The 60,948-nt window shown below is 41.3% G+C and overlaps 2 protein-coding genes and 1 non-coding gene across 4 annotated transcripts in view; 1 reads left to right on the top strand and 2 right to left on the bottom strand.

Moving 5' to 3' along the window:
• Positions 1 to 1,086: 1,086 nt before the first annotated feature.
• On the top strand, positions 1,087 to 34,687 carry TRMT2B (tRNA methyltransferase 2 homolog B). Of its 2 annotated transcripts, none has more exons than XR_004318020.1 (13): positions 1,087 to 1,363; positions 5,926 to 6,195; positions 6,872 to 6,926; positions 8,252 to 8,386; positions 9,161 to 9,260; positions 10,324 to 10,394; positions 22,014 to 22,160; positions 23,297 to 23,391; positions 23,660 to 23,874; positions 24,051 to 24,152; positions 25,098 to 25,250; positions 25,459 to 25,558; positions 32,128 to 32,167. XR_004318020.1 is itself a non-coding variant. In XM_032475250.1 (13 exons), the coding sequence occupies exons 2-13, from the start codon at positions 5,930 to 5,932 to the stop codon at positions 32,252 to 32,254; spliced, it is 1,533 nt and encodes a 510-aa protein (XP_032331141.1). In that variant the 5' UTR covers positions 1,087 to 1,363; positions 5,926 to 5,929; the 3' UTR covers positions 32,255 to 34,687. The 2 variants fall into 2 exon arrangements, 1 of the variants encoding a protein (XP_032331141.1); XM_032475250.1 differs by having other exon boundaries at positions 25,098 to 25,217; positions 32,128 to 34,687.
• On the bottom strand, positions 14,653 to 14,725 carry TRNAG-ACC. The gene has a single exon. It is a non-coding gene; the product is annotated as a tRNA-Gly (tRNA).
• Positions 34,688 to 42,374: 7,687 nt separating the features above from the next.
• Positions 42,375 to 60,948, bottom strand: part of ARL13A (ADP ribosylation factor like GTPase 13A) — a 19,185-nt gene continuing 611 nt past the window's right edge. The window contains exons 1-10 of the mRNA XM_032475253.1: positions 60,709 to 60,948; positions 51,940 to 52,012; positions 51,514 to 51,584; positions 47,171 to 47,420; positions 46,189 to 46,294; positions 45,313 to 45,491; positions 44,624 to 44,714; positions 44,347 to 44,527; positions 43,057 to 43,143; positions 42,375 to 42,844 (exon numbers count right to left, since the gene is read on the bottom strand). The exon at positions 60,709 to 60,948 is cut by the window's right edge and continues 611 nt beyond it. Coding sequence (XP_032331144.1) covers positions 42,837 to 42,844; positions 43,057 to 43,143; positions 44,347 to 44,527; positions 44,624 to 44,714; positions 45,313 to 45,491; positions 46,189 to 46,294; positions 47,171 to 47,420; positions 51,514 to 51,584; positions 51,940 to 51,998 — 1,032 coding nt within the window. The 5' untranslated portion in view covers positions 51,999 to 52,012; positions 60,709 to 60,948 and the 3' untranslated portion in view covers positions 42,375 to 42,836. The remainder of the gene's footprint in view (positions 42,845 to 43,056; positions 43,144 to 44,346; positions 44,528 to 44,623; positions 44,715 to 45,312; positions 45,492 to 46,188; positions 46,295 to 47,170; positions 47,421 to 51,513; positions 51,585 to 51,939; positions 52,013 to 60,708) is intronic.

Raw genomic sequence — 60,948 nt, 5'->3', positions numbered from 1 at the left:
AAGATGTCTTTTTTAAAAGACATATATGCATGTGTGTGCATGTGTATGTGTACACACAGTATATAAAATTATTTTTGAATGATAATAGCTAACATTTATTGAGTGTGTGCTTACTCTGTTCTAAGCACTTTGCATGTATTAACTTATTTAATCTTTATCACAACCCAGGGAAGTAGGTGCAATTATGGACATTTTTTTCATATGAGAAAACTGAGGCACTGAGCAATTAAGTAACTGGCCCAAATTCACACAGCTTTTAAGAGTGTGCTTTGAACCTTGGTCTGGCTGACAGCGTTTGCTGCTATTTGAGTTACTGGGCCATGTTTAATTTACTGCTGTACTCACTAGGGCTAATGCATTGCCTTGCACATAATAGGCATCGTATGCTTTGAATAAATAAAGAACTGAAATGTTGACTATAAGGTGCTTTCCATTTAAGTCTAATTACTATTAAGCATACAAATCAAGTGTCAAAAATGTAAATTCACTTCGCTGTGAATTTTATTCTGTTAAAGTAACAGCCTTTTACAGCACACACATGTGTGCATTCTTCAGCGTTCTCTTACTCATTTAAATCATTGAATGTAGTCCAGGAGCTGGTAAATGAACTAGTAGTATCTAGCCTTCTGAGTTTTGCAGCTGAAGAAAAACAATTCTTTCCTTGAGGTTTTAGGATTTAGTGAGATCTATGTGGGATCCACTTACGAAAGCAGGTTTGTCTTATCATAATAAAGTAATACTTTTCTGATACAATATAAAATAGAGGGTGAACGAAAACCTGAAAAACCCTATAACCCAAAGGAAGCTGACTTTCAGAAAATGTTGCGATTTGAGGAAACCACTCCTTTCTTCATCTCCCAATTTTCCAACCCATTTTGGAGCTGATGCCTGCAATTCTACCATTAGAAGACTATTCTTTTGGTTGAAAGAGTTCAACCACAAGCACCCCCGACGCGGGTAGCGCTGTTTACACTCTAGCGCGAATTTCTCCGTGATTTTAGAGGTTTATCCGGATCCACCAATGGGAGGGTGAAGAGAGCCGGCAGTGGGCGGGGTCCCGGGGAGGGGTGGGAGGGGAACTTGGGAAGGAAGAGGCCGGGCAACGGGGCAACGAGTGCTTTGGGGGAAGGTCTCTAGAGAAGCGCCCCTGACAAAGTAGGGAGGAGGACTCCTGAGACAAGCTGCCCGAGGTCGGGCCCGCCTCGCCCGCGTGGAGCCCCGCGTGGAGCCCCGCGCCCCGCCGCGCCTGCCCCGGGCTGGCTGCGCGCGCGTCGGGAGTGGAGGCGCTGCGCGCACCAGGAAGTGACTCTTCCCAGCGGCTGCGGTCCAGGCCCTCGGCTGGCCTTTTCGTTAACTGCCTCAGGTTAGTAAGAGTATTTACTGGTTACGGAGGTCGGCGGGGGGGGGGGGTACAGGGAGTGTCCGAAAACCCGGTTTATCCCCTACAGTACAGAAAACTGCTTACTGCGCCAAACTGCCTGCGGGGCGGGGAATTGGGAAGGCGGGCGGGGTGGAGACCCGCACGGGACCTGACGCTGGCTGCATGTGGTCGAGTCCAGCCCTGCGTCCGCCTGTCCTGTGACCTTCCCTCTTCCTCTTTCCGGCTCCCCTGGCCCTGCAGCCCGCCCAAGTTCAGTGGTAGCCTTTTTCCTAGTGTCTCTTCCTTGTTACTCTTCTTATAGTCACGGTGGGCAGAACTTGCCCAGAAGAAAGGGGTGAAGGGGCTGGTGAAGGGGGTCTGGTCGAGGAGGGAAGGACTTGACTGCATGGGGGCTGCAGTCAGGACGCAACAGTTATGCCCATCTGCCTATCCGGTTTAGCCAGGAACCATGTCTAGGGCCAGGCCAACTGTAGGAAGGGTGCACAGAGAGTGTAAGCAGGATCCCTTTCCGTAGGTAAACATTTTGCTCCAAGGAGATCGTGGGCTCTGCGAGGATCAGAACTATCACATCATCTCTGATTTGAACCTCTCTGAGCATTTCAGGCTGCTTACCTATTCCAGCCCAAGAGTTAGTCTGCCTTGCTATCTGGCAGCTGGGGACCTTGGGTCCCTCTCTAATCAATTCCTGAGGCAGAAACAGAACAGTTGTCATACACTTTTTTTCTTTTTTTGAACCTGTCTACTGAAATAAATGCACAGCCTAAAAGTTGAGAGTTATGTTTTATTTGGCGGACATTTCTCGGAACTCAAACCCCTTCTAGCCTGGGGTTAACAGCCTCTCAGATCGCTCTTAGGGACTGCTCCGAAGAGGTAGGGGAGGAGCTAGGATATATAGGAGTTCTACAACAAAGACCAGGTAGTTGGAACATTAAAAGATTGCTTGTTAACTAAAGAAAACCGGGTATCTCAAGTTAAATGATTTAGTGCTTTTCAATGTATGGGAGGAAGCAAACATTTGGGTTCATTGAATTCATTCCTTTGACAAGCACCTAGCTATCTAGGGCCAGTATCCTGTCCTTTCTTATTCTGAGTCCCCTCAGGGTGCACCATTGTGAGTGGCTGCAGAGGCTGGGCTGCAGGCTTGTCTTCACTGGGGGTTGGCGGCAGCGGCTGATGACTTGATGGTTTCAGCATTCTTTGTTTACTGATATGGTTTGCAGTATTTTTCGCTCACAAACCCAAGCATTTATTTAAAACAGAAAAACTATAAAAACAACAGTCTTTTCTGTGAACAAATGCCCATCAAGAAACAAAGAAGTATAACTCACTTTGGTATTACAGTACTGCCTTGAAAAATATATTTCACTAGCGAAATTACTAAGTATGATGAGCGATGTCTGATTGGCACGCTGAAATAGTAGAGTCCTGTTTTAGACTCTCTCTGATAATTTGGAGAGAGAAACCTAGAAGGACAAGAGGTGCAGGGCAAATGGGGCAGAATCATGGTGGCAGTCACCAGGGAGAGGGCCGGCATGTTCACCAAAAAGTCTAAATACTGTGGGGTAGACATAGCTGTTTTTAAATCCCTCAGCTCCCCTGTCCCTTCTCTGCCAACCCCCAAATGGGCCTGCAGCTTCCTTCATCCTTGCCTGCCAGCTGGAGGGACAGGGCCCCTTTCGTGGACGAGCACTGTTCCCTCCCGCTGTAGTCTGGGCCTCCTCGGTGCCCCCCACCAAACCATTCTGTATTCTTTATCTCCTGCCCCTTCACTCATTGCTTGTCTCCGGTTTTTGCTTTTCTTCATATCAAATACATATATTTGTCTCACCTTGGAAAAATGTCTGTCACAGGTCACACATTTGATAGTATTAACAGGTGGTCCAGGGCAGCAGGCACGAATGCAGGTTAGGAGTGTGTGTGTGTGTGTGTGTGTGTGTGTGTGTGTGTGTGTGATGTTGTTGTTGTTAAGTTTCCACGTAATCGATCTTACCCTCACAGCACTCACATGCACTATTACATCACGTCAGGTTTGCAGGTTGGATACATTGAGGCATAGGGAAGTCAAATGACATGCTTCAAATCAGAGCCTAAGGCAGGGCAGTGGCACATGTTGAACACCTGCTGTGTTAGGCACAATCCTGAGTGCTTCCGATACATGAGCTCATTTAATTCTTACCACAACGCTGAAAGATAAGTGTTATCGGTTCTATTTTTATAGATGATGACACTGAAATTCATAGCACTTAAGTAACTTGCCCAAAGTCACAGCTAATGAGAAGCAGAGCTGGGATTAGAGCATGGCCCCAAAGCCTATGTTCTTAACGACGGGCCCCTTCCTGGAAGTTGGGTGGAGTGTGTTACCATTAACACCTGAACTCTGGGCCACCTTAAATTTATTCTGTTAGAAATTTGAAATCCCCTCAAAATGCTTCCAGGCTGTGACAGTTACTTTAGTGCTTTGTAAGCATACGAAATGGTGTATGGGCTAGATATTACAGCATCCGTGGCAGCATCCCCTAAGTTACCTAGTGATCATGCATATTAATTTCACAGTGATAGAGGGAGCCATGGAGGTATCTTTGTTAATAAATCTATTCCATACATTGGACTTTAAATATGTATCATTCGGAATTAAGGTATGACTTAAGATTGGGATGAAATCCAAGGTAGAGGGCAAGGGCAAAACAATTTCATAGCAGATCAGTAAGGTGTCTGGCCAAGTCCAGACGTGTCAGGGTACTCAAAAAAGTTACACATCAATGATCAGATACCATAAGGTAAACAGGCAGTAACACAGAGTCCTGCGTTGGAGGAAGAGGGATTCCTTCCTCTTTCCAAAGTGAAGCCCTTCACCTGTTCTAACTCTTCCAGCTTTTGCCTCATAGTTACTCCCACTGTTCCTTCCTCCCCTCCTTTAATATTGCCACCCCTACTCAGTACTATACTGTCCTTAAATATCATGACAGTTATAATGAACACGTGCTGGGGTTTTCCCAGGTGCTGGATACTGTGCTCAGAGCTTCACAAACATCATTTCTATTTAATCTTCTGCCAAGTGCTTTTTGTTTAATACTTACAACTACTCTATGAGGTAGGTGCTATTATTATTTCCATTTTACAGATGAAAAAAAGGAAGGTCGGAAAAAGTGATTAACGTTCCAGAGGCCACCTAGCTAGTAAGTGGTAGAGCCAGGGGACCGCCCAGGTCTGTCTGACTCTAGGTAGGGTCTTCGTGCCTGAGATCTCAAACCTTCCATTGTCCCCACTGCCTGTCACTTCCCATCGCCTCACTTCCCTTTTCTTTGGCCTTAGACTTACTGGATGCATCAGTGCTTTTCCCGGAAGGCATCTCCCCTGGCCTCCAAGCTCCACACTCTCCTGATTCTCCGGGGTCACCAGCATCTCTTCTTGCTTTCCAGATACTGCCTTTCTCCCAGGTTTAATCACTGACCTTTTGCTCTTCTCTTTACTAAAAGCTTTTTCTTCTTTATCTTAGAGCTTGTATTTCTTATGGACACTTGACCAAACCTCTCACCCTGACTTCTCTCCTGACTTGCAGTACTGCTTTTCTACTTACTGTCAGATGTTTCCATTTTGATATTTGCCTACTGTTTCAAACACATGCCTCAAACATGACTTGGCTTTTTAGTCACCTCCATATTTCATCTTTAGTTTTCTACATAAAGCCTCCATCAACTTACTGTTGCCTTCACAATCAAGTCCATATTTTATTCGAGCATTGAAGTTCTTCTAGATCTCATTTTGATATAACTTTTCAGTCTTATTTTCCCTGTTCCCTAAAATGAACTACCATTTTAGCCAGAATGGTCTAGCCACTGTCCTCCAAATACCTGACTCACCTCCTTGCCATCCTTTGAGACCCAGCGCAAGGCCTGCCTGCCCTGGGAAGCCTTTCCTGAGCACTCATCAGGAACCAGGCATATCGTGTTATTTATTATCATCTTTTCCTGTGTCTGTGCTTGATCTCCTCAATTAGATTATAACCATTGTAACCCCTCTGGTGTCTAGTGTGGCACATAGTAAGCACTTACTAATTTTTTTTTAAATCAGAGGCCTTTTAGGGCATACTTCTCTTTTTGTTTGTTTTATTTTTCTTTTGGGAGGAGGTAATTAGGTTTGTTTATTTATTTATTCTAATGGAGGTACTGGGGATTGAACCCAGGATCTTGTGCATGCTAAACATGCCCTCTACCACTGAGCTACACCCTCCCCCCAGCACTTATTAAACATTAGTTGATTGATCAGTTGTGGAGTAGGAGGGTAGACTATGGAGATGGACTGGCCATTGAAGTGTATCCAGAGAATTGAACTCTTTCCTGGAGGACAAAAGCTATCTGTTCCTCATCTTTTAATTTTGGGAGCTGAAGCCAGTGCCTAGTGTAAAGCAATTCAGTTCTGCCGAGGTTGACTCTGGGCCAGGCACTGTGCTATGTGCTGGGATTCTGTAAGGTTTGTAAATGAATGAAGGGCTCTGGGAGTTGTGTCTCTGCTTCCTGACTTCTGTTTGTCCACCTTTCATGCAGATGAATGTCCGTGTTTCTGTGGTGGGCAGGTATTAAGAGAAGAGTCCCAATGCACAGTGCAAGATGCTTCCTCTCCAGGGTGGATCTCTTCTCCAAATCAGAACTGCTCCCCCGGTGTGCCAGAAAACCTCCGTGTTGGTCACAGCTCTTTTTGGGCTCAGCATGTAAGGGAAACTTCACCCATGTGATAGCCAAGAAGCACCAAAGAGGACAGAAAAGTCAGAAGAAACCAAGACATCTTGGACCACCAGAAGGTTCCTGGCAGGAAAGGTAAGGCCCAAGTCTGAATCTTGGGGCCTGTTGAAATTCTGTGTTCCTGAAGGACAATGTGGCATTGCAAGTATTTGAGGGGGCACCTCAGGTAGGATACCCAGGGCAAGCTTAAGACATTAAGGAATGTTGGTGAAAATGCTTTGGGATTGCAGAAAATATTCTCCTTGACTTTATGTGCGTTTTTGGCAGAAAGGGGTTATTAAACTGGGTACTTTTCTCAAAAGGTCCAGGACAGGTAAGCTGAAAACCAGGGTCTCAGAGAGAGATTAGATGGATTAGAAATGAATAGTCCCATTGCAGCCATGCAAACACAAATGTACCTCATTTTATGCAACAAATGTATTTTCTAAATCAAATTATATTTTAAAAGCATTAGGGAGGTGAGCTGTTTAAAGGAACCCAACAGTGAAGCCTTTTTGTAATATGATTAATTACCTCCTGATAAATCTGGATTTTTTTCTTATATTAGGTTTGCCCATCTGTTCTGCTTTGTTAAGTAGACAGCACCAAAATGGGCTCTTCTCCCAGACTCTCTCTCCAGGGGCACAAGAGTTAGGTCTTCTGAATGATAAGTTAAATGCCAGAGAAAATGGTGGCAGGAAGTACTTGTGTGTCGTAGGTGCTCAGTACAGATTTATATAATGAATGAGATGCCTGGATTATTTTATTCAAGGTTGGCTGATGTTGTGACACCACTCTGGAGGCTGAGCTATGAAGAACAGCTCAAGGTAGGAACCCAGCTTAAGTCTTCACTCGTCCGTTCCATCAGGTGAATGGTGCTGGACCTGTAGGAGGCTTGACTGGACAGCTCTATCCAGATGCCTCAACAGGTCCTTATACTCAATATGCTAATGAAGCTGAAATTTTAGCTTTAGGCCAGTTATGTCTTCCAAGCTCTCGAGCTATGTGTCCAAATGCCTGTTTCCTCTCTTCCTTGCTTTCTTGGCTATTCTCATAGCTCTGTGTGCGCAAGTGCTCTTGCTGCCTCATATACAGCTGCACTTTCCAACACAGTAGCTGCTAGCTACATGTGGCTATTTAAATTTAAGTACAGTCAATTCTGCTAAAATACTTATTTTGAAAATGAAAATTTGTTCCAACCAGGTGACATATTAGGGAACAATTTGAACATAATGCACATTTCACGTTGGCTTGGGAGTGATTTCGTCCGTGAGAAACACTCTATGAAAGACAGGGTCTGCACCAAGCCGAACTGAGCTGCGTAATAATTTGTGAAATGAACACGCGCACACACCTCTCCCGGCTTCCTCAGTTCACTGAGTGTGTTGTGAGCCACACTCATTCACATCTGCTGTGAGAACTTTCTGTCCCACTCACATAACCCTCCTTTCACCACCTCATGATAACTCACAAGTGGAGAGCCACTTCCACGAGCAAACTAAAGGGCTTCATCAGGGTAAAGTGCCATCCTTATTGTAGTAGTTAGACATTGCTTAACCATTTAACATGTGTAAAACTACAATTTTATTGGGTTCCTATCTTTTCTCTGTGTGTTACTGACAAGGTTTTGGGATGTGTGTGCCCAATCCTATTTCCCCATGAGCTCTGTGATTTTTTTAGAGTAATTTCGCATAGTATGGTTTAGGAATGCTTGTGTCATTTGATAGCAGAGCTGACTATATAAGTTAATTAAAATTAAGTAAGATTAAAAAATTAGTTCCTCAGTCACAAGTCACATTTCAAGTGCTCAGTAGCCACATGTAGCTAGTGTCGGCTGCCATATTACATAGAACATAACACCAATAGAGAACATTTCCATTATCACAGCAAGTTCCACTGGACAGCACTAACATATAGCTGCAATGTTCAGTCTGAAAGGTCAGATAAAATGATGAGCTTACACAAGAGCTCACTTGACCTTTTCCCAGTACCTCATTAGGTTGGTTGCTGTTCCATCAGTCCAAGGGTTTCTTATCTGCTGAGACCGTGACCCAAGAATCCGTGGAACAGCCTTCTCTTATCCTGTTTGTTTTCTATTCTTTGTGGTGATACTGCAAAAGTCTTTTGTTTCATTGTTTATATTCTTTTGCAGATGAAATTTGAAGCTCAGAAGAAAATTCTACAGAGACTAGAGTCTTACCTCAAAATGCTCAATGGAGTCAATGGGACAATAGCTGCACCCAGATCCGAGGGGCTTTGTTGTTTTCTCCATCCTATTATACCTTCTGTAAGCCCCCACTCCCAATCCTTTATCTACTAAGTCCCCTTAATAGCTAATAATGTAAGCCAGTACTTAACCAGGCACTTGCTGGGATCCAGGCCCTATGCTTAGTGAGTAACACGCATCATTGTCTCATTTACTGTTTACGATCACACTGAGGGGTAGACACTATCATTTTACAGATGAATACTTGAGGCTCAGAGAGTTTAAGTGATTTGCCCAAGGACATATATCTAGAAAGTGCCAGAGCTGAGGTTGATCTGATGCACAGCCTCCTTTCTCAACCAGTACATTCCTACCTCCTTAGAAGATTCCAGACTTTGAAAATCTAATCCTCATCCTCTCTTCAGAGAGGTCAAACTTAATTCATGGCAGAGGTTGACAGACTATGGCCTTTAGGCCATATCTGTTCCATTGCTTGATTTTGTAAATAAAGGTTTATTGGAACACAGCGAGCTCACTTGTTTATGGATTGTCTGTGGCTATTTTTGTGCTACACAGGCAGAGTTGAATAGTTGTGAGAGGGACCATATGGCCTGCAAAGCCTGAAGTAATTTACTATCTGGCTCTTTATTGGAAAACTTTTTCAACTCTTGCTTTATGGCAAGATTGGAACTCCTTTTTTATGAGGAATGTCTGTGGAGTGCCTTGATCTTCTCAGCCATGGACTTTCAGAGACGCCATGCCTTCCAAGCAAGCATCATTTATTTGTCCTCATCCAGAGAATGTTCTTTCATTCCTTGTATTGTTGTCCCTCTCCTGTCCTTCTGCCTTCTCCAGCCTGTCATTGATGGCTACCGAAATAAGTCCACCTTCTCTGTGAACCGAGGTCCAGATGGCAATCCGAAGACTGTGGGGTACTACCTGGGATCTTGGAGAGGTCAGTTGAAGGCTGTGACTAGTAGAAATAACAAACCAAGGACTGAGAGGAAAGGGAAGGGTACAGAGAACAGTGTTGGTGGGAGTGGAGAGGAGTAGGGGATGCAGTGGCTTTAAAGGAGAAGGTTGAGTTGGAAGTCTTTGATGCAGAACATGATCACAAGGTTAACTGGAGATACTTTTGGGTGGGTAGTCATTGTACCATAGTGCTAGGGATCAACCCCCTTCTTTTACCCCACTCCCTGCTTTCTTCCTCTGAAAGCCATGTCTGAGACCTAGTAAGCACTTCGTAAATGTTCATGCTGCTGCTGCTGCTCTGTCATTATCATCGTTGTCATCATCATCATCATCGTTGTCATCATAATCATTTTATGTTGTTTTCTGTACTGGGAGCAGTATCCTGCTTATTAGAGAGATGTGCTTTCTAGTTCACAGCCCCATATCTCTGAAAACTAGAGCTTTCTGTGATAAATGTACCTTAAAGGAATTGGTAGGAGAGGTGAGTGCTGGTGAGGGAAATCACAATCGCATATTTCTGAGACTTAATTCCAGTATCCATTCCAGAATTCCATTCCTGAACTTTCTATTTGCCCATTTTCAATAAATCCACTTGAAATACCATCATTTTATATTAGTCATACTGTTTAATATCCATATGCCTTAAACTACAGTTCATTAGGGCAGGTGCTTGGCTTTCTTTTTTTTCCCCTGCTGAATTAAATGAGTATGTGACGTCAGTGTTCTGCTGTTCACTAACAGAAAAACAAAACCCATTACATTTTATTTCCCTCTTAAAATCTGAACAGAAAGCAGACATTGTCATATTGCACATTTGTGGCATGAGAGAAAATATTGTGGACTAGCTCCATTAAGAAGAAGCTTTTTAACGGCCAGACTGGGAAGCAGGTTTTCTCTGAAAAATGGCCTTGAGCTTGAAATTAGGTACTTTGCTTCTTCATATCTGCATATGTCTCTTTGAAGGAGGGGTTTGAGTTGCCAGACATTTTCTTCTAACTAATCTTAAGAAGAAAACCATATAAATCAAATTCTTTTTCTTTCTGTAGAGAGGAACATCGTCTGTGTACGATCTAACCATCTGAAAAACATCCCCGAGAAACACAATCAAGTGGCCAAGGTAATAAGGAACAAAGGCTGGTTGCAGGTGACCCCGGGCATTGTAGTCTATAACAACAGCATCCCTGACATTTTAATAATAGAGCCGCTTCTAGTGCTGCAGTGGAGTAAGGGTTCTGTTCTGAAAGCATACCTCTTAATGGTGGAGGGAACATGACTAGTGTTTCATTTCAGAGAGGGTGGAGAGGAGGAGAGAGAGCTGCATCCACTATTGCAAATATCAAGCATCCAAGGAATTTAATAGGGGAATTTAGGATCGAGAGGTGCTGATGAGGACAGTATAGCAAGTGGCAGGTGTCTGAAATATTTGGAAGGCTAGTGTTTTCAGCAGAACAGAGTTGAAAAATATCATGAGAGGTATAGGAGTGGTGGTAAGGCATCTACATCATCAGGTTGGTCTCTGAGACATTTTTATATCCTTTGATTTCATGTGCCCACTATTTATTGAGTGCCTACTATGTGTTGGACACTCTGCTCGGTGCTGGAGATCCAGTGGTTACTCAAACAAACATGGTGACTGCCCTCCTGGTTCTTACAAAAAAGACAAAAGCCTTACTTATGAGGACTAAACAAGACTCCCAACTGACATACTTGTTCCCTGTTTATACTTACCAGCACCTATCCTCTTGATGATTCAGCTTTCTGACACTTGGATGGTACCTTCTGATAGGACACATCTTGATCTCCAAGATTTCCTCACTAGGGCACAGCTCCCATCTAGAATCATTCTCCAGAAATCTTCCTACATGACCCTTGTCAATTTCTTTTCCCATTCTCTTCAGTGATAATTTTAAACTCTTACCTCTCCTTGAATTTCCTATCCCATCATGTTTACCCTTGTTCTTGACAGATGACTTTGCCTGGTTCTTCACTGGAAAATTAAGACCATCAGATGAAAACACCCTTAGCTGCCTCCCCTACCATCTGCCAATTTCATTGAAAATCTTACCCCACCTCCCCTCCAATCTCAGTGAAATGCTGTCAGTCTTCTTCATTGAAACACCACCTTGGAGTCGTCTCCCTCCCCAGGATCCTTGCTCCTTCATTACATACCCTCTTTTTCCCCACCTCTGTCAGTTCTCTTCCTTCAGTTCATATTCAACATCTCTCATATTTAAAAAAAAAAAATCTGATGGTTCTTGCTTCTGTCCCCAATAGCCCATAGAAGTTGATCTTGGCCAGAGTCATCAGTGACCTCCATTTTAACAAATTCAGTGGAAACTTTCTGCCCCTAACTTACTCAACTTTTCTCTGCCTTTGGCACCACTTATTATTCTTATTTTCTCCTTTGAAACATTATCTTTGGTTTCTGTGATACAGTTCTCTGATGGGTTTCCTCCATTTTTGCTGGCCACTTCTTAGTCTTTCTCACGGGTGTTGGTGTCATCCAGGACTCTGTTCTTGGCCTTCTTTTTGAATCTATTCATAGGAGATTGCACATAACTATAGCTGATGCTTGGGATGACCACCTATAAATTGACAACTCCTAAACTTATATTTGCGTTCCAGCTCCCTCTTGAGCTTTGGGAGGTACAGTTCCAGAATGCTACTGAACACCCTCACTTAGTTGTCCTGCAGAGCTCTTCAAATCAGCATTGCCCTAGATCAAGATTTTTCAACCTCTGCACTATTGACATTTTGGGTTGGATAATTTTTTTCGAGTGGGACTCTTGGGTGCATTGTAGGATGTTTAGCAGCATCCATGGCCTCTACCCACTAGATGCCATCAGTTGTGACAACCAAAAATGTCTCCAGGTATCTCTTGTGGGGCACAATGGCCTCCAGTTGAGAATCATTGCCCTAAACTAAATTTATCCTATTTCCTTTCCAAATGTGCTCTTTTTTCCTCACTTTAGTAAATGGTAGCACCATGTACTGCAAACATATGTCATCCTAGACTTCTCTCTCTTAATCCCACCACTTCCTTCTTAACCACTTCTAATTAATCTCCAAGTCCTTTCAGTTTTCCTTTCTGAAAAGACCTTGACTCTACCCTCTTCTTTCTATTACCACCACCATCATCACCACTACCACTCCAGTCCAAGCTACCATCTTTTGCCAAGACTACTACAGTAGCCTCCAAACTGGTCTCACTGATATTTAGTGTTTATATTGTTATGACTATGTAGATATTCACTCCTGAGCCAAATAGATGTACTAAGATTTTGTTTTCATTATTGTGCATGTTTTTTCATTCATTTCATATTATGGAAAATTAGAAACATATAAAAGTATAGAATGGTATAACAAACTCCATGTGTACCCATTACCTAACTTCAGTAACTCAACATGCAGCTGTCAACATGCCCATCCTGTTTTAGGTATACTCTCACCCGCTTTCCACACCAACCCCTTTGGATTTGTTTGAGGCAAATTCCTGACATTATGTCATACAAAGTGTAAATACCAAAGTGTGAGTTTGAAAAGAAAGGAGTTAATTTTTTAACATAATTTCATACCATTGTCACCCTACAAATAAACATTTATCCCATAATATCATCAACTACCTAGTAAATGTTCAGATTTGGTGCTGTTTTATCTCATAAAAAGCTTGATTGTTATAGTTGGTTTGTTCAAAACAGGATTCAAACAAGGTATACACATTGCATTTGATTAACGTGTCTCTTTAGTCTCTTAATTTGTAAGGACCCCTTCCTATTAATTTTTTTGTCCCTGCAATTTACTTTTTGAAGAAAATGGTTCGTTTTCCCATGGAGATTTTCACATTCTGGATTTTCCTGGTTGATACCATTGAATGTTCTTCCTCTATACCCTGTGTTTCCCATAAGCTGGTAGGTCTAGAGTATTGATCAGATGCAGGTTTGATTTTTGGCAAGAATGTTTTTCTACGTAGATGTCTAATGGGCTTTCTTTTGGTGATGTTAAGATTGAACAGTGGATTCAGTTGTCATCAGCCTGATCCACTCATTAAAAAGTTCCCTGTCAAGTGGGGAGGGTGTAGCTCAGTGGTAGAGTGCGAACGTAGCATGCACACGGCCCTGGGTTCAATCCCCCAGTACCTCCATTAAAAAAAAAAAGGATTAAATAATATTCCTTCTCAGCTTTTCACTTGGTGGTTTAGCAGTCGTTGCTGATCGTTGCCTAGATCCCTTATTTCAGGAGGAGGTGCAGTGCATTGATAGTCTAAATCTATCATGCCTTCTTCATTTATTAGGTGGAATTCTTCTGGAAATAACTTTTCCCTATCAACCCTTTGGTGACTCTAAGCTACTTATACAAGAAAGGCAGGGTAAATCCTTGGTTCTTTCGTCTTCCTCAGAAAATGATCAGTTAAATTTGTCTGTTTTAGTATCATTATGAACTCATAGATTTTTTTTTAACATACCTGATATGTTTCAATCTACTGCAGATACTAGTTTTTTTTTTTCTTTTTTTTCGTTACTCTAATTGTTCTGTGTTTAGCTAATTGGAACCTCTTTAAGTTGCCTGAGAGCCCCAGGTTGCCCTGACAGTTCTGGAATGATAAGATTTTTCTAGCATATCTAGTCCATTTTCTGCCTGGAAACTGAAATCAGCCATTTCTTCAAGGAATCCTTCTCTTTCAGTGGGAAATGACTAGGTGTTAGGGGTGCCCATTTATACTGGGTTGGTCATATTTCAAGGACTTTTTAGTGGATAGAGCTAGGAAATGTTTTTAAAATAGAAAATATATGAGTTCACAGTGATACATCCAAATCAAATTTAAAATTATAGAGTTTTTACTTAAATCCTTTGATTTTTATATTTTTATCTTTTGTCTCTTAAACTTTAAAGAAAACTTTAGTCCTGACGTTAACATAATTACAGTTGACCCTTGAACAAGGCCACGGTTTAGCGGCACCAACCCCAGTGCAGTCGAAAATCCGCCTTGTATTTGTGGTTCCACATTCACGGATTCAGCCAACCATGCATCGTGTAGTACTGTAGTACATGTTTCCTGAAAAAAATACCCTCATGTAAGTGGACCTGTGCAGTTCAAACCCATGTTCAACAGTCAGCTATACTTACTCTATCCTACTCTTTACATATATAATTTCAGAACAATAGTACCAATATTACTACTAACAAATGATTACTGAAAAGAGTACAGGATTTCTGTCTAGTTCTTTTTGTCAAATTATTGTCGCTCTGAAGGAATTCATCTCTTTGTAGTTACACCACCAACTTGACACTTGATACACAGGATCTTTCTGATTTTTTTTACTTTTTACTTTTTGTTTTTTGCAGGAGGAGGTAATTAGATCTATTTATTTATTCAATGGAAGTGCTGGGGATTGAACCCAGGACCTCATGCATGGTAAACATGTGCTCTACCACTGAGCTATATCCTCCCCACTGATTTTTTCTTTTTAAATTTTGCTTGCTTTCAAATTCTAGGGATTGATTTTTCTCCTTTTGATTAAATTTTGTTTTACAATTTTGTAAAATATTTACATATTTCAAAGTCAAATCTACACAATCAAGGTACATCTTAGGTATAGTTTTCACCTTTGTCTCCTCTACCCAGTTCCCTTCTATAGGTAAAATTTTAATTAATTTTTTTATTTAAAAAATGGAAACATTTGTATTCCCTCCCTTTTCTTAGCTAAAAGGTAGCTTAATATGGACACTGTTCTATACCTTTTCCCCACATAATAATGTACTTCATTTTTTTTATAGCTGCTTAGTTCTATGTAATATGATGGATTTTACAACTTTGTGTTTTCATTGGCTTGAATAATTAATGTTGAAGTGCTAATTATTTTTCTGAGTGCTCTAAGAGCTCTGTCAGACATTCATCAGTATTTTCCATGTGATCAAAAACTTGAGTTTAGTTTTTTTCTCTGAGGACCTTCTTCCTGGGGTCTCCATCCAAGCCCTCCAAGGCCTTCTGCTTGGCTGTTATCTTAGGACTCCTTTTGCTGTTCTCCTATCTTTCCCCCTGTTTCTTAGATTCCCCTGTCTTCCTTTTTCTGGTTTACATCCTCATTTGGCCAAAGTACAACCTCCACTAGCTTCCTGAGGAAATGTGCCTAGGAGTAAAGTTTTAGTGTGTTTGCATGTCTATAAATGTCTTTGTTCTTTCCTGACATATGACTGAGTTCTTCTAGATTTCAAATTCTGGGTTTGAATCATTTGCCTTTATAAATTTGAAGACATGGTTTCATTGTCATCTGGTTGCTAATGTTGTATAAGTCTAAATGCTACTTTCCCTAAGTCCTATTCCTTTGCAGATAATCTCTCCCCTCTTTTTTTCTGTAGAAGCTTTTAGGGAATCTCTTTATCCCTGACACTTCGTGCCCATGTAGTCCTTTTTTAACTCATTGTGGTGGGCACTTTCTAGCCCTTGTCAATCTGGAAACTAATACTTTCAGATATGGGAAGTTTTCCTGTATCATTTCTTTAATTACCTCCTTCCTCTCATTTTAATATGTTCTCTCTATGCCACCTATTATTTGGATTTTGCACTTCATGAATTGATTCTGTAACTACTACTCATTCCTCTCCTATTTTCCATCTCTTTGCCTTTTTGTTATTTTTATGAAATTTTCTTGACATAAATGCCAACATTTCTATTGAATTTTTTTCTACTGCTTTTAATTTTCAAAAACTTTCTTGTCCTCTGATTGTTCCTTTTGTACACATCTTGTTCTTTTTTTTTTAGTAATGTAATATATATATATGTACTTTATCATTAGTATTTTGCTTTTGCTTTGTTTTTTCCTGTTCTTTGAATTATCTGCTTCCTTCAGGATTTTCTTTTTCTTGTTTGAGTATCATCTTTCACAATGGAAACTTTAATCAAATAGCTGGTAATACTTGCCTGATTGTTCATATTTAAGAATGAGCCCTTAAAAATTGATTGGCAATTCAGCTTGAGTGGATTTGTTGATTCTTGGCTTCATTGCTGGTGATTGTGGGTATGGGCCCATGTCTGTCTTGGGAGATCCTTACTCTGGGACTATTCAGTTTCTTGAGAGAATTTACATTGAATCTTCTTGTTTCCACCCCTCCACCACCATTCTGCCTGGTATTTCCAAATTCAGAGCTTTTGTGTGTTCATTTTCTCCTGAGAAAAAATCCCCAGTCTCTTGCTAGAGGAGGATGGAAATTTTTGGTAGGATGAGGTTGTCCAGTTTTATGTCCAGATTTTCAACCAAACCCTGTTTGTAGCCCTGTACCTTATCCCATCTCTGCATCCTGCAGTACATTGCACTTCAAGTTTGAGCCCTTCCAGGCTTGTATGGAGCAAATAAGCCTGCCTTTTCATCAGATTCCCCTTTTGTAGGCAATCCAGATGTAGCATCCTTCATCTTGCTAATAAGTTGCCACTCCAATCTGCTTTCCATCTTTTAAGACTTTCTTTAGTTTTCTCTCCCATTATCTTTGTTCTTTCTTTCATTTATTCATTCAACAAGTACTATTGAGTACCTACAAACGCCAGGCACTATTCTAAGTGCTTAGGATACAATACAATAATGAAGAAAATATCCCTTACCTTGTGGAACTTACATTTTAGAAAGGAGACAGATTTTTTAAAAAACATAGTAAAGTAAATTATATAATATGTTAGAAGGTGACAAGTGTGGCTCCGATCTGAATGTTTGTGCCCCTCCAAATTTTCTATGTTGAAATCCTAAGCCCCAAGGTAATAGTATGAGGAGGCTGGGGACTTTGGGACATGATTAGGACATGAGGGTGGAACCCTCATAATTAGGATTAGTGCCCTTATAAAACAGTCCCCAGAGAACTAGCTTGTCTCTTCTGCCGTGTGAGGTTGCAGTGAAAAGACAGCCATCAATAAAGAGGCCATCATGAGTCACTGAAACTGCCAGCCTCTTGATTTTGCAGTCTCCAGAACTGTGAGAAATAAACTTCCATTGTTTATAAGTCACCCAGTTTATGGTATTTTTGTTTTAGCAGCCCAAACAGACTAAGACAAATGCCATGGGAAAAATACAGCAGATAAGGAGGATGAGAAGTTCTAGGGTTGGGGGAAACATGGGTTGTAATTTTAAATGGGGTCAAGGTAGGCTTCATTGAGAAGGTGATATTTGAATAAAGTAGCAGTTCTCAGCTGGGAGTAGTTTTGCCCTACAGGGGACATTTAGCAATGTTTGAAGACATTTTTGGTTGTCAGCACCAGGGGATGCTTGGGTGGTGCTACTGGCATCTAGTGAGTTGGGGCCAAGGATGCTGTTAAATATCCTACAATACACAGGACAGCCTCCCACAACAAAGAATTATCTGGCCCAAAATGTCAATAGTGCCAAGGTTGGGAAACTTTGGAATTAAGACTTAAAAGAAATGAGGATGTCAGCCATGTGGAGGTCTGAGGGAAGAGCATTCTAGGCTAAGAGAACAGCCATGGCAAAGGCCCTAAGATAGGAGTGTGGCAGGCTTTGTGGAGGAACTGAAAGTAGGCCCAGAAGAGTAGCAGAAGATGAGGTAAAGGTGGTTAATGGGGTCCAGATCATGCAGTGCCTCTGAGGTCATCGTAGGGGCTATGGCTTTTATTCTGAGATATTAGAAGTTTTGATGGGGGGAATATCATGATATGACTTAGGTTTTTATCAGGATCACCCTGGCTGTTGCCTTCTGGATGGATTGTTGTAGGGGAAGGTAGAAGCAGGGAGAGACCAGTTAGGAGGCTCTTGTGATAATCCTGGTGAAAGATGGTATAGACTAGTGGTAGTAGCAGTGGAGATGGATCTATCTTGAAGATAGAACAACAGGATTTCTTGATGAATTGATAAGACATATAAGAGAAAGAATGAAAAAAATTGGCTCTAGGTTTTTGGGAGGAGAAAGTGGAACAATGGAGTTACTATCAACTGAAATGGAAAAGACTGTGGTAGAGCAGTGGGGGTTAGTAGTTCGGTATTTGACATACTTAGTAGGCATCTGAGTGGATATGTTAAATAGGTAGTTGGATATATTAGGTTGAGGTTCAAAAATCAGAATTCTTGGAGTCATTAACATGTAGATGTTATTTAAAGTCATGAGACTGGAAGAGATCACCAAGGGTGTGACAGTGGATAGGAATGAGAAGAAGAACATGGACTGAGCTCGGGGGCACTCCCATTTTAAGAGATCTAGGAGGAGAGGAGGAGCCAGTAAAGGAGACTGAGAAGGAGCAGCCAGCGAGGCCAGAGGAAACTGAAAGAGTGTGGGTTCCTGGAAGGCAACTGACGACAGTGAACTGAGGAGGGGGTGCCCATCAGCTGTACCAGTGCTGCTGGTAGGTCAAGTTAAGATGAGGGCTGAAAATTGACCATTGAATTGCATAGCATGTAGGTCATTGGTGACCTTAATAGGAGCTGTTTGGTGAAGGGGTGGGGACATAATTGGAGACAGTGAATAGAAGGAGATGAGTGGGAGGCAGTGAATATAGGCAATTCTTTTGAGGAGTTTTGCTACGAAGAAGAGCAGAGAAATGGAATAGTGACTAGTGGAGAAAGTGAGGTTGAGAAGGTTCCTTTTCAAAGGTGGGAGAGTAAGAGCATGCTTGTATATTGATGGGAATGATCCAGCAGTGAGGGAGGGAAATGATGCAGGAGAAAGAGAAGGGAGAATTGGTGGAGCAATGAGTTTAAGTAAGTTCATGTTTTTTTATTCCTTTACTTCATTTTAGTAGGATTTTTAAGAAGAATAGTCTGTTATTTAACTAGAAGGCCCTTTCAGTCTTTTTTTAAAAAAATGTTACTGAGATATAATTGACATACTACATTGTGTAAGTTAAGGTGTACAATATGTTGATTTGATACGTTTATACAGTTGACTCTTGAACAACATGGGAATTAGGGGTGCTGACCATCTGTACATTTTGAAAACCTGCCTAATATATCCAAAGAAAACTTTAATTTGAAAAGATACATGCACCCCAGTGTTCATAGCAGCACTATATACAATAGCCAAGACATGGAAGCAACCTAAATGTCCATCGACAGAGGACTGGATAAAGAAGTTGTGGTATATATATACATGATGGAATACTACTCGGCCATAAAAAGAATGAAATAATGCCATTTGCAGCAACGTGCATGGACCTAGAGATTATCATACTAAGTGAAGTCAGTCAGACAAAGAAATATCATGTGATATCACTTATGTGTGGAATCTAAAAAAAATGACACACATGAACTTATTTACAAAACAGAAATCAACTCACAGACATAGAAAATGAACTGGTGGTTACCAGAGGGGAAATGGAGGGAGGGATAAATTAGGAGTTTGGGATTAACATATACACAGTACTCTATATAAAACAGATAAACAGCAAGGACAGTCTGTATAGCACAAGGAACTATATTCAATAGCTTGTAATGGCCTACAATGGAAAAGAATGTATGTATATATATATAACTGAATCACTATGCTGTACACTAGAAAGTAACACAACATTGTAAATCAACTATACTTCAATTAAAAGAAGAGAAAATCTGCCTGTAACTTTAGTTGGCCCTCCTTTGTTTTCCCATGTTTACGGTTCTGCATCTCGGGTCCAACCACCCCCACATTCAACCATTTGCAGGTTCTATAGTACTGTAGTAAGTATTTATTGAAAAAAAATCTGTGTATAAGTGGATCCACACAATACAAACCCATGTTCTTTAAGGGTCAGTTGTATATTGCAGTGTGATACTTAGGCATTTCCTTATAAGAATAGGAGTTTCAGTCACTATAAATGAAGAAACCAAGGCCTTAGCTCATACAGTGGAGAAGCTGTATTTCATATTTACTTACCCATTATCTTCCAGGTCAGACTCAGTTTTTCAGTTCCTATCCTCTAGGACCTCAATGACATTTGAGTCTTGCTTCCAGAACACATTCCTTTCCAACCAGCAAGTAAACAGTTGAATCAGTCTTTCTTTAAACCACCAACTTCAAAATTTGGAAAAATATGTTCAATATAGTTAAGCATATCTTCATTGCATTTATATGAAATTATTGCAAAAGTGATCAAGTGCAGCCTTAATTGATTTTTACCCTCATAAGCAGTACTTTTTTTGGTGTAACTCTCCCTTCCATGCACCATTTTGGGTTTGTTTGAATATATAGTAGACCCAGAACACATGCATTATGAAAACAAGAGGACCTAGTGAATCAGATAGTGTGTTCTGTCGTGGGAGCAGCTGGCTCGTGTTTGAAAAGTTTGGCTTTAAGGATTTTTGGTATCTTAACACTAAATCATTTGACCTGTATTTACCAGGAGAAAATGAAGGATCCAACTAAGCTATCCTGTAGTTGGCACCTGATTATATGAAGAAATACAGAAATGATGGGCTTACATCAGGACGTTATAAGTAAGAATGGAATTATAGCAGCTTAGTAGTATATTAGGAATTGCTCCCAGGAGGAATTCAGAGACATGGAAGATAATCGTATTCCACATTGTATATACAATAAACTGAGTCTACATGCGAATACCTTTCCTGTTCTTTCATTCATACCTTTGTTCAATAATAATTGTTGAGCAGTTACGTGCTAGACTAAGGATACAACTCTGAGCCTTCATGGCGTGTACTGTTTGGGCTACAATGGGTAGGATCCCTCTGTAAGGTCGCAGGGCAGGGATCATGTTTCTTATATCACTGCATTGGTTTGCTAGGGCTGCCATAATAAAGTGCCACAGACTGGCTTAAACAACATAAGCTTATTTTCTCACAGTTCTGGAGGCTAGAAGCCTAAGATCAAGGTGTCAGCAGGTTTGATTTCTTCAAAGGCCTCCCTCCTTGGCTTGCAGATGGCCGCCTTTCTGCTGTGTCCTCACTGTGGCCTTTTCTCCGTGCACGTGTCCAACCCTGATGTCTCTGTGTATCCAGATTTCCTCTTACAAGGACAACGGTCAGATTGGATTCAGGCCCACCCTAATGACCTCATTTAATCATCTCTTTGAAGGCTCTATTTCACATTCTAAGCTACTGGGGGTTAGGACTTAAACATATGAATCCTAGGGGGAGACATCATTCAGCCCATGACACTCTATCCTTTGGACTCCCAAATTCATGTTCTCACATCCAAAAAACACTCACCCCATTCCATCAGCCCCAAATTCTTAACCCATTCCAACACCAAGTCTAAATCCCACATCTCATCTAAATATCATCTAAATGAAATGTGGATTAGAGGTATCAATCAAGGTATAATTCATCTTCAAAGACAGAATTCCTCTTTGGCTATGCACCTGTGAAACTGGACAAGTTATCTGCTTCCAAAATACAATCATAGGACAGGCATAGAATAGACATTCCCATTCCAAAAGGAACAAATCAGAAGGAAGAAAGGGTCACAAATCCCAAGCAAATCTGAAACCTAGCAGGGCAAATTCCATTAGATTTTAAGGCTTGAGAATAATCCTCTTTGAGTTGATAACTGTCCTCCGGGCCCACTGGGGTGGTAGCCTGGGCCCACTGAAATGACTGGATTAGGGCCCACCCTAATGGCCTCATTTTAACTTAATCACCTCTTTAAAGACCTTATCTCCAAATCTGGTCACATTCTGAGGTACTGAGGTTTCAACATATGAGTTTGTTGGGTGGTGAGGGATACACTTCAGTCTGTAGCAATCACCCAGCGTGAATAATCAGCTGTGGAACTTGTTAGTTTTGCCTGTGTAATATTACTGTTTTCTTCCTAGTACTATGAAATATTCCTTCAACAGTCCCCAATGGAGCCCTGCCTTCTGTTTCATGAAGGTGGGTACTGGCGTGAGCTCATAGTCCGCACCAATAGCCAAGGACATACAATGGCCATCATCACTTTCCATCCCCAGGAATTAACGCAGGTGAGACTCAGGATGATAAGGGGCAGCTTAGTAAGCAACCCTTACTATCACTACACTGTAGTTGGTGTTTAGAGGTTTCAGGGCAGGTAGCAGAAGCAACACACCCACAGAATATCTGTATGGGTTGGAAAGAGGGGTTGGGGATGATGATGAAGAGGAGCTGGCAAGTATACTCTTAACTATGCTGATGGAATAATCAAACCAAAGAGACAGGCTAGGTTACCAAGTTAATTATCATGTGAGGACTCCTGAGTATTTTCACAAGAACTTTGCCCATGGAAGTTAGTGGGTGCTCTACTAAATCCAAAATCCAATCAATAAGAGACTAGACTATATATAGTCAGAATCTCATAATCCAAATGATACTTTTACATTTGTAATACGCTTAGAGCTTTCAAACATTCCTGCATGAAAATATACTTATGTGATCATCTCAACCAACTTGTGAAGTAGGCTGGAGGGGAGGTACTGTCACCTTCATTTCACAGATGAGTAATTGGAGGCGTACAGGTACTCGAAGGTGAAAGAGCCAATAAATAACAAAGCTAGGGTTTGAACCCAGGTCATTGATTCCTGACCTTTTTATCTCTATAGCTCCAACATAGTTCATAGTCGTATATTCTTGTGTCAAGAATTTTTAAATGTTTGGAACTCAAAGAAAGGATTTAGTTAATGTGCTCATTCTCTTCCATGCCATCTCTTTCCTTTCTCCTAGGTCGCATGTCTTCTGAGGTGGTGTTTGGGGGGGCGGTTGGGATATTGAAGTAGAGATGTATGAAAGGAATTGAAAGGTTATTGCTTCTTCGTGATGGAACAAAAGCTTAGTTTAGCTCCTTGGTTACAACAAGAATAACTCACACTTTCTTTAGGGAATTACTAAGAGTTTTAAACTAGAGAAAGTGCCGTGTCTATTGTATAGGATTTGTCAAAAGCCGAAAAGCAAAGCAGTGCCTCTGCTGAGGTGTGAAAATAGCTTTTTTTTGGTCCTACAAAACATTGCTTTATGTTAAGTGTTATTTATAATAGGATTTGTGCCTTCTTGTCTGACTACTGCAGGGCTGATTACTCTAGAGCTTGGAGAGAAAATTTGTCCGAGATGAGTTTTTGCTTGACTGTTGATTTTGTGGTCTGGGCAGGAGGAGCTCTGTGTTCAGAAGGAGACCATAAAGGAGTTTTTCACCAAAGGGCCAGGAGCAGTCTGTGACTTGACATCACTTTACTTCCAGGAAAGGTAAACCTGGGACAGCCCAACAGGAAGCAGGAGGCTGATGGCTTGCCATACGTAGTCTGAGTTGTGGATAACTGGGGCAGCGCTGCTGATGGCAGAGTATCTGCATGTACCTCCATCCCCTGAGAGGGGGACTCCTCCAGAGCTCTCAGGGCCATGCTATGGAGGTAGTGTCTCCTAGCTGAGAAGCTGGTGCCTCCCCCTCCAGCCAACCACTAAAGACGGATTGGTCTGCCCTTCCAAGTTGCTTTCTTCTCTTGTTCTTTTCTAGCACCATGACCCGTTGCAGCCATCAGCAGTCCCCCTACCAGCTCCTATTTGGGGAACCCCACATCTTTGAAGATCTCTTGGGCTTGAAGATTCGCATTTCTCCAGATGCCTTTTTCCAGATTAACACTGCTGGTGCAGAGATGCTGTATCGTACAGTGGGGGAGCTGAGTGGAGTGAACTCTAACACCATCCTCCTTGACATCTGCTGTGGAACTGGCAAGTGACAGCCCAGGGCAGAATCTACATGCAGCTTATCTCCCCAGCGCCATCCCCTCAGCACCCACGACCCTTGCATGAAGCCAAGGTGGAGGGGTAGTGGTAATGATGTAGGCATAATCTCGTTGGCTTAATACCCTAAAATACCTTCCTCTTATTCTTTCTTACTTCCCCAGGTGTGATCGGCCTCTCTCTGGCTCCATATACCTCCCAGGTCCTTGGGATTGAGTTGGTGGAGCAGGCGGTAGAGGATGCCAGGTGGACTGCAGCCTTCAATGGTACACTGCTTACATTCCGGGGAGAAGTTAAGAGGTGCATTTGTTCCTGTGCTATGGAAAGAGTTGTAGGGGAAAGGGCGTCTGCCATATCCATGACTGTGAGGAGGAAAGGATGGTGTTCTGGAGTGGTCAGAGTTAGATCCTAATGGTTTTCTAAAAGAGGTCCCCATAGCTAATCTATCTTTTTTTCTATCCAGAAGAGCCCGAGGAAAGGAACAAGCCTAGCTGATAGGAAGGGAACTTGACAAAACTAGATAAAATAGAAGAGCCTTCTTGACATTAGACTCATGAGCCATCCTAACGTAACACAATAAGTTTCAAACTATTTTTAGCAATAGGACCTTTTCTTCAAACAAAACCTTACGCCAAACTGCAGTATAGAGAACAGATTTTCTTGTCCCTATGCCTCACCTCCAGACAACTCCTGAGGCTCTGTGCGAAAACCTCCAATATAGCAGAAAGAGCACTTATGTTAAAGTCAAGGCTCTTTTCTTAGTGTAGGTCCTTATGTGCTGTGTGAGTTGCTACGTTGTAAAAGAACACGACTAGTCTATCAAACTGAAAGGCCTGGTGAGATGTTACAAGGGAAAGTGCGTTGGAAAAACTGAAGTAGGTGTAAAAGCATTTCTTTCATTGTTGTTCGGAAGTATGCTGGATCCAAAGGGAAGTTGGCAGAGCCCTCCCTGGTTCCTGTACATTTCTATAAAGCTAAAGCTCCCTGCCCCTCACTGCTGGGCTTTGTGGGGGTTTTTTTGTTGTTGTTTTTGTTTGTGTAGGGGGCAGATAATTAGGTGTATTTATTTATTTATTTATTTATTTTAATGGAGGTACTGGGGGTTGAACTCAGGACCTTATGCATGTTAAGCACATGCTCTACCACTGAGCTCTACCCCCACCCCTTGGACTTACGTTTTTAGTTATATTATGTGGGCCTCTCTTTTGCAGGCATCACCAACTGTGAATTCCACACTGGTCGAGCAGAGAAGATTTTACCACAGCTACTAAAGTCAAAGGAAGATGGGCAGTTAATTGTTGCTGTAGTGAACCCAGCCCGGGCGGGACTGCGTAAGGATGAATAGCTTTCCTGCTGCAGAACTAGTTAGGTGTTCCCATGATGTCTGCCAGCTTTAGTCTCTCATTTCTACACCATGCTAGGGGTGCTCCCAGTGGGCTGGCTCTGAACCGGCTTCCCTCTCTGTTCCTAACCAATCTTAGGTGCTGGGGTTGTGATCACAGTTCAGAGATTGTAATCACCTGGATCATGATAGTTTAATTATTATTAATAGCAATGTTTTTCTTCCTTCAGATTACCAGGTGGTTCAAGCTATTCGAAACTGCAGGGCCATCCGCACACTAGTTTTTGTTTCCTGCAAGCCCCAGGGTGAAACCACAAGGAACATCATTGAGTGAGTCTTGACTTCTTTTTTAGATTATTTTTTTCCTGCTGATCGAAGTAATCCTTATTGTTATGCTTATTGTACAGAATTTGGAAAATATAGAACAAAATGTTAAGTTTTTTTAAAAAGGTGAGATCCACTCCTGTACTTGCTAAACCCTGCCTCACTCACCTCACTCTAGTCCTTGCCCTAGTTCCAATAAAACTTTATTTATAAAAATGAGGCAGCCAGCCTGAAGGCTGTAGTTTTACAATTTGATTTTTCCAAAATACTGCATCAAAGTATTATTTGTTTTGATTACTGAGTTTTGGTCACCCTCTTAAATTTCACATCTGAGATGAGTGCCTTTTGCTTCACTCCACTCCTGGCCCTTGTCAATTATTTTGATTTTTGAAATATTTTCTTCTTGTAATCAATCCCTCCCCCTTTGTAACATAAGTAACACAATTTTTTGGTAATATTCAAACAACATAGGTGGGTATAAAGTATAGCTGATATACCTGGGTGAAGCAAGTGAGAATTAAAAGGAAATGAGTTGAGATTTCAAGTCAGTGAGCTAGAAAAAGAACAAACTAAAGGAAACTGAAGGAAGAAATCAATAACATTTTTAAAATCCAGAAATTAGTGAACTACAAAAGAACCTGTAAACCAGAAGGTGTTACTGAGAGAAAAAAAAATAGATAAATAAAACTAATCAAGAATTAAAAATCTTAGATGAGAAAAAGAGCATACCTACGTATGTTAAGAAATTTTTAAAAAATACGAGAAAGTACTTTGTATAACTCCCTCCCAATACATTTGAAAACCTAGATGAAATGGGAGATTTTCTGGGAAAATGCAAATGGCTAATATTAATTCTGGAAGCTACAGTAAACCTAAACATACCAGTACCCATGGGGAAAAAACTGAGAAAGTTGTCAAAGAGCTGCTTCTACCCGGGATAAAAGCATGGGGCCCATATGTTTTCACAGTCTTATTTCCTTGTCTTGTACACTTTGCCAGTTGTGCTTTACCTTTATTTTCATTGTACAGTTTAAAAATGTTTTTGAATCTATGATGAAGATGGCACTGCCAATCAGTGGGAAACAAACTATTCAATAGTGGTGAACAACTGGGTAACCAAGGTGAAAAATAAAAAACTTGGATCCATATCTCATGCTGCAGACCAGAGTAAATTACAGAAGAGTTAGAGATTTAAGTGTAAAAAGGGGAAATCATAAATGTACCCTAGGAAATCAGAGAATTTCTTGGAGTGTAGAAGCCTTTTCTAACTATGAAAATTCGGAAGCCATATAATAGAAAGTTATTAAGTTTGGCTACTTAAAAAATAACTTCCTTTGTTATACCATACAGAGAAGTGAATTCACAATGGATCATAGAACTAAATGTAAGAGCTTGAAACATAGAAGTAAATTTTTGTGACCTTGGGCAAAGCAAAGCCTTCTTAGATGGAACATCAAAGAACCAAGCAACAACAACAACAAAATATGTGTGTGTGTGTCTGTGTGTAATTGGACATCATCAAAGTTAATAAAACTTGTTGTGCTGCAACTAATACCGTCAGGAAAGTGTAGAGAGAGCCCACAGAATGGGAGAAAATATTTGCAAATCATTTACTTGATAATGGACTGGTATCCAGAAGCCAGACACAAAAGGCCATATACTATATGATTCCATTTATAGGAAATGTCCAGACTAGGCAAATTGTTAGAGACAGAAAGTAGATTTGTGGTTGCCTAGAACTAAGAGTGGGGATTTTAGGGAGAAATGGGGAGTGACTACTAAGAAGTTAGTGAACATATTCTAAAATTGATTGTTGTGATAGAGGCACAACTCTGTGAATATACTAAAAGCCACTGAACTGTATAATTGGGTGAGCTGTGTGAAATTGAATTATATCACAATAAAACGTTTAAAAAATCAAGACCTTGCATGACAAAAAGCACCAAAAGCAAAGACAGGAGACAACATACAAACTGGAAAAAAAATTTGCAGTTCATATCGCGGACAAAGACTTTTTCTTTTAATTTATAACGAACTCCTGGAAATCAGTAAGAAAAAGAACAACAATCCAAAAGAAAAATGAACAGAAGGTCTAAAAAGAAAATATAAATGTGTTTAGGAACCATGAAAGGATGCTCAGTCTCTTCCATTATAGTGGAAGTGCAAATTAAAAGTACCCTGAGATACCACTTGTTATATCTAAGATTGGCACAAGTTAAAAAGTTTGATAATGTACTATTGGCAATACTGTTAGGAACCATGAATTTTTAAAAAAATGCTGATCAGAGTGTAAATTGGTACTATCTCTATGGAGGGAAATTTAGCAACATAGATTAAGATTTAAATGTATATATACCCTTTGACCCAGTAATTCCATTCCTAAGGCTTGATTCTACAAATACACTGACACACATGTAAAATGACGTGTGTGTGTGTGTGTGTGTGTGTATATGTATATAAAGGTATTATTGCAGTGTAACAACAGATGATGAAATATAAAAGACCATCAGTGGGGAACTAGTTAAATATGCTACATCCGTACAATGGAATACCATGCTGCTATAAAAAAGAATAAAGATGTTCTCTGTATACTGATATGGAAAGATCTCGAAAGTATATTATTTTTTGATAACAACTTTATTGAGTTATAATTCACATGTCATAAAATTCATCCTTAATTAAAACATGTAATTCAAAAGGTTTTTGGTATGTTTTCAAATTCACGCAGCCATCACTACCATTTAACTGTGAACATTTTTATCACTCCAAAAAGAAATCCTGCACCTCTCACCAGTCATTCCTCATTTTCCCCCAACCCCCTGGCTCTAGGCAACCACTAATCTTTCTGCCTCTAACGATTTTCCTGTTCTGCACATTTCATACAAATAAAGTCATGATATGTGGTTCTTTGCATCTGGCTTCTTTCAGTTAGCATGATGTTTGCAGGGTTCATCTATGTTGTAGCATGTATCAGTACTCCACCCCTTTTTAATGGCTGAATAATATTCCATTGTATGGATATACCCTATTTTATTTATCCATTCATCAGTTGATGGACATTTGGGTTGTTTCTACCTTTTGGCTCTTATGAGTAATGTTGCTAGGAACATTTGTGTGCACGTTTCATTTCTCTTGGGTAGATACCTAGTAGTGGAATTTCTGGGTCAAATGGTAACTACTTTATCCTTGTGAGGAACTGCCAGATTATTTCCAAAACGGCTGCCACATTTTACATTCCCACCAGCAATGTATGAGGGTTCCAATTTCTCTATGTCCTTGTCAACTCTTATTATCATCTGTCTTTTTTATTACATCCGGACGGGTAAGAAGTGGTATCTCCTTGTGGTTTTGATTGCATTTTCTACATGGCTAATGACATTGAACATTTTTTCACATGCTTATTTGCCATTTATATATTTTCTTTGGAGACATGTCTGTTTACATCTTTTAACCATTTTTCGGATGGGTCGTCTTTTTATTATTGAGTTTTAAGAGTTCTTTTAAAATTCTTGATACAAGTTCCTTATCAGATATATATTTGCAAAAATTTTCTCCCATTCTGTGGGTTGTCTGTTCGTTTTCTTGACAGTATCCTTTGAAGCACAAGAGTATTTAATTTTACACTTGATCTTAGCCAAAAGGCCGAGAAGTGATAGGAGTATTTAATTTTGAAGCTGTCCAGTCTGTTTTTTCCTTTGTGATTTGTGATTTTTGGTTCTAGGGTCTGTTACTAAGTGGGAATAGCAATGTATGCAGAATTGTTTATATATTAAACTATCTTTGTAAAAAGGACAAAGGATAAAGAGAAGAATATATGCTTGTGTTTACTGTATATGGGTAGAGAAACTGGTACATTTTATAAGAAACTGATAATAGTAGTTGTCGATGGTGGGAGAAAACCGCAAGGATGGGAGTCATAGGTGAGGAGGAAACTTCACTGAATATTTTATGTTGTTTCACTTTTGAATAAAATGAAAATATTTATTTTGCAAATAATAGATTAAAAAATGCAATGATTAAGAGTAAACATTGGATTCTGCTAATACAGAGTAAAACAAACATGGCCTCAAAAAGGCAAGAGAAATGTATTTTAAAAAGGCAGTATGTGCATATGTGGAAAAAAAATGCAAAAATACAAAAGAGTATGCAGTGAATAATAGGTCTTTTTCTTATGCCTGGCCTTCAGATGTCCTTCAGCTAGTCCTTCAGCTAAGATGGCCTTAATCCTTCAGATGTCACCACTCTTACCAGTTTTTTTGTGTAGCCTACCAGAGATACTCTGTCTCTGTCTCTGTCTTTCTAACAAATAGAAACAAACTGTAAACACTATTCTGCACCATGCTTGTCACTTAATAATAGATTTTGGAGATTGTTCTACAATGATTGAGAATCTGCATCAATACTTATAGGTCTACTTGAGTTTTAAAAGGAGCCATTTAGTTTTAACTTACATAAATGTGTCATTTAACTTGTCCCTTGCTAATGAATTTTAAGGTTGTTTCTACTCTATTGTTACCACAATGTTGCAGTGATTATTCTTGTACATATAGCTTTGCACATTTGTGTAATGTGTATGTATATAATGAATAAGTGTATGTGATAGTCTATATATTAGATAAATCCCTGATGTGGAATTGCTGGGTTAAAGAATATATGCTCTTCATTTTCATGTATTTTCTAACAGAGCTTTAGAATCAACTTCTCAGAAATATTCTTTGGGGCTTATGATTGGAAGTACACTGAAATTATTAAGTCATTTAAGGAGAATTGAAATCTTTACATTATTTTTTCTGTTCAGGTATGTGACCTGTCTCTTCAGTTACTCTAGGCTTCTGTAATTCTCCAAAAATACATACATGTATTTTTCCCAATATAGATCTTTTTTCTTAAGATTAATACAAGATATTGTAAAGTTTTTATTGCTGTTATGAATGGGACCTTTTTCATGACATTTTCTAATTGGTTATTGCTGATTTTATGTCCAGCTACCTTAGTCTTTTATTTGTTTTCCAGTTGATTCTCTTGCATTTTCTTGGTAGCTGGTCATATGATCACCATATAAAAAGTTTTGTCTCTCTCCTTCCAATACTTTTTTTCCTTACTACATTGAATAAGAAAATGTTCCAGTGTAAGAGTGATAGTGCATATCTTGTCTTGTTCCTGATTTTCATGGGACAGTGCTATTGATATGACTGAGTGTTAGCCAGGCAAACAAGAACTCTTCAACTTTGTTGGTTTGAGTGTAAATTAGTACAGTCTTTTTTTTTTCTTTTTTATTAACAACAGTTTAGTATGTCTTAAGGCCTTAAAAACATACAGGTCCTTCATTTCAGCAGTTCCACTAAATAACTGAACATGTATGCAACGATAAAACTATAAGAATATGAAGGGGCTTTATGAAATAGCGAAAAGTTAGAAACAGCTTACATTTCCAAGCTGTTACATTTATTTAATGAAATACCATAGAGCCAATAAAAGTGAGGTAGCTTTACATATAATATAGTGGAGAGATGCTCATGATGGATTATTAACTGAAGAAACTATTGTAAAGCAGTATATATAATATATGCAGTGTGACTCCACTTGAAGAAACCGATTTAAACATACATATATGGAAAGATACATCCTGAAAAGTGAGCAGTGGTTATCCTCTGAATGGTGAATTTATAGGTGGATTTTTGTTCTCATTTTTACTTGACTGCCTTTGGTTTCTTTTTTTAAAACACCTTTATTGTGATAAGATTCCTATATAGTAAACTAGACATACTTAAGATGTACAATTTGATGAATTTTGATAGATGTATTTGACTGCCTTTAAAATAAGGGGAAAAGTAATTTGCTTTGAGAATTTTCAATAGAACACTTTAATTCAGTAATATATTTTAATTACCTGTTGTGTGCAAATCATACAGAAAAGTATATGGTTGAGGCCCCTCTCTCCTTTCACCATTGAACCCCTTACTCTGTGTCACACACTGGGAACACAGAGATGAATAATAAGTAGTTTTTGCCTCAATTCTACCCTGAAAAAGATTATATACTCTAGTGAGGAAGATGGTTAAAAGAACCCCAGGTGGTTACATTACATATAGTGAATGCCAGGAGGATTGCCAAGATGGCAGAGTAGAAGGACGTGGTACCAACCCTCTCCCACGAATACAACAAAAACTGCATCTGTATGTGGAACAATTTGTACAAAATACCTACTGAACTTCGGTAGAATACCTCTTACTATCAGAATTATGAGGAAAATCCTTACAAAACCGGATAAACAACAAATTTCTAGTGTAGCTCAGGGAACTATATTTAATATCTTGTAGTAACTTATTATAAAAAAGATTATGAAAAGAAGTATATGTCCATGTATGACTGAAACATTATGCTGTACTGCAGAGATTGATGCAACGTTGTAAACTGGCAATAAAAAAGTGACACTTAAAAAATATGATAAATGCTATTCTAGTGAGAAACACAGAGGGCTGTGGGAACAGAGGAAGGGCTTCAGTTCTAAGGAACTCTGTTCCTGTAGTTTCTTCTTGGTTTATGGAACTGATAATTATGGTCTGTTTCTACAGGCTGTGCTGTCCTCCAAACTCTGCGAAGAAGCTCCTCGGGGAGCCTTTCGTCCTGAGACAAGCTGTGCCCGTGGATCTGTTCCCCCACACCCCGCACTGCGAGCTGGTGCTCCTCTTCACCCGATAGATAAGCAGCCTCCTACAAGCCTGCAGGCTCTTTCTTAAGGCTGAAGTGTCGGTGACTTCCAGGTTTGGCATATTGCTACATTACAGACCCTGAGAGCATTGCTGGGGAAACCAATCTTTGGCTCGTGAGCAGGAAGAATCTAGTGGGCCTCCGGTCTGAGGCAGATTTATAACCTTAGCTCTCAGGTTCACTGGCTGTTGTGCGAGTTTGCTAGGTTGTGACCACTCGCTGGCCCTGGATCTGGACTGTTCCTTCCTTTTGCTGTCAGCCGGCCGTGGTTCCCTGGGTCCTTGTCTATAGTCTTGTCTCTGTCTGGCTCTGCCTGTGGTAGGGTGACCAGTGAGCTTTTCTCTGCAGCTGGTCATCATTTCGTATTGACTCGGGTCTCTGTATTTGCCCAGAGATTTTACTAGATGTGATCTGCATTCATGAGGTAGCCAAGGATTGGAACTGGAAACAAGTCTAGCTTTTTTAAAAAGCAGAGTAAGCTATGACGTGACTGCAGAGCGACTGCGTGATCTCGTTAGGGCTTCATTCCTTTGGGTTTTCTAGGCTTTGAGGCTTCTAGAACAGTCTTTAAAAATGTAGTTACCCCTGGGAGCAATAGCACCAATTAGCTCTCACCTGTGGAGGGAGAGTTGGATGTAGTGGAGACCCTATAAGAAAGGGGAACTTCAAAGCAGACACTGAATCCCTATAATTGTGTTGTGTAGTGTAGAGACAGAAAGCTCTAGAATCCCCTAATGATCCAGTATGTGCTATAATAAACTGGATATTGAAATTAATATTCTCTAGTCATGATTTCTTTAACTCTGGAGTTATTCTTGGATACTTGCCCAGCAATTTAGATTATGTTTTGAATCTTAACAGCCTAAGGACGTGTAACTTAGCAAACACCGTCTGATTTACAAAATGATACAAGATCAACTAGAGTTTTTAATTCTTCTCAATCCTAAATACCTCTAGAGAAGCCTTTCTCAGAAAAATATGGCTCTTAAGACTACTTATATAGATATCCATTAAAAAAATACTAGAAAGAAGTAATCTAAAATGACAAAAAGTATTAATGGTAGTCAGATTGACAAGTTTTATTTCCATTTCCCTATTTTTCATTTTATATATTGTTATGTATTATTTATTTCCATTTTTCTAATTTTCATTTTATGTAAATAATATTATTTCTATAACTTAAACAATTTTAATGTAAAGCATAAATGTAAAGCAACCAGAGTGGGTTTTCAAAAATGCCAAGCTCACTGTGTTTCTTCAGTACTTGAAATCTGTCATTGGCTTATTACTGCTTTTAAAATAAACTCCCAAATGATTCATTAGCCTCAAAGCCCCTTCATAATCTAGGCAGCCTCATTTTTCTATACACCTTGAGTTCCTTTCCCTGAAAAAGACAAATTTCTTCTGTCCTGCTCCTTTCCACATTCTATTTCCTCAGTTTGGAATGCACTTTTTCCTTCTGGCTAACTCATCTTTCTGTTTTTAACTTAGCTATTTCCACAAGGAATATCTAATGAATAAATACAAGATTAGCTGTAGATAATCAACTTCTGTTAGTGTTGTATCTTGTAAGTAAGATGATTTTAGAATCATGGTTTTGTCATTTTTATAATAAAAACTTTTAAACTTAGAAGAAAGTCGAAAGAGTAGTACAATGAACATCGGTGTAACACAGAGATTCAACAAATGTTAACATTTTGCCATATTTGCTTTATCTGTGTGTGTATCTGTTCTTCGATAAACCATTTTAAAGTCAGTTGTAGACACCATGACACTTCACCTTTAAATATCTCAACAACACCGTCTAAGTATAAGGACATTTTTCTACCTATTATACCATAAGCCCAGTTAAAAACAATGACCAGTCCATCACTGATCTTTACTAACATTATCTAATATCTAGTCCAGTGCTTCCTCAAGTGTGATTTGCAGACTGCTTGATGGTTCACAGAGATAAGGAGCTTGCACCAGAGAGTGTATCAGTGTGCCACATCCTTCATTGAGAAAGTCTTGTTACCAAAAATATGTCAGCCGCATTAAATAGTGTGCTTAGTGACGTGGTTCATTTATATCTGTGGGCTGGCTGAGTAGCACTGCTCTATATTCAGATTTCCCCAACAGTCCCCTGAATGTCTTTTATGGCCAGTTCACATGATGCATTTTAGTCTCTTTAGTCTTTTAATCTAGAACAGTCTCCCCACCCTTTGTTAACAGCACTGGGGCCACTTAGGAATCTGACTGTAGTGTGCCCAACAGTCCTGGTTTGCCTGGGACTCCTGGTTTAACACTGATCAGCTCTCTGTGTTTTATTTAATTTGCCCTCCAGGTGATTCTGATGCATGTTCAAGTTTGAGAACCACTGGTTTAGAGCAACAGTTCTCAGCCTTGGTTGTGTAAACTAAAATAAAAACGCACAGTGCGAGAGCTATGAGTTTCAGTTTTATTTGGGGACTTACGGACACAGCCTCTCAGAGAGCTCTGATGAAGAGGTAGCTTGGGAATTTAGCATGTATGTGATTTTGGAGAAGGGGTACATGCGGTCCAGCACACAGCTCAGTAGAAGGTTCCTGCTAGTCACGAGAAGGTTGGTGCTAGTAACGAGGAACAGATAATTATCTGTTAATGATTTTAGTGCTTTTCTAAGTGTGAGAAGATGCAAGAATCTTGGTTCATAAAAATTTTTCTGAAGATAATCTGAGGGCCTGTTCTGCCTGTTTTCCCAGAGCAGAGAGTGCCTCATTCCTGGATTCCTTACAGGGTGGACTCTAGGTAGAACTGGATGGTGGGCAACATTCTTTGTTTTATAGTTGCAACATTAGAATCACCTGGGGACCTTTTAAAATGGAGATTCCTGGGTGAGTTACTCAGAGATTGAGCTCACTCACTTTGGGTGCAGCCCTAGCATCATTATTTTAAAAGCTCCCCAGATGGCTCTCATGTGTAGGTAAGGATGAGAAACACAATCTAGGTTGCTTTGTTTTTTTCTCCAAGCCCGGTGTTTGGCTTGATGAATAAAAATGCACATCAAGTTGCACATAAAAACTAACTAGTTGGGTAGTATGTGGGCCAAATAGCTCGCTTGTCTGCTTCCTTCTTGTCTGAGCACTGGTTTGCAGTCCTTTGCAAAGGTTTTCATCCCTTTAAAGCATTCTCTTTCCCATTAGTTGTGCAGTTGTTTTGGTGTGTGTGGTAGAGAGTGGGGCTTAGATGCCATCAGTTACTAGTGATGCTAGATAAGCCTTAAAATTCACCCTCGTACACGGCAAGAGAAAAGGGGGTTCATTTTAATATTAAAGTAGGAAGATTGTTTTAAGGGTTTGTCCTCAGCCTGCTTCCTACCTGGCTCCTAGAGCTGGCTGCTTCTCATTAGGCTTACCTTAGAGTTGCTGCAGCTCTGGGTGCAAATTTTGGCATGCACCTTTATTGTAGGTGTGGAGTTGCAGCTACTGCTATGCTTCCCAGTCTTGGCTGCACATCGGACTCCTCTGAGAGCTTTTCAAAAAATCCTGGTTCCTGGGACTTGGGTGCTACCTCCAGATATCCTAATTTATTTGTTCCAGGGTGTGGCTCCAGCATCTGGATTTTTAAAAGATTCCCCCAAGGTGATCTTAATGTGCAGCCAGGGTTATGATCCTCTGATTAGGGCATTACGGCTGTGGTTCCCAAACTTGTCTGCACATTAAAATCCCCTGGGGATCTTTTAAAACGTCCAAAATCCAGGCCACACCCCTGATCAGTTAAATCATCACAATTGCTGAGGGGTGGACACAGGCTTTGGTAATTTTGAAGTTTCCCCAGTGATTTCCTTGTGCCGCTGGCATTGAATACCACAATGTTAGGGTATTTGACTGAAGGTTGGGAGGGAGAAGAGACTGATTGTCATTTGCTGAGATTTAAGTCTTCCAGCCCTTCACTTTCAAAATCATGTTGCCAGTTTATAATTTACAGGGTCATCATTGTCATTTTTCTAAGAAATATGTCTCAAAATGGCGTGTCCATAAAGTACAGTCATTAATCAGTTGAAGCTCCCTTAGAGCTCACCAATTAATGCAAGTGCAAAAGTTGATGTTTAGCACACAGGAGGTCCTGGGTTCAATCCCCAGTACCTCCATTAAATAAATAAATAAATCAATAAATAAACATTAAAAAAGGACAGTTGAAATGGAGTATAATTATTATGTCCCAGACTTAACAATTTTCCATCAGCTGGTTTGATTCCATCATTATATGTATCTGCACATTATATTTCCTATTGTTTCTCCTCAAAGGAGACAGTGGGGTGGCAATGCCAACATCTAGCCCAGAGCCACAAAATGGAGGAACATGTCAGTATCCTCAAGTCCATTCCTAACTGTTAGGGATCCTCAGGGTACAGGGAGGGGAGAGGACTTTCCCCTGAGGACCTGAAAAAGGAATTTAAATATATAAAGGTACGGGGATTCACTGCTTGCGTTTGCTGATCACCTTTATTTGTAACCAATGCAAGGAGTACCTGAGAAGAGAGGGCTGTTACTTAGCTGTTTAATGGTCTCTCGCCTCCAACTAGACTGTAAGGTTTGAGGGAATAAGGGCCATTCACTCTTGTATCTCTGTCTCACACCCAGCCCAGTGTCTGAATGTGGCAGGTGGCAGAGAGGCAATAAGCATAGTGGCCAAGAGGACCGGCTTTGGAATCAGGCTGACCTAACCTTGAACCTGGCTCCGTCACTTACATGCTGTGTGACCTTGGGCGAGTTACTTAACCTCTTCAATCCTCTCTTCCCTGCCCCTCTCCCTGTAAAAGAAGGGTAATAACATTACTTACTTCGCGGCATTCTTGTGCCCCATTCAGCAAAACAATGTATGTAAAGCACTTTGCAAATTGCCCAGCACACAGTTGGCATGGATTAAGTGAGAGTTATTCTTAATAATCTCATTATTTGTTGAAGCGAGAAATGGATGTCATAGCCTGCTTTCTCTTCCCTCTCTTGAGATTAATGAGCCAAAATAACCTAATCAGTTTGGTTTCTGTAAGATTTCAATACTTAAATTTCAGGCAAACAAAACCAAATACACATTGGAAAGAGTCCCTTTGCTATTGGTGTGGGTGTTTCTCAGCATTTATGTTATAGTCAAATATTACAGCTTCTGGTACAAAGTTTCAATACAGTTTGAAGAAAAATGAAGCATAGGAAACAGATAAGGCCATCCCTCTCATTTTTGTCACCCTTATAATATTGGTTGCTAAAATAGTTTACTTGTCAAATCCCTTTGTACTACTGTGAGAAGTAGTGATGTAAGACATGATTTCTGAAAATAACTGTGATGAGGTGTCATGAATTAAGGGCTTTGGTACAGAAGTGATAGAGGTCCCCTTTGGGTACAACAGCTCAGGATCATAAATTGCCCAGACATTTACTTACCTATTCCACCTTCTAAAAGGAAACTTATTTCTAGGGTTGTTTTTTTTTTTTTAAACTAACCATGCTATAAATACTACATGGGATCCTGAACTGGCTCCTGAACAGAAAAAGGGTATTAGTGGAAAAACTGATGAAAATCTGAACAAAGTCTATAGTGTAGTAAATAGTATTGTGCTAATGTTAATAGCATGGTTTTGATCAAAGTTCCGTAGTTAATAGCATGGTTTTGATCAAAGTTCCGTAGCTTTCCATTAGGGAAAGCTGAGTGAAGGGTATATGGGAACCCTCTGTACAGTATTTACAACTCTTCTGCAAATCTAAAATTATTTTAAAGATACAAAGTTAAAAAAACCTACACATAATCTTTTAAAAACTAAACATACTGATTGAAAGCTAATTCTAGAAAAACCAAGTCTGGGCAAGGGTTGAGGCCAGGGCCCCAGGAGATAACACAGATAATATGCTGGATGTTTGGCTGACTGTAAGTACTACATGTGACAAAGTGACAAAGGGTGGGGAGGAGAGCATTGAGCAAATTCTTTTACAATAAGGAATTTCTGGCAGCCTGTCAAAAAACAGTTCCTTTCTCTCCATATAAGCTAGCCAACTTCAAAACACAGCAGCTTAACTTAAGAGAGGTCCAAATACACATTTTCTTAAACTCTCATCTTAGAGTCTGGTTGGCCAGGTGTTTGGAAGGAATTTCTCATTGTGCTAAATTCTGTTATTTTCTCATAGTGCTAATTTCTCATAGTGCTAAACCTGAAATGTTCATCTGTGCACTGATTCTGAGAAAGGAAGTGGTAAGAGGAAGGATCCAGTCATTTTAAAGCACCAGCCCCCTTAGCATTCAGTTCTTCATTATTGCCTGAATCAAATGATCTACAGAGTTAACTCCTGTGTCAGTTAAAAGGCAGGTGCCTCAGTAACCTAGTGTGACCAGCACAGCGACTTTAAAAAGTGTATCATTACAAAAGGTGTCAGCGGAGGGAGAGTGGAAACTCCAACTCTGGTGCTCCTCATTCTCTTCGCTCTTTAGGGATGAGCTCTTCTCTGTATATTTTCCATAGTTCTGATCAGCATGTGTACCTGTTACCTATTTTGCTGGTTTTTTTTTTTCGTGACATTATTTCACATTCTGGTTCCCACCTACACAGCGCGCATAATTGTCACCTTTAATGGCTAATGTAACATTCCATTGTATCACATAGCAGGATGGTTCTTAGGGCTGGGCTCATTTTTCTGAGCAGATATAAAAGGCCTGCTGTCTCTTAGCACCAGAGGTCTATTTTAGTTCCTGGAAGTGGCGACTAGCCTGAGTGTGGGATTGCGTGGGATTCTTGAGTCATCAGTGCACAGCACAGTTTGAGCGCTTTGTTAACATCGCTCTGCCCACCACCCGGCAGCAGGGCCTCCTGGGCTCCCTGGACCTGAGCCAGGCACTTCATGGGCGCAGGATTGGAAGTGCAAGACCCTGACTCCCACAACCCTCGGCTGAAACTGTCTCCTTGCCAACAGCAGGAAGTTCCTGCTGCTTTCTCTCTCGCCTGGGATAACAACTCCACCTGCGTTTCCCACAGGGCTTGATATGAGAGAAAATGCAAGGGGAGTGGGAAGATAGATTATTATAGCTAAAGGAATAAGGCAGAAGTCGGGGTGACATGGCAACAGTTCTTTTAGGTGCACCTATGAAAATGAAGCGGGATGGGGGTATGGTTTCAAGTCCTATTCTCTACCCCACTTCCTGTTACAAATCCTAGTTTCGGCCATCCAGTGAAGGGTTTACAGGAGTGAGTGACAAAGCAGTGAGTGCAGGCTTGCCCCCTACCCCACCCATAGCCAGTGGTGTTTTATGGTTAAGAATGCTACTTGGCAGAATTCTGAGTGGTGGTGTTTTCGGTGTATTTGGTTAAGTCTTGCAAGTTGCAACTGCCTGGAAAGCAAGTAATTTTAATAGGTTACTGGGAAGGAGAAGTGATATTCAAAACACAACTGGGATGGCCCAAGCAACACACATTTAAATCTCAGGGCGTTTGTAGCTGGGTTAGTTACTCTTGGTTTCCATGCTCCAGCCCTAAATTATCACAGTTCTTCCTTAATCCTTACTCTGTAGTGACTCTATGACCCATGTTCTGCAGGTCATACTGGATACCAACCCTGCAGAATGGGCACTGCAGGGTGGGTAGAAACAATATATGAACAGCGGAGATCAGATTTCAAGAGTAAAAACCATTTGGAGCAGAGGGACCCCTCTACGTATGCATATTGAATTCTCTAGTCAGAAAGCCCAGGCCTGTCTTGCAAGACAAAATGGACAAGAACCCAGACCACATGGGGCTTGTTGAATGATGGTCCAGGGTCACATGTTCGAAGTGCCTCTGACAGGAGCTAGACTTTAAAAGTCCTGGCAGAGGAGGCCAGGACCTTGACAAGGAAAGGAGAGAAACTCCAAGGCAACCACTTGCCTGAAAGAAAATTTGCCCTCGAGGCTCAAGAAACTCTCATTAATCTTGGTCTCTGTGCTGCCATGCTGAGATAGATTTGTAAGACCTTTTTGGCAGATTTAGGATTCTCAAAGACAAGGATGTGAGAAGCAGTGGTCGGCAGTGGTTATAGTTACCATAGATTCTCAATGTTTGGACCGTAGACTCTAAGACATCTCTCCTTGGGTTGTTCTTTACAGAAAAGAGGATACTTCTCCCAGAAGCGGGGTATAGCTGTCTAATGATTTAAGATCCTCCCCTAATTGTAATAATAGCAGCTGACATTTCAGGAGCTACTTATTATGTGCTGGGCACTATGCTAAACATTTGGATCTGGATTGTCCCCTTCGATCCTCACAGCAAGCCTATGAGATAGGTTCTCGTATTCCTGCCTCCACTAGGGGAAACTGGCCAGTCACCCAGCCTGATAAGGGGTTGGAAAGTACGGTAACAGCTGGCAGCAACAAAACTACTCACTCCAAATAAATAAGAGCGTGCTGGCTGTGTTTGGAAGATATTCTTTAAATAACTTTTAGTGATTGATGGATTCTATGTAGGAAAATTTGGTTGACACCCAGGAGCACAGGAACAATACTGTAGAAAGGGAATTGTGCCCATATTCTGAATTTCAGTTTTGTCAGAGGTTGTTTCAGCCTAAATTGTCCACCCTGTCCATAGTCATAGGTAGCACTCCCAGCCCCTTTTAGCCACATGTCCCCCTCCCCCTTGGCAGAGAAAGTGTGCCTGCCTTGTAGACATACATGTCATAAAGAGAAATGTGGAAGATTCTGTTTTCTGAAGAACCTTGGTTTGTTGAATCATGGTCTCCTGCCTGATAAAACTCTGCATCAGTACAGATACTTGCTGCACCCCAGAGAGTAACTGTCAGCAGAATTGTCCAGTGATATTTTTTTGGCAAATTGGAGGAGGTGGGTGAAGAGTGGCCAGAGAAGACCCAGGGAGGACATAGTACATTGAGGCACTGGCTCGGGTACTCAGGAGATCTGGATCTTAGGAGCATGTCTGTCAGTGATCAGCTGTATAGTCTTGGGCAAGTCACTTAACCTCTCTGTACCCCAAACTCCTCATCTGTTTTAACAACTGGGGTTGGACTGGAGGTTCTGTAAGTTTCCTTCTGGCTCCATCACTAATAAGCTGAGCCTCAGTCAGAATCCTGTCAAAGTCCCACAAGGTTCTTGGGGTGGTCCCCTTGGGCATAAGGCCACAGGCCAGGTAGAATAGTCAATGCTGCAGCCTTAGACAGTGTTGGGTCCTCCAGATGGGGCTGTGAGACTGAGCTTTCTGGGCCAGGTTTGTATTTCTCAGAAACAATTGTAGGCTAGTTGGTTTATACTGCCTGGTGAGACCATATAGTGTAGGAATTAAGAGCTTGAGTTATGGAGCTGGACCTTAGTTTGAACACCAGTTCTGCCATTTCCAAGTGGGTGCCCTGGGACAAGTGATTTGACCTCTCTGAACATCAGTGTCTCCCTCTGTAAGATGATAATAGAGCCGACCTCAGAACTTGTGAAGATGAAAGGCAATAATGTATGTAAGACACTTAGCCCAGCACCTGGTACAGTGAAAGTGCTCACTCAGCTGTCTGCTAAGACTACTGGTGTGCTTTCTGCTAACAACATAATTCTGACCTGGGCATAGCTAAGCTTCAGCATCTCTCCTGGGTGTAGATTTCTCTTTCTGGATGGAGTTTGAGAAAAGCCTAAGCAGATCTTTCTGGCCTGAAGTAGCCCCAGAGTGAGATCTGGATACAGGCTCCTGCTCTGCTTCTTACAGGCTGTGGGACTTTGGATAAGTTATTTAATGTCTGCCCCTTAGTTTCCTCATCTGTAACTCGCAGGCACGGATACTGCCTACTCCCAAGGGTTGTTGTGAATAAGATAATGAATGGGAAGGGCTTAGTGCTGCACCTGATGTCCAGAAGGCACTCAGTAAATGGGGGCTGTGCTGCTGATGGTGAAAGTTATAGTCGTAATAATAACGAATCATAACTACCACCACTACCACTGCCCTTCTTGGGATGGAGAGTTGAATGGGTTTAAGTTCATACAGGTTTTGCATACCTAACCCAAATGTTAGGACAGACAGCAATTGTTATTCCTGAAGGGCCAGCAAAAGAATCGTTGCCAGGCTTCACAGACAGTGGCTGGGAATTTAAAACCGAGTTGTTTTTGGAGGCATGACTGAAAATGATTCAACAGAGCCTAATTCTCAGCAGAGAAATTGTTTATGCCAGTCCCCTTATACCCAATAACCGTAGAGGGGAAGATGTAATTCTAAACTGACTGTGTACATCTAAACCTCAGTTTCAGTTGGTCACCCACGACATGTTCACAGACTTCATCAGGAGCATCTGGGTACAGAAATGTCAAGGCTCTGATCTTCTTTGCCAACGTTGTTTTCATTCTCAAGTGGATGCTCCCCTGCTGTTCCTGAGCCTCTCCGTGGGGATAAGATTCATTTGATGGCTAGAATGTTGATGGACAAGAACAATGGGGGTTCTTAGGAATATTATGTTAGATTAGGTGGAGTTTTAGGGGGGACTGTAGAGGTATTAGCAAACAGAAATTGAAAAGCTAAGTAATCCTGATGGTTCTGTAGATAAATCCATTCACTGAAGGAGGGATATATTTCTTTTGACTTCCCTCCATTTTTCTCTTCAGTGCTCTGTTAAAAGTCTAAAAAGAGAAAGAAAACAGCCAGTCACTGCAAGTGAAGCTAAGTACTAGGCTTCCTGTCCTTCCCAGACCACATCCGGGGGAGGAGGGTGTTCGCTACTTCCCTAGGGGGTGTAGATTGCACCCCACTAGCTACACACCCTCTGCCCTGACCTCATACTTTCTCTCCCTTTTGCTTTCTCCCCTCTCCCCTTCCCGTGAGGAATACTAACCGCAGGATCCAAAGGCTTCTCCACAGGGATTGTCCACTAGTATCTCCTCTGGGTCCCAGGTGTCCATTCTCTTTTTTGCCCTTGGTTCTGAGGTTATAGAAATAAAAAATGGATTTCAATTTTGGACAGAGATTTAGGGGTATTTTCTGACCTCTAGTAAAACACTTCCTCCGTTCTTCTACCAGATTCCTTCCACTCAACTCTAATCCTCACCCCTCAATCTCAGAGCAGTGCCTCTCTCTTCCTCAGCAGCCCTGGCCAAGTTCAGGCCCCTCTGGTATGGGTGTGACAGCCTAAGGCTCTGGGGTAGTGTGAAGGGCCAGATCCCTTGAAGAGCAGAGGTGAAATTATAATATGGGCAGTTTACCATCATGGAGACTGGGGCCAAGGAACACTGAGATGGCATAAGCTATTAACAACAATGGGCCTGTAAGTCCTCACAGCTTTTTTTCAGTGCCTTTAGTGTACTGGGAGAATCATATATGATTATTAAAAAGTTCCAATAAAAGCAAAATCCACAAAAAAGGTACCTTGATCCTTTACTTCTCAAAATCACCTAGAATCTTAGCCCTAGAGAAAACCACTGTTCATGTTTGATTTCCCTCCAGATATTCTGCACATGTATACACATCATGCTGTACATGCTGTCCTCTGACTTGCCATTTTCTCTAACAAAACGTCAGGTCTTGGAAAACTTTACAGGCCAGTAAATGTAAGACAACATTGGCCCTCTTAATGTCTGCATTGCATTCCATGTGTGTGGGTGGCACCATAATCTATTTAGCCATTCACCATCGTTAGACATTTAGCTTGTTTCCAACTTTCGGCTGTTGTAAACAATACCATGATTGAACAACCATGAGCACCCTTTTTTGGGTACTTGTAGAATTATTTTTGGCTATAGTTTAAGACATGAGATGATTAGCTCATAGGGTTCCCACATTTTGAAAGTTCTTGATATATATATTGAGAGGGAGAGCAGGAGAGCAAACTACTCTCCCTAAAGGTTGTACCAATTTATACTTCCACCACCGGAAATCATAACCTTTAAGCTAACCCTACAGCCATCCAAACAAAGATCTTGTGTCAGCCAGTGCTGGGGCATCATACTGGGCTGCCAGCGAGTGGTCCCCGAACACTCTCCCTACACTTCATCTACTCCTCTTTCTCCTGACCACCAACCACAGTATGAGAAAAGTTTCAAACTCAAAATAGGAATACTGTTTTATAAATTGTTAGGGAAGGTCTTTCTATCTTTTCTTCTCTGACGAACCATTGATCCAGCATTACCTTCAAAAGGATTGTCCTCGGCATATGGATCCTGGGACTGCAAGTTATCACGCTGATTGTAGTGATGCTCAGTGATGTTATGAGATCCATTTCCCCCAAAACATTCACCTTCCTCCATGGGTTCTTCTAAAGCAAATGTAACTGATATGTTCTTTTTAGCTCTTACTCTTATATCTTCTTTCTGTATAGCAAGACAGAGGGGGAAAAAAAAGGTCAGTTGGTGCCTGAGAGTGCAGTGATTGGTCCCTAGGGCAGTGACATTTAATGAGCTGTTAACCTGTAGGATTGGCTTTAGAGGCCTTGGTTCCATTGAGGATTGTTCTTGATGTGGTCTTTTTCCTTTGGCCATTCCCATCTGGGTAGCAAAACTGGGAAAGATAGAAGGGACAAAGCTATAGTGAAAAAAAGGTGCAAGCTCCTTAATCAAGCACAGCCATCACCCCATCCCTGCCATATGTGTTTGGACAATGAAAGGGATAACCGAGCAAGAGGACATTTAGTCCTTTTACTCCTCAAAACCTTGATCCTATTCTTTTCCACATTCCTGTTCTCTCCCATCTTTCCTTATTATTGGGAGGATCAGAGAATGGGAAGTGGAGAATGGGGCAGCTCCAGGATATTCACCCGCAGGATATTGCCAGTATGCTCCTTAAGGGGCTCGTGCTCCTTTTCTGTGTGACAAACCAGGGAATAGAAACCCTATTTTGGAGAAGCTCTAATTCTGATGGCTTCACCTTTGTACAACTCATCCCACTAACGTGATGACTCACATTGTGCCAGGGGGAGGGAGTACCTAACCATGCTGGCATGCTCAAGGTCACTGCTCTTGCCCCATTGGGGCCAGCTGCTCTTGAGAGATTTGCCCAGTGCTGCACAGAATCCAAGCCCCTCCCAGGACTCCCTGCTTATGTTGAAGATTGATCCTGCATCTATTCTTATCAGTACACCTAACAGGCCGCTCAGTACCTTTCTGATGAGCATCTTTCGTCTAAACTTCCGGAAGCTGGAATGCTTGATGGGGGTGGCTGTTGGCGAGTATGCTGCTCTTCACGTTTATACTCAATAACAGATAACAGCCAGCGCAGGCCTTCAATTACAGGCTGATGGTTCCTTCTTTGAAGGTTTTTAATGGCTGAACAGGGTTCCTGTGACAAAAAAAAGAAGAGAAGGCTCCAGCCCAGGAACCTGGGAGTCCTGGGGCCCACAATCCCAATCACCCTGAGCCAAAGAGCAGAGGTACATGTAAGCTCTGCTGTGCCTAGAGAGGCTCTTAAGACTTGCCAGGAGCGGGGAGGGGATAGCTCAAGTGGTAGAGCACATTATTAGCATGCCCGAGGTCCTGGGTCCAATCCCCAGTACTTCCTGTAAAAATAAATAAATCTAATTACGTCTCCCCACCCCAACCGAGATAAAATAATTAAATAATACAATAACAAAGTAAAAAAAAAAGACTTTCCAGGAGACACCCAGCATTCACTCCTGAGAGAGTAAATGAAAGGTACAAAAGCTAAGATCCTTTAATCAAGTGTAATGTCTTGGATGTGTGACCCTGGACAAGTCACTGAGAGTCTCTGAGCCTTAGCTTTCTTATCCATAAAACGAGGCTCTTGAAACTTCCAATTTTAAAGAGCTATTTTGCAGGCCTAATGAGAAAACAGATGTGAAGTGTTATCAGAGTGTGATATTTATTATCACTGTTGAGTCAGAAATCATGACCATGGTTGTTGCCTGGCAGGGAGAATCTTTGCCTAAGACGCGCCATAGGAGGCTGATTATGGACCAGGCCAGGAGAGGCATTGGCCTTGCTGGAGAGGATGAAGGCGGGGAGGGCTGGACACTTACCACTCGGCACGGGGACTTTTTCTCATTCATTAGTGTTTCCAGCAGCAGATATTCAATAATATCACAAGGGAGGAGGGCATCCTTCTTGTCTTGCTTGTTGGCCAGGCTAGGGCAGGGCATTGGAGAGAGGGAGGGAAGAAGAGAGGACAAGTGAAACAGAAATTGAGGTCAAGGGCAAGAAAAGAAAGGAAAGGGAGGGGTCAACCAATTCTGGTACAATTGCTGCATATCCAGGAACTAGCGTTCATATCCAGTGAGGTGAGCCAGACATTTTTCTAGCCACCTCTCAGTGAAGGAAAGAATAGCACAAATAATTTGAAACCACAATTAATCTCCAGGCCTCATTTCCCACTTCCTCTACGCTACGCCATTAAACTTTCATTAGAATTGCTACCTGGGATATGAACAGATGTGGAGCTTTGACATCCTCCAAGCTCTGTTCTTGCTGGAGTTGGGGGTGCTAATGAGGAACCAAAAAGGCTAAAAGGGAGTGGGGTGAGGGATGCAGATTGATGGGCCACCCGAATTATTAGCCTGGAATAAGTGTTAGTTACATAACTCTTAGGCAGTCCACCAAGGGAGGAGGCCACTGGCAATGAATATACAAAATAGGGATTTTCTGCCATCGTCTCAGGGTCAGAGACTGAAGCCAGAAAAGAGAAGCAAATTTAAGAAAGCAGTCTTCAGGACAAGTTGAGGGATAGGGGTGGAAGGTCCAGATATTACTCTGTTTCCCTTTGATGCTCGCCTTCAGAATTATCTTTGCACCATTAGGTAATAGGTTTCCCCATGGCAGTGTCTGGTAGAAAGTGGCTCCTGAAAACCACCCCCAGAGGACTGAGCTGCTCCCCCTCACTGAGCCTAAGAGGAGAGGAGGACTAGCTGGATGTGACAAAGGGACCACCTAGGTCCTTCCTATGTTGCTGCTTTTCTAAAGGCACAAAATGGGAAGGGAAGATCAGACACAAAGGTAGAATCTTACAGTAGGATGGGTTTTCCTGCCACTCTTTCATCAGACAACAGGCGTGTTAGGATGAACTTCACTTCTGGCATGCGGCTGAAGTCACTGGAATCCAGGACAAAAACAAGCCCATGTGCTTGCGCGTAGTAGTTGGGCCAGATTTCTTGACCCTTCGTATCTCCATTCAGGTCATAGATGGAAACTTCATAATCATCCAGCAGGAGTGTGGTCAGTTCAGATTTCATACAACTGCCCATCCTACTGGGGAGCACTATGCATAGGGAAAGAAAGGAGAAATAACCACAAGACAGGGGTCTAGAGTTAGATGAAGGAATTTGTCACAAGGTGATCTGAGACTTGAATAGAGCCTGCCCTGAGGGCTCCTATGGGGTGTCCTGCCATCCTGCTCACACATAGATTCATCTTCCTAAGCTGGCACTTTACCCATGCTACCCTCTCCTGGCTCAGGAACGTTTGGTGAGTGCCCACCGCTTCCAGGATAGACTACAGACTCCTTTACCTCCTAACTTGCCAGATCCATCTCTACCCTGACTGGTGTCCAGGGTCCCTGGTCCACACGCCATCTCTTCCTCCCTCTACTTCTTGGCTCCTCTACCTCCCCAGCCCCTACTCCACATGACTGTCACACTCTCTCTTGTCCTGGGCCTTCACAAGGTGCTATTCCTGCTGCTTAGGACACTCCTCCACCACGCTCTGCTGGCTTAACACCTGGTTGGTTTTTTAAATACCAATTTAGATCTTGCTTCTAGAAAGTTTTCTCTAATGCACACCACCATCCCCCAGTCTGGATAAGGTGCCTGTCTTCTGGACTTAACCACTATCATGGCACATATTACAGCATTCTGCATTCTGTGATTTGTTTGTCTGGGTTATAAACTGCAACAGGATAGGAACCCCTCGGTTTTACTGTTATTTTCACAATGCCAAGCACAGAAGCTGGCACACAGGGGCTGAGGAAATATTTATTGACTGAATTGGATAAGCGAATGAATAAATGAACAGAAAGCCCTTCTCTCCCAGCTCTTCTCAAGGCTCATCTCAAGTACCACTTTCTTTAGGAAGCCTCTCTGACCTGCCCGGCTCTCACTTCTCTCTCTTTGAGCACATGGTCTGTTACACTGGTCCTTCACCTCATTCTGTGCGTGTGCTGTCTCCTCAACTAAAATATAAGCTCTGTGAGGGAGGGGCTCGCCTTCCCTTACACTTAGTAGGTGTTCAATAAATGGTGATCGTGCCTATTACTGTGAATGAGAGTATGAAGTCCTCTTCCTCATATCTCCCCCGAGAAACCATGCTAAACTCAGATTCATTTGCCCTTTCAGGGCTATGGTCAGACCATACAATCCTGCAGGGCCTTCCACACCTCAGTCAGCCCCAGAGAAATGTAGTTCAGCATGACAGCCTGTAGATACATTCCAGTTTGTTGAGCTGACAGTTCTGGCCTAGCTCTCTGCCTACATTAGTAGCATAATGATTTTATAGATTCTGTGCACTTACACCTGGGAGTTCCAAGACCAGAATCAGTAGTGTCTTATTTATAGTATCAGATCTACCTGGGACATTTTCCATAGGATTGCCAGAACAAGTGATTTAGCTCTGAAGTTAACAGGATGCTTTCAGATCTTTGGAAATACATGATACACACATTTATATGTATACATAATATGTCTCTATGTATGTGTGTATATGTACATACCACATTTAATGTCATCTCATAATGTCCTCTTCTGTTTTTATGTTAGTCAATGATTTTAATTATAGCTTTCACATAACATACAATTTTCACTTATAACTTTGATGTGTTATTTGTTATGTCTGGATTAGACTACTTAAAAATAAATGAATAGGTTAAAACTCTAAAGGTAATTTTAAAATATTCACTGTATCAAGGCCAGCTTAGAAAGCAGTAAAACTCATGCCTGTTGTGTCTCATTATTGTCTGGTGTGCTTAAGATTTTGATTCCTGAGCCTTCTTCAGAGGAAAATATCTGAACCTTTGTTCCCCAGGTCAGTAGATGTGAAAGTGCTTCAAGTGATTCTGATTTTTGACTCAGTACTCACTGTGCTCCAGGATCACCTGTGGAGCTTTTGAAACCCCTGCCACGAGGCCGCATTCTCTGAGGGTTTGATGCCATAGACCTGTGGTGGGGTTCAGGCATCATTTTTTTTAGAGCTCCCCAGATGACTGAAATGTATAGCCAGGTTTGAGAGGCACTGCTCTAAACGCTCTCATTTAGAGCACCTGCTTGTGCTCATGCTCGGGTTTCTTGCCCCACATGACCATGCCATGTTACAGTGAATGGAGTCATTGACAGTAATGGCTTATGTCCCAAAATATTTTATAGCTGGTATCTTCAAATACACAAGTGATGACTCGTAGATTAGAACTTCCTGCCTAGGTTATTGTCTGTTTTTGGCAGTCATAAACATCTGCCAGAGCAGGGGAGGTGAGCTATTATGTTTTGGGTACACAGCAACCTACTGGATTGACTCTGGCAGTCCTCCATGGACAGAGGTGGCCTGAGATATTCTTCAGAATGGACATCAGTGGCACTTTGCTCCTTAGCCATTAAAAACTCTGTGAATGAAGTCACAACCATAAACCTGTTGGTTTAGGAATCAGCCCCAAGTTATTCACCAAGCACAAGGCAAGTTACACAGTAAGAACTTAAGAGTCCAGGCTCTATCCTCTAGAAATGAGGATGGAAAGCAGACAGTATTCTCCTAGACAAAATAGCATAGGGGTAATTGCAGGTGAGTGCTTCTCAAAGCTGGCTGGCCATTAGAAAGACCTGGGGAGTTCTTAAAATATAGATTCCCAGGCCCCACTCAGACTGGTAAACCTAGGAACCTAGGGTGGGGTTGAGTTGGGCTCTAAAAATTACCCCCACTTTTATCAGCAATCTTGTGATTTATCCTGGCTCCTTGGTTTTCTTGCTACTGCTTACCTTTTTACTGTGTCTGCCTATCAGAGAATTGGGAGAGGTGGAGTCAAATTTGCTGCCTGTTATAAGGTGGGATACTAGGCTGAACCATTGGCTAAACTGTGCTTGGGGCTGCCCCTCTGGGGGGTCGGTGGGGGAGAGGGAGAAGTTGTTAAGAGTCAACATGTAGCCTGAGGAGAATGGTGGAGTCTGGGAGAACAGTTATTCCACAAATGTATATGAGTACCTACCTGAAGGCAATAAAAGTACAGAGACTGGAGATACAGAGCTAAAATGATCCATTCTTTTCACTCAAGGGTTCACAGTGCAGGGGGTGGACTTGCAGTTGCACAACGATGCCGTGATAAGTGCATGATAGAGGGAGGCAGAGAATAGAGTGGGAGCCGGGGAAGGAGGCACCGGGCATTGGGGATAACTTTCCTGAGGTCAAGCTGAGGCTGTGTCTTGAGGCATTTGATTAAGTAGGTAGATGATGGAGGGGATGAAGTGCTAGGGAGCAGGACAGCATGTACAGAAAGTGTGGGCATGTGAATGAGAATGGTATGATGGCAGAGGTGTGGCAAGTCCTTCCGGTAACAGTGTGGACTGAATACTGGGGAGACAACTAGAGACGGTGAGACCAGCCAGCGGGCTATGGCTGTCATTCAAGGAAACTGATACTGGCTTCAAGTTGGCCAGAGGCAGAGGAGTCAGATTAGCCCTTTGCTATACTTTGAAGAGGGCTGCCAGGTTATATAAAATATGGCCACGTGCTCATACCCCCTTCTTTTATTTATTAAAAATCAGTGGAGGGCATCCTATGCCAGCCACTGTGTTAGGCTCTTTGATTAACTGGCCTGCAGTTAGCAAGGTCTTCACAACTGGAAAAGTAGCTCCCTGCAATTCTGTGTAACTGCTTCTTGAAATGTCAAGGTATTAAACTGGAGATCTAGTATTAAACTTGCACATCTCTGGACTGACAACATTTCTCAAGCTCCAACCCTCTATATGAACTGTCACAAAGAGTTGCATGTTATTAAACTTCCTCATCATCCCACACTTGTCTCTCTTATCTAGACCAAATTCCACTTTAATTGAGCTCTGAAACTAGACACTGTTTCAAATATCCTTCATAATTGACTGCAGTGCTTTATATAGTGTGAGTTCATTTGTACTGACACCATGAGAGGACGTTCAATTAGGATAGCTTGTAAAGGGAGCAGGTGACAGACATTACATAAACAGGCTGCTAACACCCGAGGAGAGGAGTGAGTGAGTGTGTGTGTGTTGGGAAGTGTTTACCTTCAAAAGAGGAAACTTGAGGGCCATGAAGTAAGGGCTAGGAGGGAATTATTATTTCATTGGTCCCTGGGGCCCATGGGAGACCTAAACCAGTATCTAATGCTCTTAGTTCCTTACGTCTCTGGATCGCCTCCACAAGAACACTTTTGCCTGAGTTGTCCAATCCAATGACGATGATGGTCACACTCCTAGAAATGGAAAAGAAAAATGAGCCAAAGCCTTAAAAGCACCATTAGTTCTCGGGCTAAACAAAGGATTCTACTCTTCCTGGTGTTTGGGGATCTGCCTGCAGTAGGCAGGCACAGCAAGGTGTTAGAAGGTGGTATGGGAACCCCTCCCCAAAGCCTCCAAGGCTGCTTTTCTTCCCCAATTCACTGGCTTTGTAGAATTGCCCATCCTCCCCCAACCCTGCCCCCAGTCTTGTAGACACTGCTTAGTCACTTCACCTAACAATAAATATCATAAAGACTTGTCCTTTGAGGGATTGTGGGCAGATACATTGGAGGAAATAAGAGAACAGGTCTAGAGAAATAATTACATTACCTTCGTGCCTCTTCAGTTTCCTTACTGCGAGACCAGCAGGAGGTCAGTAGCCGGAACATGATTCAGTTTTGTTCTTTAATATTAAAGAAAACAAGTAAACAAGAAATCAGCCCCATTATTAACACCAAACCTAAGTCAGCTTATGAGTACACAGGTACCGATAAACGGAAAGCCTGGGATTACTGGAAGTCCATTACTTCATTCTGTCCAACCTTGCCTATGTCATATAGGGAGGGACTGGTTATCATCAACTCGAGAGGCAAAATAGGGTGATTTCTCACTAAAGCAACCCACACAGGCATGATGGCATCAGGTATGGCCTATCCCTTCAATCTTGGTTTATCCCTGTTAGGAATATCTTCATTCAGCTTTGGGGGTCGGGGTGGGATGGAGTGATGCCTTGGAGAAGAACTAGCTTAGGTTTCAAGAAGGAGCTATTGGAAAACCTGTTCTAAGTAACAATTATCCATTAGGCTTGGTTCTCTTACTGCCTCTGCTTCAGAAATGTGAGTGTTGGTGACCCACTATCATAGATTGCATACAATTTCTAGTGCTGTAAGACACCTTAGAGATCATCTAGTCTAATGGATTTCAAACATCAGTCCAGGTGCTGTACTCTCAAAAGATTCTTGGGGTTGCATAAGCAGCCTAGGTGATTTCAAAGTACAGCCATATTTGGGAGTGATTGCCTAAGTAAAAAGTAATTTACACAATCACTTCATGGTTAATCTATGTTGTAGCATGTATTAGTATTTTATTCCTTTTTATGGCTGACTAATATTCCATTGTATGAATATACCACATTTGTTTATCCATTCATCAGTTAATGGACATTTGGATTGTTTCTACTTTTTTGGCTCTTATGAATAATCCTGCTATATAAATGTGTATACAAATTTCAGTGTGTACATGTGTTTTCAATTCTCTTGGGTGTATACCTAGGAGTATAACAGCTGGGTCATATGATAACTCTATGTTTAACCCTTTTAGGAAGTGCCAGACTCTTTTTACATTTTACATTCCTACCAGCAGTGCAGGATGGTTCCAACTTCTTTTGGTCTTTTTGTTTATAGCCATACTAGGGGGTGTGAAGTAGTATCTAATGGTGGTTTTGATTCATATTTTCCTAATGAATAATTATGTTGGGGTCCAGGGCTGGGGGAAGCTCTGGCTGGGTTAACAAAGTACTTAGGCTCATACCCAGATGGGTTTTGCTTAGCTGTCTATGAGCACAGTGGTATGTGCCAGCTTAGCAGGGTTCTGCAGAGTCACCCACTGTTTCGGACAACGGCCTTTCCCACAGAGACTCTTACATTTCGTATCATTTCTTAGAGCATAGTTCATTCTCTAGGAAGTTATTCGGCTTCCCATAAGGACCTCTTGGAGAATGGCTCTGGTTTATGCCAGACAAAAGAGAAACCTTATATGTGGCCTATGATCAAAACCAGCGTCACTCCGGCTTTGCTCATAAAGCTGTTAAGACCTGAAGCCTGAAACACCAGAGTCTGATCATCTGGGTTCCATGATAGCCATCTCCCTTTGAGACAAGGCCAGTAGCAGCTTCATGTCTATTTCCTGATAATTGGCAGAGCTTCCTAACTTGATCTCAGGCAGTCTGTATTTGTTAGTGCCACTAAGAAAGGTCAAACTGGCATCACACAAATTCTTCCTTAAGAACATATCCTAAGAAGGATACATAGGGTAACCGAGAAGGAAAATAATTGGGCTAGGAATTACCAGGTCCTTTCTTTCATTTCTAGCACCTCTCCTGGATACTCTGGGATGAAATCACCTAAATTAAACCTGCCATTTTCAGATTTCTTATCTATAGAATGGAGATAATGATATATTTTTCTTACCTTGAGGTGGTTAATTATGTATCTGATTAGAAGTTGGTTCTTTTTGGGTGAAAGACATAAGATGTGTAGAATAATTGGAAGGTGTATTAAGCTTTCTAGCCTTCTTGGCAGAGTAACACAGCTCAGTTGCCCCCTTATAAAGGGTATGGCAGTGTCCTAACAGTGGCTGGCAAGGTTCTGTCATGTCCATGGCAACCACTGCCTGATTCATAGCAACCAAACCCACATCTCCCTACCTTGTATGATTATAGCTAATTACTAAATGAACTTTTAGTCATCATGGTTTCCTTTTTCAGTTTACAAAGTATTCGTATAGAACTTACTATTTGCCAGCACACATTTAAGTATTTTATACATATTCAACTCATTTAATCCTTATTATAACATGACAAAAAGCAGGGCTTTCATTCTTTTTAAGAGATGAGGTTCACAAAGAGGTTAAGTAACTTGCCCAAGGTTACCCAGCTAGTAAGTCGTAAAGCCAGAATTCAAAGCCAGGTGGTCTGGCTTCAGCGTCTGTGTATTAAAGTTAAGGGTCTGACAGGCTGTGTGAGTGAGATTTCGGGTACCAGAGTAACTGTCTCAGCTCTGGGCCTCTCCATTTCTTCTGGACAAACTGTATGGTACTTATCTTTTTTTTTTTAGTCAACTTTTAAAAAACCTTTATTTTTAGAACTGCTTTAGATATACAGAAAAATTACAAATACAGATAGTCCCCAAATACCCATATTCCCCTATTATTAACAATGTTGACCTAAAACAAATAGACTGCCAACAAAAATGGGTTTATTCAGGGTCAACAAAGAATTAAAATTTGGGGTTTCCAACCATGGCAAGCCACACACAGGTACCTCTTACAGCAAGGAGGGGAAAAGGAAGTTGGGGGGCTATAGTAAACAAAGAGTCTGTTGGAGGAATTGAGAGTTGGCATTATAGTGGCTTTTCATTGACTGAGTTGTGGCAATCTCAATGGCTGAATTCTTACCAGGCAAGAGGAGGAAGTCTTTCTTCTTCCTGTTGGGTTCTGCTGTTGTCACAGGGTGTGAGAGCTCCCCTTTCTAGCCTCCTGACTTTCAGTTGTGATTTTTGTTTATTCATTTTTACATTTCCTCCTTTTGATCATGATCTTTCTCTAAAAGCATGGCTGATCAAGAGTCAGGTTTTCTGGTTCCAGTGGCTTTTTGTCCTTGAATGCCAGAAGGGACCTTTACTGGGTATAGTGTCCCACAGTGGAGGGAAAGTGCACGTATTGGAAACCTATTGAGGTCACATTCAAGTAACAAGGAAGGGTAGGAGGGAAATCTCTCAGGCATTTTTTATCTAAAGTCCATATATCATCAAGATCATAGACATTGGGGATCATATGAAGTGTCACATCATTATCAAAGGTTTGGCAGACGAACTTCCAGCAGGTCTGGTCTCGATGTCTGGGGTAAGCTGTCTCATCAGATGTTGTCTGCTTCAATTCCGGGAACTATTAACTTTCAGGTCACCAGATGATATGCAGGTCCTCTCAGGGTGCGGTGCTTTCTTTAGGTATGTCATATGAATCCAGCAGTCTGTTCTCTGGAGTTTGATGGCACAAAGGTTGGTTAGCAGTACCTGATAGGGGTCTTTCCAGTGAGGTTAGAGAGCCCTTCTGGAGGTGTCTTTTCCAGTAGATGAAATCTTTAGGTTGCAACGATGCTTAAGGTCTTCGTCTCCTAAGAGCGCACTGTGAAAACATTGCTCTACCAAAACATCATTATTTTAAATAGAAGCAATAGGCTTTTTCAATATTGAAGTATCTCTCCTTTTATCAGTTGTGGGTCAAAAGAGGCAGAAGCCAAGTGCACTGAGTGTCCTGTGACTATCTCAAAGGGTGAGAGTTTGAGTTCCAAAAGGGATGGATCTAAGATTTAGAAGGACCAATGGCAATGCTTTTGGCTAAGTTACTTAGAGGGCCCTTACAAATTTGCCAATTGAGTCTTAATAATGCTGTTAATGCATTTGACCACACCAGAGGGTTGAAGATGTTAAGTGCAGTGAAAGTGTTGTAAAACTGGCCAAACAGTACAGACTTGCCAAAGTACCTGACCAGGAAAATGGGTCCCTTGATCATTATGAAGTTTGAGAGGAATTCCCCAGGTGGGGATAATATTTTACAAAAAGACTTTAGCCACAGAAGAGGCAGTACCTTGTTTGCAAGGGAATGTTTTAGTCCAGTGTGAAAACATTCAGACCATGACTAAAACGTATTTATATCTCTGAGATGGAGGAAGTTGTATGAAATCCAATTGCCAGACCTCGAATGGTCCATTAGGCAGTTTAAATGTCCAGGAGCAGTAAGAACAGGCTTCCCCGGGTTGTACTTTGGACTAGTGGGACAAGTGAGGTAGGTAGTTTTTGCAGCCTTGTTAATGTTTCCCCACCAATACTGATTCATGAAAGCTATAATTTGGTCAGTAGGCCAATGGTTTAATGCACGTACAGTGGTTAGGAATGGGAATTTTAGAGTCTCCGGTAGGACTGAGTTGTTATTTGGTCTGAACCAGAGCTTTCTCTTTTTATCAAACCAACAGTTGTTGTATTTCCAGTCTTGTTTTTCCTTTTCTGAGGTCAGCTGTTGGGCTTCTCCAGCTAGTTTTTCTTTTCTTTTTTTTTTTTTTTAACTTTTTTTTATTGAGTTATAGTCATTTTACAATGTTGTGTCAATCCAGCTAGTTTTTCTACAGTATCAGTTGGGGAAATATCCCTTTGGACCATGACAGAAATTTGACTGCTGTTGGTTCCTTTAAGGGCAGCATTCCTTGTGGAAATGTCAGCAAGGTAATTTCCCTTATCTCCCAGGGAGTCAAGGTTAGAATGCTCTGGAATTTTAATAATAGCTTAAGTGGCAGGTAAAAGAATTGCATTCAGTAATTCATGAACATAGGGGCCATTTTAAATTTTATGTCCACTAGAAGTTAGGAAGCCATGTTGCTTTCACAGTGTTCCAGAAACATGAGCTGCTCCAAAAGCATATCTACTATCAGTACAAATATTGGGAGTTTTGTGCTTGACTCAAGTACAAGCTCTGTAAGAGCATATAATTCAGCCTGTTGGGCTGAAGTAGCCAGAGGTAAACATGCTACCTCAACATCAAAAGGAGTTGCAATAGCATACCCAGCACAATATTTGCCATTATCATCTTTTAAATAAGAACCATCAGCGAATGATGAGAAGTCAGCATTACCCAAAGGATTTTCCTGCAGATCATCACGAGGTATCAGGAGGTGATCCATCAGTGTTAAGCAGTCGTGAGGGACTTCATTGGTGATGGAGGGCAGAAGAGTAGCAGAATTAAGGTTATTAACAACCTAAAAGAATTATGTGAGGAAGTTAACAAAAGGACTTCACAGGAGGTGAGGAGGCTGACTGAGAAATGTTGAGTGTGATGAGAATTCAGAAGGGCTTCTACTGCATGAAGTACAAAAATGCTTAAAGGGGATTGCACAATGATCTTTTTGGTGGCCTTAACCAAAAAGGCGGTGGCATTAATGGCTCTAAGGCAAAAGGTGGGTATCCCTGTGCCACAGGGTCCAGTTGCTGGCTATAATACCCTATGGATGGATGGTGGTCCTCATGTTTTTGGGTGAGTACCCTAAAGGCATTACCGTCCTTTTCATATATAAAAATGAAAAAGGGAATCTGATAATTGGATAATTGGTGGGTGGGCTCATCAAACTCTCCTTTACGTCCTAAAGGCTATTTTGTCTGGTTCTTCCCATAAAGTTGGGTTGGTATTGCTCTTTAGTAAAATATACAGAGGTTTGGCCATAGGAGAAAAACTTGTAATCCAGTTCCAGTAATAACTAACTAGCCCAAGAAAACCTCACAGTTGGCACTTAGTTTTGGTTTTGGGGGAAATTAGGACATGATGAAGCCTTCTGGATCTAGATGTAGCTTTTTTTTCAGATATTAGATGCCCTAAATATCGAACCTGGGTTTGGGCAAACTGCAATTTTTCCTTAACAACCTTATGTCTCTTTAAGGCTAAAAACTTTAGAAGGTGGATACTGTTTTTCTGTGAGGAGGCTTGAGAAGGAGAGCAAAGAAGCAGACCGTACACATTGCAACAAAGTAGAACTCCCAAGGAACTTTATATCATCCAGATCAGCCTTCAGGATTTGTGAGAAATAAGAATGACTCTCAGTATAACCCTGAGGCGTTACCATCCAGGTGAATTGTTTTTCTTCCCAAATGAAGGCAAAAAGGTATTGGTTAGAATGCACTGCACAAATCAATTATAGTGAAGAATTTGCCTCTGGTGGAATTGGAGGTTAGTAGCATATAAGAGTTAGGAATAACAGGGTGTCGAGGGATAACAGTCTTGTTTATTGCTCAGGAGTCCTGGACAAACCTCTGCTCTCAGCCCTTAGGTTTTCTCACTGGTAAAATCAGAGAATTACAGGGACTAGTACAAGGGATAATAAGGTCTTAAGCCTTATTATCTTCTGTTATGAGCTTTTTACCTTGAATAGCTTCTTTACTTATAGGGTATTGATTAATTCTGGAAGAAGTTTTGAGAAGTTTATTTGGATCTTGATGGGAGGTGTTCTGTGAATTTTACCAATATTAGTTGGAGATTTTGCACGTAAGGAGACAGAGCAAATAAAAAGATTTCACAGGGTCATTTAATTCACTTGATTAGCTGCTTTGATGACTAGTGTCAAACTGAAGAATCATTTCCTCCTTTTGAGAGAAAAATTCCAGCATGATACTTCTATAAGGAGTCTCGGCCAAATAAATGGCTACGGTGGAGGAAGTAAGGAGAAAAGGGTGTGTATCTCTCAAATGACCTAAATAAAAAGCAACAGGTTCAGAGGAATCTCTTGAGGTTCATTAGAGATCCCCGCTGTTTGAAATGTTTTAATACTCCAAGACAGGGACTGTTTCATAGTAGTAAGGTTGAGCACCAGGAGTGTGGCTCTGGTGTCAGGACTAGAAAAGATTTATCCTTAATCTGGAGAAATGTTTCTCCAAGATAATCAAGAGGGAGGGGTTGGGAAAAACCCCTGTAGTTCCTTGGAGTCCTGTCATTTAGCATTGGGAGGATGTTGGAAAGGCAAGTTAGAAAGCTGAAGGCACCTGAAGTGCTTAAATTTGTTAACAATCTCTTTTCCAGTGTCCTGGCTCTTTGCAATAATAGCAGAAACTAGGAGGGTTTTGATTTTGGTTACGGGCCTCCATTTCCTGGAGTTGAAGATTAAGAATTTTAGCAATTTTCCTTTTATGTGACTTATCTTGAGTGTGAGAGAGGTGTTTTGCCAGATAACTAAATCTGGAGTGGTCATAGTTTTCCATTCCATCCTGGTCCTTTTTACTAGAAAAGATCCCAGTTCAGCCCATTAATAAAAATAGAGTTGAAGGCTACCTGGGTGGAATCAACATCTGAAAGATCAGAGTTTTCCTTAAATACATTCTGAAATTGATCATAATAGTCATGAATACGTTTATCAGATTTTTTTGTGTGCAAGCTTGAATTTTGTTCTAATCAACAGGCTTTGGAAAAGCCCTATGAATTGCTCTATGAAGTCACTTAGCAGTTGCCTGAACTTGATCATATAATAAGTTAATGGGCTGGTCTCTCAGTTGTAATTTCAGAGATCTTTCAGGATTTTCCCAGTTGGCAATTTTTTCATCCGAAGCTGGGCCTGGCCTTCGCTGACAAGTATATGACTAGCTGATTTAAGTCAGAGTAACCAGGCTGGTAAGTTTGAATGGCTGTATCAAATTCCTCAGAAAATCTGTGACAATCTTCAGTTACTTTGAGAAAATCTTTGACTATGGTTCACAGCTCTACTTTAGTCCAGGGAATATAAAAAAAGATTGAGTTTAGCTTCTGGATCCTCAGAAGCCTTAATTTTAAAGGGATGGGTTCTGACAAGTTCAGTGGAAAAGGCAGTGGGGAGAGTTTCAAAGAAAAGGGAAAGTTTGGTGAGAGAATTGGTATGGGGGAACTGAGAGTTACAGAGGAACTGTAGGCAATATAGAAGGGAAGGAGGATGGTGCTGGAGGTGGAGCTAGGGAACAGGAACAAGATAATACTGGAGGCAGGATGTGAGACATAGAAGGCAGGGAAGAGGGACATGAGGCTTTGGAAGCCATTTTATCTTTCTTTCTTTCTTTGCCTCAGTTAATCCTAAAACTTTATTTTGCAGAGATGCAATTTTAGGCTCCTGATAACGTATTGAAGCCTCAAAATAATCGGAATAGGCATTCCATTCAGTTTTGGAAATTTTAGAGCTGTGGTTGTTCAGTTTGGTTTTGAGAAAAGTAAGTTTGGGGTTTCAGAACTTCCCCATAATGTCCATTGACGTTCTAAATTGCCTTTGGTGAGGTTGGTCCCTTTAGTTAGAAATATGTATGAGGAAGAACTGCAGTTTTTAAACATAAAATCAGCCAGGGTCCCTGTAGGCGGGGGTGTCCTCAAAATATTTAGATAATTGGGATCCCATTTCTCAGAAGTTTTTTTCTAGAGTAAAATAACAATTTTCAAACAGTCTTAACAGCTCAAACAGCTTAAACAGCCTCAAACAGCGTGCAGGCCTGTTCTGAGGGAACAGTCTAGACTCAAAGGAGCCAGGCCAAAGTCTGCTCAGCACAGCTCTAATGGAACAGCCTATTCCTGAAGTGAGTCAGGCCGAAGGCCAAACAGCACAGTTTCCAATGAAACAGCTCCTATTCCAAAAGAAATCAAGCTAAAGGCTAGCACAGTTCCAGTTGGAACAGCGTAATTTCAAAGAAACGAGGCCAAAGTGCCAAACAAGTACTCACAGAACAATGCCTTAATCAGAAAGAATAAACCCTTAAAATAAACCCCAAATTAAACCTGGAGAGTTTCAAAACGCAAAGAGGGCAGAAGTTTGGATCCAGGAAAAAGACTTACCCTCAGACCTCGGGGTGGTGAGAAAAAAATTACCTCAGTGCGCTCCTTGGGTTCCACACACCTGTCCGCTCACCAGCCTCAGAGTCGTTGGGGGGTCTTCTCTGAATCCCCTTGTGAGCCACCAAAATGTTGACCTTAAACAAAAAAGGCTGTCAGTTATTTCGCTAGCAAAAACTAGATTTACTCAGAATTAGCGGAGAACGGCCGTTTCAGGCCTGCAACGCTGGCGAGCCACAGGCA

The sequence above is a fragment of the Camelus ferus genome, chromosome X (assembly GCF_009834535.1).
Source record: "Camelus ferus isolate YT-003-E chromosome X, BCGSAC_Cfer_1.0, whole genome shotgun sequence".
NCBI lineage: Eukaryota > Metazoa > Chordata > Mammalia > Artiodactyla > Camelidae > Camelus > Camelus ferus.
The sequence above is the reverse complement of the archived record's forward strand: the minus strand, read 5'-3'. Positions and strand labels throughout refer to the sequence as shown.

Excerpts from the sequence above, each read along its gene's own strand:
- TRMT2B (XM_032475250.1), top strand. The coding sequence starts at position 5,930 with ATGTCCGTGTTTCTGTGGTGGGCAGGTATTAAGAGAAGAGTCCCAATG. Across the intron at positions 6,196-6,871 it reads GAAGGTTCCTGGCAGGAAAG|GTTGGCTGATGTTGTGACAC; the intron begins GTAAGGCCCAAG and ends ATTTTATTCAAG. Across the intron at positions 6,927-8,251 it reads GCTATGAAGAACAGCTCAAG|ATGAAATTTGAAGCTCAGAA; the intron begins GTAGGAACCCAG and ends ATTCTTTTGCAG.